This window comes from Lynx rufus, unplaced genomic scaffold (genome assembly GCF_022079265.1).
Source record: "Lynx rufus isolate CCGP_SWC_20201006 ecotype Redwood Valley unplaced genomic scaffold, mLynRuf1.p SCAF_10, whole genome shotgun sequence".
In the NCBI taxonomy this organism is placed as follows: Eukaryota; Metazoa; Chordata; class Mammalia; order Carnivora; family Felidae; genus Lynx; species Lynx rufus.
In genome coordinates this window covers 56,344,244-56,415,516 of record NW_025814824.1, presented here as the reverse complement: position 1 = coordinate 56,415,516, position 71,273 = coordinate 56,344,244, and the positions used below count along the sequence as shown (strand labels likewise).

The 71,273-nt window shown below is 45.9% G+C and overlaps 2 protein-coding genes across 2 annotated transcripts; one reads left to right on the top strand and one right to left on the bottom strand.

The window, feature by feature from the left end:
* Positions 1 to 16,423: 16,423 nt before the first annotated feature.
* On the top strand, positions 16,424 to 18,303 carry ENHO (energy homeostasis associated). The gene is made up of 2 exons (XM_047098601.1): positions 16,424 to 16,490; positions 17,496 to 18,303. Exon 2 carries the CDS (start codon positions 17,657 to 17,659, stop codon positions 17,885 to 17,887), a length of 231 nt encoding a protein of 76 aa, XP_046954557.1. The 5' UTR covers positions 16,424 to 16,490; positions 17,496 to 17,656; the 3' UTR covers positions 17,888 to 18,303.
* Positions 18,304 to 18,590: 287 nt separating this feature from the next.
* DNAI1 (dynein axonemal intermediate chain 1) lies at positions 18,591 to 62,248 on the bottom strand. The gene is made up of 20 exons (XM_047098590.1): positions 62,220 to 62,248; positions 55,647 to 55,677; positions 53,878 to 53,976; positions 53,609 to 53,689; positions 51,408 to 51,534; positions 51,012 to 51,139; positions 50,647 to 50,766; positions 49,607 to 49,666; positions 48,262 to 48,396; positions 45,274 to 45,358; positions 41,848 to 41,965; positions 41,516 to 41,559; positions 31,925 to 32,172; positions 27,034 to 27,123; positions 26,816 to 26,903; positions 26,095 to 26,174; positions 24,503 to 24,651; positions 24,297 to 24,396; positions 21,714 to 21,899; positions 18,591 to 18,689 (listed from the first exon to the last, which is right to left on the bottom strand). The coding sequence occupies exons 1-20, from the start codon at positions 62,246 to 62,248 to the stop codon at positions 18,591 to 18,593; spliced, it is 2,097 nt and encodes a 698-aa protein (XP_046954546.1).
* Positions 62,249 to 71,273: the final 9,025 nt, after the last annotated feature.

Sequence of the window (71,273 nt, the reverse complement as noted above, 5' to 3'; positions counted from 1 at the left end):
AGGAGGGGAGTCTGATTGAGCCAGCCTGAGGAGAAGCTGGAGGAGAACTCATCTGACAGGGGTACTCCAATGGGGAAGGCTAACCTGAAGGTGAGTGGGCCAATGTGACAGGATGAGTCTGAGGGGAGGTTGGTCTGGGACATGCTATACAGCTCTTGGTTGGAAGGTCCAGTCTGAGGGGGTAGAGTGATTGAGTGTCTGAAGGGTCCAGTCTAAAGAGACACCACTCTGAAAGCATACAGGTCTGAGAACAGGATCACCAACTAGTCCTAGTTGGCCTGGGACTTTCTCAGTTTAGCACTGAATATCTCAAGTCCTGGGAAACCTCTCAGTCCCAGTCCTATTTGAGAAGGCCTTGCCTAACAGTGCCAGTCTGATGGGAGAGTCAGTCTGTGAGCTAGTGGATCTGAGGGATTCTGGTTTGACAGTGCCACTCTGAGGGGAGAGGCTGTTTAAAAGGCTGGAAGCTTCTTTGGGCTGGAACCATGCCTGCAAGGGAGTGGATGATTGGGGTCCTTGCCGAAGGGCAGTGGCTAGGGGAATGGCCACGAGGGGGCAGAGCAAGCTCTCAGGAGAATCAGAGGTAAAGGCCCCAGAGCTGGGAGCCAGACAGTGCAGAGCTGTGTGCAAAGTGTACCCTCAACATCATGTGTCACTGTGCCATCACCTGCAAGTTTCAGGTGATGATGTACAACCACACAGTTGTTTTTGTGTGACTAGGTGAACCGGGGCACATCTGTGGTATGTTAGCATGTAGCCTGTGATGGAGAGTGTGCCTAGTATGGCCATGGCTGAGGCCTTACCTGGGGCTGTAGGGAAGAGAACAAGAGCACCCTGGCAGAGAAGTTACCTTGGGAGGGGCTGAGATGAGGAGAGAGTAACTATGCTTCCCTACCTGTACCTACCCTCGTTCTCTAGAGTATTCCCTGAGAGTCCAAGAGCTAGTAAGTACTTTGGTGATGTATAAGGACAGCTGCCAGGCCAGACTACACGACTAGGCCCTGCTGCCCTCCTCTCCAGCTTCTCTCCACCTGTTCCCTTCAGCTGGTACTCCTCCAGCTGGATACCATCCTCCTACCCCATTCCCCAGTCATTGTTCCAATTTCTTCTACTTCCATGCTTTGGTTCACACTGTGCCCTGCCTGGATGCTCTCTTGTGAAGCATTTGAGGTCCCTCTGATGCTGCCTCCTATTCATTCCTGTACCATGGACTGAACACACCCCCCCCCCATGTACTAAGGCCTAGTTCTGTGGGTCCCTGCTTCACTTCAGGGACTTGAAAGTGCTAGGGGCTGCTAGGGTCTTGCTCAGAGGATGGCCCTGAGCGAAGAGGTATGGACAAGGCAAGGCTGGGGATCTCGGTTAGGAAGGCAAAGTGAAGCCATCACAGAATCACAACTCCATCCTACCCCCCTGCTAACAAAATTAACAAAAGCCCAAACAAGCCAAAACAAAAATGCTGCTGCAAACTCAAGTCAAACCAAACAAGCAAATTCTTTTTATAAACCTTAAAATATGATAGCCAAGGAAAGTAACAGAAGATTCTGGTGTAACAAGTGAGCGGTATGTCACCTAACCCCATTGCCCAAAAGGAGCATTGAGAAAAGATGAGTCAACAAATACCAAGGATTGTCACTAACTAACGTCCTGTAATTTGAAGAAAATGGATTGTTGAGTGAGTAGGTAGCCTTAGGAACAGTCTGGGGAAAGGCCTTTGTAAGTAGAAGCTTCTGTGTTCCTCCATGAGATCTCAGGAGAGGCAAGAAGAGCTGCCATAGCTTGGCAACCTCCAGAGTATGGGGCTGAGGTTGGGGGGACAAACCAAAGCCTACAGGATGGGTATGCATCACCTCCCAGCTGGAAGAGGATATCTAAGGGGGGCCTCAGTGGAGAGACAGCACTTAGGCCACATCAAAGTCAGCAGGTTGCCAAACCATCCTCATAGCACAGAAATGGGGTGGGTGAGTTTGAAAGCAATAGCTGGCTTTCAAACCATAGCTCCCAGAAGATAAACAGGTCCAGTTGGGAAGGGGCTCAAAGACCTACACTCCAGGGAAGGAGAGGTCTGCTAAATGTGAGCCATAGTACGTGGTTGAAAGTGGAAAGAGAATGGCCTGGACTTTAGGCATTCAGACCACAGCCACAATATAGGTAAGAAGGAAGTAAAGAGGGAAAATGGGAAGGGAGGGAGGGAAGAGAAAGGAACAAGGAAGACAAGATGCAAAAAATAGATGAAGGACCCAATATAGAAGAAAACAACCAAAAGAATAAAAGATTTCCTGGCAAGTTATTCTGTTAGAAGCCCTTAATAATAGTATGAAATCCAGAGAACATGAACTCAAAGACAAGATGGTGACATAACAGAATGAGCTGGAAAGGGATATTACAGGGGTGCCAGGGTGGCTCAGTCAATTAAGCAACCAATGCTTGATTTTGGCTCAGGTCATGATCTCATGATTCACGAGATCAAGCCCTGCAGTGGGCTCTGTGCTAACAGTGCGGAGCCTGCTTGGGATTCTCTCCTTCACTCTCTGCCCCTCCCCTGCTTGTGTGCGTGTGCTCTCCTCTCTTTCAAAAAACAAAAACGAAAAGGGAGATTACAGAACTAAGGAAAAATAATAAAGGAACAAAACAGTATCATTACAGATATAATAGACTAGCAATAACAAAACACAGAATAGATATGGCTGAAAATCAAAGTAATCTGTAGGAAAGGCTTTGAGATCCTGAAAGTGAATACGATGAGAAAAGATAAAGATATTAAAGCAATTAAGAGTGAAGTTAGTAGGACAGAGGCAAGCTACTATAAGCATAATTGTTGGCAGCCTTAAAGTAGAGGTTCCAAAAATGGAACAGAAAAAGATATTAAGATAGGAAATACAGAAAAGCTTTCCCTGAAATTAAGGAAGCACTGAATATCCAGACTGAAAATGAACACCATACACCAGAAGAATTGATACAGAATAATTGATACTGATTTATAAATACTGATTTAGTTACTAAACTTTGAAGATTAAGTAAGAATACTTTGGGATCCCAGGCAGAAAGAGCAAGTCGTGTATGGAGGAAAATTCAGTCTGATCTTAGGCTTTCTGCAACCTAACATTCAACAAACCAAAATAATGAAGCAATACCTAGGAATTTCTAAGGGTAAAAAAGTGTTACCCCCAAACATAACCAACAAACTGGTTGATCTCACTCATGAATTTGGGGATACAGAACTCATGAGCGCTTCTGAAAACTACACAGTGACAAATTCAGTCAGCCAGAGACTAGTCAAAATAAGCTGAAGAAGGGAGATCTATGGTGAAAGGACAGGTGGTGAACATTCATTCCACTTAAGTGAAGATTAAACTGGGAATTTTAGTTGTAGAGCACACTGTAAATATAAATCCTTATAAAGTGAGAACAACATTGGCAACATAATCTGGAATGGAGAGAAGCAGTGGGAAGGAAAGCAGACGTACTAATCACATTTTCTTTCATAGAGCAACTATAGCTCATAAAACTGACAATGATAAAAATCCTACTCCAACCTCTTAATCAAAATTGTTCTTAACTTGAGAGGGGTCTTTTAGGAATGACTAATTTTTGAGATGAAGAAATGCTTAGCTGAAAGTTCAGCTATTCCTTCATTTTCACTTTGTTTTATTTACTTTTTTAAGCAGGCTTCATGCCCAGCACAGAGCAGGATTTGAACTCATGACTGTGAGATCAAGACTCAGACACTTAACTGACTCAGCCACCCAGGCACTCCACCTTTGTTTTCACTTTAGTTTCTTTTCCCTCGATTAATTTCAAGTATGTTTTGTATGTTAAGTCAGAAAAACTGCTTCTGCAGTACGTCCCATTCATCTATAAGTTTTCTACCTGTCTCTCTTCTTATATACTGTTCTCTTCAATTCCTGCCTCCACCCCAGTACTTTATTCTTACCAGATGTTGACCTATCTCTGGGTGGTGAGACTTAGTGACAGGTTGCATTTTTCTTTGTATTCTTTTGTGTGGCTTATAATTTTTAAATAACAAGCATGTATATTTTTTCAGTCTATTTTTTTTTTTTTTTACAGACTATCTAATCTATCTACCATCTCTTTTGTTTTAAGGTAAATCACTTAACCTCTATGAGCCTCAGATTCCTCATCTTCAGTCTGAGGACAACAAGATTTACATTAGAGGTTTTGAAGATTGTGAGATAATATGCGGTAGGCTTAAAAATTGGCCTCCAAACATTTCCACATCTTCATTTCCAGAACCTGTGAATGTTAACTTACGTGGCAAAGGGATTTTGCAGTTATAATTAAGGATCTTGAGATGGGAAGATTATCCTGGATTATCAGGTAGTCCTGATGTAATCGCAACCATCCTAGTAGAAAAGAGGTGAAAGGGGTCAGAGTCAAAGGAGAGGTGATGGGGTGATGGAATCAGGAGACTGAAAGATGGAGGAGGGGTCTACAAGCCAACAAATACAGCCACTAGAAGCCAAAAAGGCAAGGAAATTGATTCTCCTCTCAGAGCCTCCAGAAGGAACCAACCCTGCATACATCTTGACTTTAGCCCAGTGAAACTGATTTCAGACTTCTGACCTTCAGATTGTAACAGAATAAATCTGTGTTGTTTGAAGGCACTAAATTTATGGTATTTGGTTAAAAAAGCAACAGGAATCTAATACACCTTCCTATGTGCTGTTCCCTTGGCCTCCCCATCCATCTCTTTCATCCCTCCAATTCCCACTTGTTCAATATTTGATTCAAGTTTCCCTGACATTGCCTATCTTCTGCTGCTGCCCAGAGATGGGGTATATTTATCTCCTATCACAGCAGTCACCCCTCTGGGTTACTGTTGCTGATGGATAGGTCTCTCCCTCACAGGCTGGACATGGGTGCCAATAGAGCAGGGCCAGTTCTCTCTGCCCACCTAGCCCAGTGGAGGACCCAGCTTGGTAACTATTAAGTTAACAGATGAGTGAATGAGGGCTAGGTGAGTAGTTGGTACGATATAACCATTATTCTATTTCCTTGGTGTTAGTATATCTCCCTCGCTATTACTACCTGGCTTTCTCTCCCATCAGCCTGTCCTCTACATACAGATACTCTTTCATCTCTAGAAAACCAATCTGTGACTTCCTTCTTTGGTCCTTGGTCTAAAATACACCCACATCTGTTGTAAGTCTGTCAGTAGGTTTACTTTCACATGCGCATGTGTGTGTATATGTGTAGGTTATGAAGACCTGTGAACCTCTTTATGTGTATTACCTGGATATGTGGTATGTGTGTAGTGAGTGCAAGACCTGTGTATCTCTGTATGGATGTGTTTTCATGCGCATGCCTGTGGTCTGGGTAGACTTGTTTCTCTATACATAGGTCTTCACTTGTATGTATGTGTACCTCTGTTTGTGGGTTGTGTATGAATGTGTTAGTGTGTGTCTGTATGTGCAGGGAAGGATACCTTTGACTTCTGCCCCCAGGGGATTTGACGGCCTGAGGCAGGAGTTGGTGTGCCTGGATAACTTACTGAGATGTTAATGGAGTTTTGTTCCAGTGCAGTCTTCCTTTCTTGTCTCAGGCAGAAGGCTGGGCCTTTTTTCTCCCTGTCTTTTGGGGTGAGCATTGCAGGCCCAGGCCCCTCAGCCTAAGACATCTTCCTGACTCTAGCCTTGTGGAAGCCTAAGCTTCTTCAGGGGATTATGCTAAGGAGAGAGGAGAGGGTCAAAGCAATCTAGAGTACCCCTAAATGAAGAGGGGATCTGTGTTTGCAGGAGTAGGTGGGACCCACAAACACTGCCTACTGATGCCCTAGGAATGGAGACATGGTGAGCTTGAGAAGGCAGGACCCTGGAGATTGAGCTCCCAAATGGGCATCTCAGCAAAGAACATGTGAATCTCAGCATAAAAACCCAGGATTTTTGCACAGGTGGGGAGGAAGGGGTGAGGAGGTTCTCCCAAAATGACTTTCCTACTAGCTCCAGGAGCAAAGACCTGGGAAAGAAATTATAATTAGTTTTGTTTTGTTTTTACCATTTTAGCCATTTTTTAAGTGTACAGCTTTGTGGTATTAATTATATTCACATTGTTGTGTAACCATAGATTTCATTTTTATAAAATAGAGAAACATTACTAATTCTACACACCTGAGCACACCAACCACTGGGCTCAGTGTCACAGGAAAAACACATACCAGTTATGGGGGCACTATGGAGAGGCAGAGGACACCTCCTACCCCTGGGGGGAAGCCCAAGGAAGGATGGGAGGGAAAGGCAGGAATAGTGAGGACCCTCCTGTGGTCAGTAGTGGGCCGGGTGCAAGCTGGGGCGGCAGAAGAGGTGGAGCCAGGCAGTCTTGGCTTTGAGAGCCAGGCTGAGGTTCAGGAACTTCTACTGAGAGTCAGAAGGCCCTGGGAGCTGGGGAGACTTTGTCAGATTTGTGCTTGGGAAAGACTGCTCTGGCGGCCGTGCAGAGGAGGGCAAGGAGGGAAGAGAATGCAGAAGAAGAGGTAGCTAAGAGGTGCTTTGAATGAATAATGTGGAAGGCCTGAGGGCAGGTAGGAGAAGAACCAGGGCCTGGTCAGTGAGAACAGTGCTTTTTAGAGCACATAATCATCACAGCTTGATGAATGTGGAGGGGAAAGGAGGGAGAGGGAAGAGCCTTGTACAACCCTGTTGAGTGGGAGATGGTAGGAAATAGCAAAGGGGGAGGATAGGCTTTGGAGAAGTTGATAATAATCCTGGCTCATACATTCAATCACTTGCATATTATGGTCATACAGCAAGTAAGGAGCAGATGGGCTCAGATTATATATGTCAAGTGTAAGGCACTAGTGGGACTTCTTGGTAGAAGGCCTTAGGTCAGTAGTTAAGAGAATGGACTTGGGTCAGATAAACCTGGGCTCCTGTTAACCTTGGACAAGGTGGTTAATCTCTCTACAGCTCAGTTTCCTTAAGTGGAAAATGGGAAAAGCTTGTACTTCATAGGGTCCTTGTAAGGATTTAATGAGATGATGTATATAAAGAAATTAGCATGACAGTACCTGCCATGTTGTAAATGCTCCATAAATCTTAGCTTTTAATAACAAGAGCAGCAGCAGCAACAACAAACATCAGTCTGGGATTTGGGAGTGAGGTCTAGGTTAGAGTTAAGGCATCATCAACACAAAATGGACACAGAAGCCATAATGCAAAGGAGGACTTCAGTTAAGGAGAGAAGAGAGGAGAGAGTGGGGGAAGAGAGCACAGCCCAACAGAGAGGAGGGGGCCAGGGAGGTGAGGGAGACAGACAGAATGCTGAAGTTGAGGACAATGCAGCAAATCAGAGTTTTGGGTTTTTAAAAAAAATTTTTTTTAATGTTTATTTTTTTTTAATTTTTTTTAACGTTTATTTTTGAGACAGAGAGAGACAGAGCATGAACGGGGGAGGGTCAGAGAGAGGGAGACACAGAATCTGAAACAGGCTCCAGGCTCTGAGCTGTCAGCACAGAGCCTGACGTGGGGCTCGAACTCACAGACCGCGAGATCATGACCTGAGCCGAAGTCGGCCGCTTAACCGACTGAGCCACCCAGGCGCCCCTAATGTTTACTTATTTTTGACAGAGAGAGAGAGAGCGCGCGCGCGCGCGCGCGCGCGCGCGCCTAAGTGGGGGAGGGGCAGAGAGGGAGACACCAAATCCGAAGCAGGCTCCAGGCTCTGAGCTGTCAGCACAGAGCCCAGTGTGGGGCACAGGGCTCGAACTCACAGACCATGAGATCATGACCTGAGCCAAAGTCAGATGCTCAACCAACTGAGCCACCCAGGTGCTCCGCAAATCAGAGTTTTAATCCAGACTATATCACTGCTCTCTGGGGCTTCAGGAAAACCTGTGGATTACCTGAGTCCCAGTTCCTTCATCTGTTCCATGGACCTATCTTGCATGCAGGTGAGGGATATCCATGATGAATGTAAAGCTCTGACAGAGTCTAGGTGCTTAATTAACAATGGTTGTTTTAGGAAGAGGAATAACTGTTCCCAAAGAGGGTGGCTTCATGGAAGGCAGTGAAAGATGGAGTTTCAAAAAGGGATCAACAGGGGCGCCTGGGTGGCGCAGTTGGTTAAGCGGCCGACTTCAGCCAGGTCACGATCTCGCGGTCCGGGAGTTCGAGCCCCGCGTCAGGCTCTGGGCTGATGGCTCAGAGCCTGGAGCCTGTTTCTGATTCTGTGTCTCCCTCTCTCTCTGCCCCTCCCCCGTTCATGCTCTGTCTCTCTCTGTCTCAAAAATAAATAAACGTTAAAAAAAAAAAAAAAAAAAATTTAAAAAAAAAAAAAAAAAAAAAAAAGGGATCAACAGCCTCAATGCTGCCAAGAAGTCAACAAAGATAAGGACTACAAAATATTCATTAGATGTGACAAGGAGGTGAAAGTGACCTTGGTGAGCCACCTCCAGGGATGGTGAGAGCAGAAGGTGGGGGCAGCGGCTGAGGAGTGATGGGAGGTTGGGAAGAGGATCTGACAAAGCAGGTGACAGCTGGGCAGGGATGCTGAGGAGCGAGTAGGCGGGTAGGGGGCAGCAACAGGCATGGTTTCAAGATAAGGAAATCAGAGCAAAGTCACAGCAAGTCTGCCTGTCCCAGAGTATGACTGCCTTATGCTCACCCTGCTCCCACCAGCTGATGACTGGCTCCACCCTTGGGATCCTTTGCTCTCCACACAAGGCCTCTCTGTCTGGGCACAGACCACGGTGAAATCCCAGGGCCCGGGGTGTGTCCTGGGACCCAACCTGGGTCACCCAGTGCTGAGGTCAGTCACCTCCTCTCTCTGCCCTACTTGCTAGTGCAGCCTAGGAAAAGTTGGAGTGGTTCATACCTTCTGCCAGATCTTGACTTCTTGTCCCTGTCTTTTTGCTTGCCTGGATCTGCACAGCCCAGGGGAGATGGACAGTAATAATAAAAATAGCTACCAATTATATTCTTTCTCCAGGTCCTTTCCCACCAGTATTTAAACATGCCTATGTAAGAAACATAAAAGAAATTTTTAGAAATTAAATATAAACCCTCTCTGATTCCACATCCTTGTGTATCTATTCTCCTTCCCCCAATTTTTTACAATAATCTTGAGTCATCTGTATTGTATTAGCTTCTTACTCATGAAACCATTCAGATCTGGTGGCCACCACATACCCCATCTCCACTGCCCACCTTCCATTGCCCACTGGAACAACTTCTTGCCACGATAATCAACAGCATCCTTTCTTTTAAATCCAATGGTCCCTTTTCTATAACTACTGGACCTCTCTGACATTCTGGATTGCTGACCTCTCCCTCTTTCTTGAACCTCTGTCCTTTCTTGGCTTCTCTGAAACGGTGTTCCTTCCTGGTTTTTCTTCTATCTCTCTGACAGCTACTTCCTTATTTACTTTGCAGATTTATCCTTTCCCCTGCATCCATTAATGTTAGTATGGTGGACTCCTTTATGTATTGTTTGGATAGCCCTCCCTTCTGGTGAGAACTGCCTTTCACTCATATGGTTATCATGGGAGCCACCATATAATGACTTCACTACCCCCCCCCCCCCCCCCCGCCTCATGGATCACTGATACAGGGAAATGGCACCTGACCAAAGCCAGGCTCATGAGAGCAAGTCCCTAGGAATTTTGAAACTGGAACTGAGAAGGGTAAGCTGGAACTAGAACAGAAAGAAATGAGCCAATATCTTGTTGGGATTTAAGCTATAAAGCTGAGAATTGCCAGAAGCTGGATTTATTATTATATGGATTGAAGAAACATAGGAAGCTTGTCTGGAGAGAAAATAGGAGAGAGAGGAGGCAGGATGGGGACAACAAGCAGGACTTCCCAATTCCTCTGATTCTCCCAGTGTATCGCCATCTTGATTGCTAGAACCCCTCAGTTTCCTAATCATCAGCATTAGAGAACAGCCAAGAACGCAGCTTCTGCAATTCAGCAAGGCACATAATGATCTAGCTTCTAGCAGTCTGAGGTTCAGACCGAAACACACTTCTTATTCCAAGTGAAATACTTACACTGTTGTCCCCTAACTGCTTGCAGACCACCCATTTTTGATGTTTCTATCCTGCCAGGCAAATGTGATGGTGCTTCTCATTGCAAAGTAAGTTGATTGGAATGCAGGTGAGGCAAGGGCATCAATCCAAGGCAGGTTGAAGAAAGGCTTCTAGCCCTGTCACTCCAGTGTGTGATTTCCCATGAAGCCAGAGGCAGATTTAGAGGGACTGAAAGTGCCCCTGTTAGCACTATGAAAAACATAGTACTAAAAAAGAGAAATTGCTCCAAGAGCTTGCACAGGCCCTGCATTTTTCTGGCAAACCTGAGGATTCAGAGAGCATGATTCTACAAATTTTTAGTGTTGATTATGGTAGTAGAAATATGTTGTATTCATAGATGTCCTTCACCTTTTAAATAGTTTTCCTAAATGGGAAAATTCACATTTTAAAATCCAGCCTCCTGGAGCGCTTGGGTGGCTCAGTCAGTTAAGTGTCCGACTCTTGATTTCAGCTCAGGTCATGATCTCACAGTTTGTGAGTTCGAGCCCTGCATTGGGCTCTGCACTGACAGTTCTGAGCCTGCTTAGGATTCTGTCTCCCTCTTTCTCTCTCTCTCTCTCTCTCTCAAAATAAATTAAAATAAACAAAAAAAATAGGGGTGCCAGGGTGGCTCAGTCAGTTGAGCATCTGACTTGATTTCAGCTCAAGTCATGGGATCTCACAGTTCGTGGATTTGAGCCCTGTGCAAGAACCTGCTTGGGATTCTCTCTCTTCCTCTCTCTCTCTGCCTCTCCCTTGTTCATGTGTGCACTCACTCTCTCTCTTCCCAAAAAATAACTTAAAAAAAATAAACTAAATAAAAAATAAAATAAAATCCAGCCTGCTTAGTTTAGAAGTCATAACTAAAATTTCCATCATCCTATGCAGCTTGTGTATAGGCAAGCTACTTTCCCCATGTGAAACTGATTTGGAAGTGAGCAATATGAGTGAGGAAAATATCACTAAAGTTCAATATTTCTGGTTCTCCTCTCCTTCTGAGAACTAGGAGGATTGCACTTCTCTTGTCTCCTGATGTTAGGGATGGCCATGAGATTTGTTTTGATCAGTGCAATGTGAGTAGAAGCCAGTGTGCATTTTTCCTCACTCTCTTCTACCACAGCAAACACCGAAGGTTCCTATCAAGAAAGTGGTATTGGGTGCCTGGCTGGCTCAGTTGGTAGAGCATGCGACTCTTGACATGGGGGTTGTAGGTTTGAGCCCCACTTTGGATGGGGATTACTTAAAACAAATTACTTAAAAACAAAATCCTTTTTTAAAAAGTGGCATCATCATAAGATGGTGAAGCCTCCATCAGCCTAGCTCACTGAGTGATCACAGTGAGCAGACTCCTCCTCCCAGGTTCACCCATGCTGGACTGTAGCATGCAAGAAATACATCTTTGTTATTTTAAGCCAGTTAAGATCTGGGGGTTGTTTGTAACAATTGTTACCTAGCTAATTCTAGATACCTAGGAAGGAAGCAGGTTAGACATAAGACTTCAATTTCTGCTACTGCTGGTAGTACAAGTGTCCACTTTTTGGTGGCAGTGGTAACAGTGGTGGTTTCCCACTGGTTGCAGTATTGAGTTCTTACTGCAAAAGTGCTACAGAGCTTGTAAAATTGGCAGTCAAATTAAACTTTTGGTACTTAGTATTTGGAGTGGCAGTGACTGTGGTTTCATCAGGTTGTGTGTGGTATGGTTTGAGTGTTGTTCCTAGAAACTGAGCCTCAAATCCATTTCTCCAGCCCTCCTAACATTTCTGAGCTAAATAATATCTTTTAACAAATCCCTTTTATGTTTTAACTATCTAGGGTGGATTCTATTTGTGAAAAAGAACTCTGATAAAATTATTATGTTTAATAAGTCTCATGTTCCATCAATTACAAGAGGCAAGTTATTTTCTGAACTACAGTTGACCCTCAAACAACACAGGTTTTAACTGCACAGGTCCACCTATATGTGGGTTGTTTTTGTTTTTTTTTTTATAGTACCTTAAGTGTATTTTCTCTTTCTCATGATTTTCTTAATAATATTTTATTTCTCTAGCTTACTTTATCATAAGAATACAATATATAATGTATATACAAAATATGTGTTAATCAACTGTTCATGTTATCAGTAAGACTTCTGGTCATTAGTAACCAATTAGTAGTTAAGTTCTGAGGGAGTCAAAAGTTACACACAGAGGGCGCCTGGTTGGGTCAGTGGGAAATGTGTGTGATTCTTGATCTCAGAGTTGTGAGTTTGAGCCCCGCATTGGGTGTATAGATTACTATTTAAAAAAAAAAACAACTTAAAAAATGTTTTTAAAAAGTTATACATGGATTTTTGACTATGCAGGGGATTGGTGCCCCTAACCCCTGTATTGTACAAGGGTCAACTGTACTAGGAAAAATAAAACTAAAAAACTGTTACATGCCACTTTTTGTAAGACTATATTCTGATTTCAGTTTAAACTGGGGGGGGGGTGGATGTGCTTTAGGATGAATAAGCTATTAGCAAAAGGAATTCTCCCCCAGATGAAACTGACAGCTGATGATGATTTTAAAAGAATTGTATCATTCTGGGAAGAAAATAAAACCACACCCAATCCTCATAAATGCAGAGATCTGTGATTATTCAATCCCGGGATAATCCCTAAAATACCACCAGAAAGTGTAGTACTTATTAGTACAGTGCCCCACAGAGAAATCCTCCACAATTATGCTCTCAGAACACTGGATAAGGGATCACATCTTTGTGGGGAAAACCTGGGGCACCCAGATTGGCTGACTGAGAAACTGTAGCTAAAGAAGTGAGTCAACAGATGCCATGAGATTTCCTACCCCACAATTTTCATTGTCATTCATGGCCAAAAAATATAGATGATACCCTTTCTCCTTTCTTCCTTCCTCCCTCCCTTCCTTCCTTCCTCTCTTTCTCTTTCTTTCTTTCTTTCTTTCTTTCTTTCTTTCTTTCTTTCCTTATATTTATTTATTTATCTATCTGTTTGTTTATTTATTTATTTTTGAGGCAGGGGGGCGAAGAGAGAGGGAAAGATCTCCCACCAACTAGAAGATCATGACCTGAGCCGTGATCAAGAGTCAGATGCTTAGCCAACTGAGCCGCCCTTACAGTGCTTTCCTTTTACTCCATTTTATTCTTTATTTCTTCCATCTCTAGATATCAGGAATTTGGGGGTTGGAGTTTTTTGGGAGTGTTGGGGGTAATGGTTTAAAGGAGTTCAAAGGCAGTTCAAACAAAGGTAATGAGATTATTAGAAGCCATATTCACACCTTATAGAAAACTGACTGGAACATGAAGGGACAATACCCAGAGAACCTATATATGAAGAACAAAGGTGCTATGATATAACCCCAGAAGCAGTAGCTGAATGTGTCATTGATCTGCTCTATACTAGAGAAGAGGTGAATTTACTGGCATAAATATCATGGAATGGCTGGAATATGTAGGTGGGGACATTTTTGGAATCATACATATAAGAAAATGATGTGTGTGTGTTGGGCAAACAAGGGGTGGACTAGGGCAAACACCTGCCAGTCTGCATTCTGTCTTCTCCTAGGACCACCCCTTTGTCCCCCAATGCCATGTTAGGCAATCTGAGCCTCATCCATCTCTTGACCACAGTTGATTGGTCTAGAATTAAGCATCTAACTAAGCTGAGCCAATCAGAGTACTTCCTGAGGAATTTGCAAACTGTAACCAAGAAAAAGAAACCAGTGTCTTGTTAAGTGCCTAGACAATAAGATTTTTAAGCTTTGTGACTGTCTGAAGTGATGTTTTTCACCATGTAGACCAGAAAAGCATTGAAAGCCAGTCTGGATATGAGGATGATAGGGGCAGGGGAGAACAGAGGAAAGAGACTGGCACAAAGTAACAGATGAGAGGTGGAGAGAGAACCTAATGGCTTTTGTGACTATTAGTTCCAGTTGTTCCTGAGGCATTCCTGTCTTTAGGTTTCAGTATCTGATTATAAATGTTTTTTGTTTTTTTGTTTTTGAACCAGGTCTTATTCTTCTTCGGTGAGCTCATCCACTTTTCTGATTTGACTACTACTCATTTTCTGATAACTCACAACATGTCTTGAGCCTGAACCCCAGACCTGCTTACCCAACTGTCTATGGGACATCTCAACTTAGGTGTCCAATTGGTACCTCAAATCTAGCATATCTAAAACAATTCATCATCCTCCATCTCCTCCCACACACACACCACCCCAACCCCTGTTGAAACTCACCCCTTTTCGTGTGTTTTCTATCTCAGTAAATGGCATCACAGTATCCCTAGTCACCAACCTGGGAGTTATCCCAGACTTTATTCTCCCTCTTACTCCTCATGTCCTGTAGGTCTCAGTCTCTAAGTCCTGCCAGTTGTAATTCCTAAATATCCTCATTGTTCTCTTTTTCTCTCCAATCTTCTTCCCCTACATCATTTCAGTCCTTTGTCATTACTCTTTGCCTTCACTGTCAAATGCCTTCAATCTCTCCTTCCACCCAGCAGCCCATATCATCCCTCTAATTTCTGGATATGATCACATTTACTCCTCTGCTCAAAAATTTTCAGTGGCTCCCCACTGTTTTCAGGATAAAATCCAAACTCCTGCAGCTGGGTCACAAATTCACTCACATGACAGATGTGCAATATAAGTCTCCTCTGTTTCCTAGAAGTAATTGATCTTGCTCACAATGCCCCCACCCTTGCTGGGTAACAGGGGCAAGGGAACTAAATCCATTCTGGTAAAGTCAGTAGGGTCTAAAAATTTATTTTAGACAGTCTCTAAGTAATTCAGTAAGTTTGGATGACTCAGTCTTTCAGATTATCTTACCCTTCCCTTACTGGTTTCCAAGATAGCATTTGGATTTATAGGGATCTCATGTGAATTTCATGGCATTGAGGAAAAGGGCCTCTTAGCTATATGGTCCTTGGAATTGTGTCAGTTGGTATTTGCTGAGATGTGGCTGGTCCAGTATAAATGAATTGGTGAATTACAACCCTGAGCGGTAGCTATTACTAAAACAACTTTACAGATGAAGAAGCCAAGGCAAAAAGGAGTTAAGTAACTTGCTCCAGGTCACGAAGTTAGTTAAGTGGCAGAACCAGGAATCAACACCACCCTTATTCTGGAAGGCACTTCGATCTATGTCTAGAATTCCAGAGATAAAGCTGGATTGGGGAGCATTGAGAGTCTTCGTGGTATAGTTTTAGGACTGTGCTCATCCATGGAGAATATGTAGAGCAGGATGGAAAAAGGGTCCAGTTCAGAACACTTAGAAATCACTGGTGTATGAGGTGGGTAGGAAGGCCTACCTGACAGCTCCTGCCCAAGTTGATCTTCCTCTTAGGAGAGACTCTAGGATGGAGAGAGTCAGGAGCTTCTAGGATGGAGAGTCATGCCTGGTCCTATTCCCGCCATGGATGAGCAATCTCTCAGAGTACCGCATTCCTCTCTGTCCTAGGCTCTCCCACAGCGGAGCAAAGCACGAACCCCAGACCAATACTGGGTAGGAACTCAATAAATATGTCCAAAGAACTTGTGTTGGCAGAGCTGCTCACATCTCCTAGGGCCAGGGAATGTAAAGCCGCCCACAAACCCTCTAAAGTGGGGGTGCAGAGTCCACCCCCAGGTGGGAGTGGATGTGCAGAAGTCCAAGGGGCTTCCCAGATGAGGAGGTTCAATCTCCTCCCAGATGTGGGGGCCCAAGGCCTTCCTCCAGATGACCGCGGCAGAGGCAGATATGGAGGGGCAGTTTCCTCATGTATAAGGGTACAGAGGCTTTTCTCAGATGTTGGATGTACAGCTCTTCCGGGTGTTGAAGGTGCAAGAAATTCCCAAAAGTAGGTGGGCTTCATCCCCGCCCCCTTCCCCCGGAGAGATCGAGACCAAGTAGTCCCTTCAGTCCTTCTCCCGCCCCCTCCCCACCCGGGCACAAGGGTTGAGCCAGTCCCCACCCCAGCGCGCGACCAATCGCCCAGGAGCCTGGCGCAGCCAGCCAATCGGGTGACAGCAGTGGCGCGGAGATGGCTCCGCCCTCCACAGGCCGCCGGCGCCGGCCTCTCAGGAAGCGAGGTTCTCCGCTGTTTTTGCTGCCTGCCGAGCCCAGTCGAGCCCAGCCGAACCCAGCCGAACGTAGCCGAGCCTAGCCGAACCCCGCACCCGGGCCGCCGCCGCCGCCCGAGCGCCGCCGAGCGAGCTAGCGAGCCTCCGCGGCCGCGGAGGAGGCACCGCCCCTGGGGGAGGAGGTGCCAGCTCGCCGCAGACCGCCCGCGGCAGAGGCCGCCCCGGTCGCGCCGCGGCGGGAGCGGCCGGCGGAGGCTGCGCGGACGAGGGGGAGGGCCGGGGGAGGTGACATCGCCCCTGCCAGCCTCCAGCCCCCCCCTCCCCTCCCGCAGGCTCCTGAGTCTCAGTCGGCGCCCAGCATCCCGCAGCCCCGGACCCTCCCGCGGGCGCGCACACCGGGCTCAACTCAGGTAAGGGGGCCCTCCCCCCACGGGCACGGGCCCCGAGAACTAGAGACAGAGATAAAGAGACCGAGACCCACATGGAGACGTAGCGGCACAGCCGGGGCGGGGGGGGGGGGTGGGGGGAGGAGAGACAGACACAAAGAGACACACGAGACTCACAACTACAGAGACAGACCCCACGGAGAAGGGGAGAGAGACACGTCCACGGGGACAGAGCGACACACAGCCGGGAAGAAAGACCGAGAGACACGAGACCCATACACACAGAGACGGATACAGAGATACACAGAGATAGCCTGGGTGAGAAAAGAGACACTCAGACACTCAGAGATGGAGACAGAGACAAATGTAAAGAGAGCCACATAGCTGCACAAACATAGAGGTGGGTATACAGAGGCAGAGGCACACATCTAGGCAAGGGAACCTAAAGACAGATTAAGAGCCAGACACAGACATACACAACTGACCTGGAGAGACAGTCCCACAGAGAGGCACACCCCAGTATACAGCCTTGGATACACAGACCCACACATGCCTGCCAGGGCCTCCACAAAGTTCCCTGTGTCTGAGCTGGCACCTCTGGAGGTCTTCTGGGCTGGCTGGCTGGCTGGCTGGAGTCCTGAGAAGGGGGAGGCGCCCAGGCCACACCAACACTGGTCACAATCCCCATCCTTCAAGGCCTTGGGCTTCCTCATCTCATCCATTCTCACAGCACTTTTGAGGGCTGGAAGCTTGGTGGGCAGGGCCAGGCCATGCCCATTGGTTCTAAGGAGAATGAGATATAGGCTGTCTACTCTAGCTTCCCCACTGTGGCTACACCCCCATCCAGGTGCCCAGGGCCAAGCCTCAGGATGGGGGTGTTGGCTCTGTGGGTTATTTGGGCCTGCCGGGACCCAAAGTCTTCTGCCAGGGAAGCCAGAGATGTGGGACAGGATTCTCTTAGGCCTCTCCTCCTAGGCCTCACCCTACCCCTTCCTCACCATCCTTTCCTCTGCTGTGTACCTGCCACAGGCTCAAGACTGCAGGTGGACATCTCCATTGCCCAGGAATCATTGAGTGTGTGGACAGAACAGCCTCTTTGGAAGGCCAGCTGTACTGGAGTCCTGCCTCGGCATGGGCCTTGCCGTCGAGCCAGCCCCGTGGTCTGTGCTGGTCTGAGGGTGCTGCCTGTCATGGGGGCAGCCATCTCTCAGGGGGCCCTCATTGCCATCGTCTGCAACGGCCTTGTAGGCTTCTTGCTGCTGCTGCTCTGGGTCATTCTCTGCTGGGCCTGCCATTCCCGCTCTGCGGACATCGACTCCCTCTCTGAATCCAGTCCCAACTCCAGCCCTGGGCCGTGTCCTGAGAAGGCACCCCCACCCCAGAAGCCCAGCCATGAAGGCAGCTACCTGCTGCAGCCCTGAAGGCCCCTCACCTAGCCTGGAGTCTGGGACCTAAGTCTACCCCACCCAGAGCCTGGAATCAGGATCCCAGGGTCTAGCCAGCCTGGGGTCCAGAACCCAGAATCCAGCCTGTCTGGAGCTGGACCTAGCAGCCCAGAGTCTAGCCAGCCTCGCTCCAAGAGGGGCTCTGGTGGCCCTAGGTAGATAGGCCTGGGGTGGGGATCAATGAGTTGGTGCTAGGGCCAGGGCCACCTCAACTCTGCTCCATACTGAGGGCCACGGGTTGGGTCCACCTCTCCCTAGGCCAATCGCCTCCAGGCCCTTGATGTTGGGGAAGCAAACTGGAATCCATGGCAATAATGGGAGGGTGTCCAGGCTGGGCCCCTCCTTGGGTCCTCCCACTGTTTGCTGGATAATAAATGGAACTATGGCTCTAACCTGAGATTCCCTCCTCTTCCTGGGGACTCTGTGGTAGAAAAATTAAAGGTGTGGGGTGAGTTTCCAGACACAGGTTTATTTGTGTAGAGTAGGATGCGATAATGGTTGAGGGCTGAGTCCTGGGGTGAGGTGCTGGGACCAGGGCTGAAGGAGATGCTAAGGGTAGATACTGGAACCTGATCAGGGGTTGGGTCACATACTTGGTGCTAAGGCTGGGCTTAGGTACCAGGGTCAGGGGTTACAAGTACTGGGTTCAAGAAATGGGACAGGGACTGAGACCAGGCCCTCAGGTCTTTGTTTTCACTTCCCTCACCAGGTTCAGCAGTTTATCCAATTTTGCGATCTCCACAGCTGGACCCTTCTGTACCTCCTGCCCCTTCTTTTCCTGGAGTGGGGGGAGTACATGTGGGGGAGGAATGGTGAGGGGTGGGCCACCTTTCTCTGGGTCCCACCTCTGCCTCCTCTGCCCAGCCTGCCCCAGCTTTGTCCCACCACTTTTCCACCCAGTTAGATACTGGATCCCCACCTCTCCCCACCCCCACAGGGTCCTTCCCCAACTCAGGTTAGGAGACATGGGCTCAGCTGGGGCCCTCAAGAATCTAGGTGTGGCTCTGAATCTAAGATCAACAAAGGGTCTTGATGCTGGGAGAAGGTTTCCACCCACTGACCCTCACAGGAACTAGCCATTCAGGCTAGGGAGGGCTGTAGCTCTGGGGAGAGGTGAGGGCTCTGACTGTTGGGACCACCCTTCCACAGGAGTGTCCCTGGCTGAGTCCTAACAAGGAACTAAAAGATGGGTGTTTGTTGAGGGAGAGAGGTGTGGACAAAGCCACAGGTGCCCTCACCTAGTACCAAAACTTTCAGATCAGGTTTGGAGCGGAGTGACATTTGGGGCCAGGTCTGCTGTATCAGACATACCCAGGGTGGAGGAAGTTGTCAAGAGACCCAGGAGGGCAAATGAGATATCCCATGTGATTCCAGATGTCATTAGGTGCGACTGTTCCTCAGAAGAGCAGATCCTAAATTTATGACCCCTCACCCCGGTCCACAGGGCACTCTAATGCCCTGAGAAAAAGAGAATTGGGACACTGGGGTATGTGTAACTCACAGGCCCCAAGAGCTCTATGGCAGACCAGCACTAGTTCCATACTCCCTTCTGTTCAGGCAGCAGGATATGGGCTAGGCTGGGGCAGCTGCCATTTCCTGCCTTCCCTCTGTTCCTGAGCCCCCTCCCCTGCCTTCTCAGCCACCTGTGCCCACTGCTCATTGGCACCTGCTCCAGCCTTGCCTGCTGAGGGCCCAGCCTAGGTTTGGCCTGGGCTGTGAGGAGGGGAGAGAGTACATGGCCAGGAAGCCCCTTCCTGGCCCCATCCGGGCCGCTGACACCACGCAGATCTTAGATTTCCTCCTGGTGTGATTGCTGCACCTGCTCCGAAATCTGTCTCCCTCTCTCCTTGTGGCCCAGTGCCTTTGCCACTGCCCAGTTCATCTCTACAGTCTCTAGGCAGAGGATAAAGATGTCTTTTTCTCTAACTACTCTCCTTCCCAAATCAAGTTAGTGCTGTCTTCTTGGCTTCACCCCATCCCCTAGGAATTTCAGGACATGGCTTTTAGTTTCAGCTTTGTCATTAATTCCCTATATGACTTTGGGCAAGTCCCTTGCCTTTCTGGGCTTCTGTTTCCCATCTATATGGTAGTTAGGGAAAGATAGTCCTTGACCTCTGACAAGTTGTGCTCTGACACCAATTAGGGGAAGCTTCACGGGTCAGGAAGTTGGGCCTCTGTGGCCAAGCCCTCCTGAGAAGGGCAGGGAGACTAAAGCCCGGAGAGGGGCGGGGGCGGGGTAGGGATGCCCAGAAGACTTCCTTTTGCACAAATCACTTGACTACTGATAGGATCAGATGACGGTTTCACAGGAACCTCTAATCCACTGAAGTACTAGCCCTCAGCTGTGTCACCTGCTCAGGTCCTCTGTTCCCCGGGCACCTATTTCCTCAGGTCTTCAGAGATATAGGTCGCCGGATATACAGAGCCCAGCTCCCTTAGCTATGACTGACCCTTGCTCTGAGAGGAGTTGGGACTATGGGAGATCCTTGCCTCCCTGGGTCAGAGTGGGCAGGGCAGCCCTCCCCACCCTCAGATCTACCATCCTCATGGTGTGATGGTTGTACCCTTGTCTCTCACTGGGCTGTCCAGCTCTGCCAGCTCAATCTTCAGTCTCTCTCCTCACTAAATTAAGATCAGATTTTATCTGTTCCTTCCCTCCTCCTTGAGGCCAACTAGCTGGGCTCAGCAAAGAGCTTCAGACCATGCCCAACTCCTCCATCCCATCCCACCCCACCCCATTCCCAGCCCACCACAGCCTCTAGGCCACAGCTGCAGGCGCTTAGCAGCCTTCTGAGTATTTATAGCCAAGTCCACCCCCTCCCCCAGCTGGCTACAATTACAGGCCCGGCCAAACTCCCAGTCCTTGCCTTCTGGTCATTGTGGGGAATAGATGAGGCAGGTACCAGAGGTACGTTGCGGTAGCCCCTGCCTTGGTAAGGGTGCAAGGAGGCAGGTATCGGTAGTTGAAAGAGGCCTGCCCTTACCTCAAACTGCAAATAAATGCCCCATATTGCAACCAAGAGGTGTAGTCATCAGGGCAACTTGGTCCAGCCCTGGCCCAGCTCTGATCCTGGCCTAGAACCCGGCAGAAAACAAATTCCATATCCTCTCTTAGCACCCAAATGGGCAGGACTGGGCTCTGGGTTATTGGGCTCTGGATTCTAAGGCCTGGACTCTTACATCTGAATCAGGACTCTGAGATCTAGACTTTGAGGTCCTGGCTCTAGGTTTCATGGCCTGTTTTCAGGGCCTTTGGGCTCTGGGCACCGTCTCCAGATCAGTACAGATCTCAGAAAGGAACCAGAACTCAAAAGGAGGACTGCCTAGCTGCTGACCTAGTTACCCTCTTTTCCTTTCTACCTTTTTCCCTGTGTGGACCCGCAGCTCCCAGCTCAGGGACCACTGGAGCTGAGGCCCTTTAAGCCCAGCCAATGACTAAGTGACTAAGCTCCAAGCCCCCTGCCTGGATAACCTGGTCTACACCAAATAAGCTGATGATGTCCACGTGCTTCCCCAGGCTTCAGACCCAGATAGTCACCTGCTTACTGGATGTCTCTACGTGGGAGCCCCCCAGGTAACTTAGATTCAGCATTTCAAAACTGATCTCATTGTCTCTCCACAAACCTACCTCTTTTGTGCTCCTTATTTGGGCAATGACACCACCCTTACCCTGCATTTCCCAAGCCAGAAACGGGGGGGGGGGGGGGGGGGGTGTCACCTCCTGGCTCCTCCCCTTTTTCTCAACCCCCACCATCTTGGAAACTTTGTTTCTTACAGTAGCCCATACTACCCAAGCCTGTACCTTTGGCATCTTGCGCAAGTTGGGTGAGAGCTTGAGGCAAGTGACGTGCCCACGGTCATCACCCACAATGATGATAGGGTGGATGGGATTGAACTGCACGTGGGTGATCTTGTTCTTCTTTTTGGCCACCACAGGCTGGTTGCAGATGGCCTCATACTTGTTGATGGACAAGTCAAACACATGAGTCTGTGGAGAGGTGGGTGTCAGCATACTCAAGAATAATGGGGACCTGTCCCCCACTTCAGAAGAACTAGCACATGAGTAGTCTGAGGAAACACATCAGAAGTCTAGCACACTGGAGCTGGAGACAGTGGGAGAGGGAATTTGTGTCTCTGATTATATTTTCCTGTGGTTGAGGGAATGAGAATAAAAAGCTTAGAAAATTTATGCAGAATTAACAATAATGGCAGCTACCATTTGTTGAACACTTACTATGTACCAGACTTTGTAGGATCATGTTACATAGTTGTACACCTAATAATCCTCACAGCCACTCTATAGGGTAGGTCCTGTTATTATCCCCATTTTATAAACGAGGAGATAGAGGCCCTTAAGGCTAACTTGCTAGTAAGTGGCAGAGCCAGGGTTTATATCATATGCGAGGGTTTAATATATGTGAGGTGCTCAGACTGCACTTGTCATATAAGTGCTCAACAAATATTTGATCTTATTTTTACCATTCCCTAAGTCCAGACCATTAGTAACTCTTGCCTGGACAACTGTGGCAGTTTCCTAATGGGTCTCTCTGCTTCCGCTCTTGCCCCTCTACAATCCATGCTCCAGGCAGCCTCTCAACTTACCTTTAAAAAATCTAAAATCTTCCAATAGTTTCCCTTGGCAGTATATATACAATCCAAATTCCTGACTCCAGATTCTCCGCTCTCCACTCTCACTTCCTGCTCTCTCCTTTGCTTCCTAGACCCAGCCATATTTGCCTGCTTGTTCCTTAAACACCTTCAAGCTCATTCTCACCTCAGGGCATTTGCACTAGCTATTCCCTCTGTCTGGAATGCTTCTCTCTGTCTTCACACAGGGCCGGCTCTTATCATTCAGCTCTCAGCTTGAATGTTACCATTTGAAGAAGCTTTCCTTGACGACTCTAAGAGACCAGTCCTTTCTTTTCTTTACATCACTCCCTTTCTCTCTCTCTCTCTTTTTAAAACTTTCTTCAAGTAATGACTTATTTTTATTAAGTTTGTTTATTTTGAGAGGGGGAGAGAAAGAGAATGCCAAGCAGGCTCTGCACCGTCATTGTGGAGTCTGACGTGGGGCTTGAACTCATGAACTGTGAGATCATGACCTGAGCCAAAACCAAGAGTTGAGTGCTTAATGGACTGAGCCACCCAGGTGCCCCTTTTCTCTCTCTTTTAAAAAAATATAATAACTTTATTGAGATATAATTCACATACAAAAACATTTACCCACTTCAAGTATACAATTCTTGGTTTTTAGTATATTTACAGTTATGGAACCATCACCACAACCAATTTTAGAACATTTTCATCACCCCAAAAGAACCTTTGTACCATTAGCAGTCACTTCCCATTTTCTCCCACACCCCCAGCCCTAGGCAACCACAAATCTACTTTCTGGTTCTATAGCTTTGCCTATTCTAGACCTATATAAATGGAATCCTACAAGTGTGTGGTTGTGACTGACTTCTTACACTAAACACGTTTTCAAGTTCATCCATGTTGTAGCATGTATCCAATACTTCATTCCTTGTTATTGCTGAATAATAATCTTTTTGATATACCATATTTTGTTTATCCATTCATCAATTGATGGATGTTTGGATTGTTCCACTCTTTGGCTACTATGAATACTGCTATGAACACTGTGTACACACATACTCCTCTTTCAATCTCTGCCTAGCACTTAACACTATTTTTGTTGTTGCTTTTTTTCTCTGTCCCTTCACAAGAATGTGAACTCTTAGAACGATAAGGACCTGAATTGCCTGGTGCTGGGCCCTTAGTAAAATTCTGTTCAGCAAATAGATGACTGATTGACTTTAGGGTGATGCCTTAAACTATAGTCTTTCCTTGAGTAGTTGCCTCTGAGTTTATATCAAAGTCCATAAGGAAAAATGGATTTGTATCCAAGAATTTTCTAAAAAAATGTTTGTTTCTGAGCTTTTACCAATTCTCAGTGTTACACAGACCCCTCTCATCTCCCCTTCTCAGACTCAGCTTGCACACTCTCAGGGATGAGGAATTTGCTACCTTTTAGACATTATTTCAATCACAGATAACCTCTGGCTCAGAAGTTTCCCTTACATCAAGGTTGTCCCTGCCATCCTGTAGCTCCCTCCCCAGGACCTTCAGAGAAGATAACTGCTCCTTATGGCATCTTATGCCCCAGAGTGTTCTCTCCTTTAAGATGAACAGCACCATTTTCTCCTTGAGGCCTCATGGGGTGAATGATTCTTTTTTTGATAGGGCTCTGGGTTGCCTAACCCTTGAGAATACAGAATCCTTATGTCCCACCTTCCCCTACCTGAGCAGAGTACTCTGTGGGCTAAGAGGGAGCCCCTGAGATACTTCATCCTATCTCTAGTAGAGGGTTGGCCGGGGCACTCACCTTCCCATTGGTGGTAACTGCTGCAAACACAGTAGAAGAGTATGGTGCCCAGGCCACATCGCCCACAGCTGAATTTAGATCATAGATGAACATCGGGGTCCTGCAGTGGTGGAGGGGTAGAAAGTTTGCCATACAGAGGGCTCATGGTGCTAGAGCCCCGGTGGCCCCAGCCCACAGTGCGGCCTGAGGGAGGGCATGTGTCTCACTTGATGGTGTGGTCCCAGATCTTCACTGTCCAGTCGGAGCTGCAGGACATGAAGACCTTGGTGTGGTATGGGTTCCAGGACACAGCATCCACTGCCATGTTGTGGGCATCATAGGTGTCAAGGAATTTGCTGGAGTAGGATTTAGAGCACTGGGGCAAGGGTGAGGGTGGTGGGGGGGTCAGGAATGAGAGAGAGGTCAGCAGCCACCACACTTCCCTGGGTGCCCTGGAGGGTCAGAACCTAAGACTCCTCTTCTGTCCCCACATTATTGTCACCGCTGAAATGGGACTAAGCTACTGGCTGCTCTTCTCTGTGCCCTCAACACTAGAGAGAAAGGAGGGGGGGCGCCTGGGTGGCTCGGTTGGTTAAGCTGCCGACTTCGGCTCAGGCCATGATCTCGCGGTCCGTGAGTTCGAGCCCTGTGTCGGGCTCTGTGCTGACAGCTCAGAGCTTGGAGTCTGTTTCAGATTCTGTGTCTCCCTCTCTCTGACCCTCCCCCATTCATGCTCTGTCTGTCTCTGTCTCAAAAATAAATAAACGTTAAAAAAAGAAATTTAAAAAAAAGAAAGAAAGAAAGAAAGAAAGAAAGGAAGGAAGGAAGGAGGGGCTTAATGGGCTGGGGGTTGGGTGGGTAGGGAGTTTTCCTGGAGGGTGAGAGACAGTGCTGTAGTCTGCCCAGAGGATTCCAGGCCAAGTAGAAAAGGCCTTCTCTCTGGGAACCAAGGCCAAGCAGGCCTGGGGGCCCTGGGTGACGTGTGCCTTAGCCTTTGTCCAGGCCAAGGCCTGAGTCCACTCACAGCCTATAGAATCCTCGCAATAGTGATAAACATTCCACCTTGCCCAGGTAAGAGCAGGTGCAGAGCCAGAAGCAAGTCCCAACTCATGACTTCCCATTGGGTTTCTTGCCCAGACCATTATGCCCTTCCCTCTCTCCCTCCAGGAGATAGTGTGACTGAGTAGTCTCTTCCCTTCTGCCTCTCCCACGCTGCCATAGGGAGGGGTGTACAGGGGGGTGGGGACCTCTTTTGCATTCAGACCAGCTCCTGCTGGGCCTTAGGGGCTCCCGGGAGGCTGCCTGTAATTAACATTCTGAGTCTTTGAGCCTAAGAAAAGCTTGCAGCAGAGCTATTTCTGGATGGATGGAGGTTCAGAAGGATGTTCACCTACTAACACTGAGACCTTGCAGAAACTGGCCTTGAAGTTCCATCCTACTGGCTGAGACACCCAGGATTCAGAGATTAATTTTCTTGTTACCTGGCTTTCAAAGCTCAGCTGAAGTTCTCATCTCTTCCAGGAAGTCTTCTCAGAATGTTCCAACTCCCCCCCAACACCCACTCCTACTTCTACTTCCTCTACTCCTAGGAAGGGAGGGAGGGCCCAGAGGGAAATGTGCCAGACTGGGCTAAAGTCACCGTCTAGATTTTCATCCTCTTTCCTGCAGTCATCCACTCTTCCTGCCACCGAAACAAGTCAAGAAATACCTTCTCTTCTCCCAAGAAGCTTCCTAGAACTGGTCAAACCCTAAGATCTGTCAGAATAGGGTCTGTTGAGAAGGATAAACTCTCGTGGTTCTCAGGTCAGTGCTGCCTCACCTTGTAGATTTTTCCTTCCTCTGTGCCCACTAGGAACATATAATCGATCTCTCTGTGGAAGTCAAAGGCGGTGCCACAGCCTTGGGAGAAGAGGTACAGCAGTGTTAGACCGGTTCTGGGAGGGAGGCTCCCCGCACCTGCTTTACCCAGCAGACCCCTGTGACAGCCAGAGCTCTGGCTCTTGCAGGCTCTCGCAGGGGCTGGGGCTAGGCAAGCAAACAGAAACCGGCCGCCTGGCCTGCTGCTTGTCCCAGGCAGTTGGGACTGCAAACGGCCAGTGCTTTTGCAGACAGGATGGGGCCTGGGTAAACAAGGAAGGAATTGATTTAAACAGGGTCAGGGTCAGGGTAAACAGGGACAGGGTCTGCAAACAGGGACATGGTCTATGCAAACAGGGATATACTCTGCATAAACAGGGTAGGAATTGAGTAAACAGGGACAGGATCTGGGTAAACAGGGGCCTGATCTGCATAAACAGGACTGGATCTGCATAACAGCACCTGATCTGCATAAACAGGAACAGGGTCTGCAAACTGGGATGGGACCTGCATAAACAGAGAGGGTCTGCAAACAGCCAAGCACTGGGAGGACAGGGCCAGGCTTCCATCCAGCACAAGTGGAGGAGGGATTGCTCGGTAAAGGGGGAGGGCTACCATCTCTGACCCTCATGAGGCCTGAGTGAGGTGGCCGGGCCTGGGTGTGAGTGGGCTGGGGATCTTACCCACTGTGTGTAGCTGCAACCCATCGAGACCATCCGTGGTACCGCCCTCCACTTTCAGTTTGATGACATCTGTGTGAACCAGTTCGCTCTGCAGTCACAAGGGATGGGGGAGGGTACATGGGTGGGACCACATCAGCAGGGTTGAGAGCAGACTTTGCCATTCAGCTCCCCCCAAGCCCCATCTCCACCCCATATGACCCTTTCTGGGAAACAGGCACCTTTAAGAGCGTCCAAGACACAATCCTGCCGTCAGATGACACAGAGAAGAAGTTAAGGTTGTTGTCCATGTCATCCTTCTGCCACCTGACCTGAAACATCCCAAACCGTGAGCTGTGGGACACTGGTATGGTGTTGAGTTAGGGCTGGGAGCTGAGCAGGGCTCCCTCAAAAGTCCATGTCAGGTTCAGAAGCAAGTTCTGGGAGCCCATTTCCCAGAGTCCTGCAATTGGCCTTCCCTCCCTCCCTCCTTCCACCCATCTCTGTCTCTCATCCCTCTCTCCCTGACCATCCTGGGATAACAATGCCACTCAGGGCACTGCCCTAATGCCCTGGCTTGGTGTTGGAGGTGCCCAATTCCTCCCTGGGTTGGGTTCCAGAGCCAGTTGTAGGGGAAGATGGTGTCTCTGGTCTCAACCTCCTTATGTAGAAAGGGCCTGGAAAGGACAGAGTCCATCAACCAGTTTCCTCATTTATAAACTAGGAACCATAATAGCACAGGTTTGTTGTAAGGACTAAATGAGACAATGAACATGAGGCCCTGATGAGAGAACATTGCAACTATTAAATGTTCAATAAATGTTAGCGAATATCCTCATTATGACCCTCATCCTAGGAATCAGGGAGCCAAGGTTCTGCAGGAGAGTTTTTCCTGCTCGCTTGGGGGACAAGGAGGAGAAGGTCCCCTCCCCTGCTCTCCACTTCCAGGTGGGCTCTTCTCTAGGTGGTCTCTCCTCTGTTCCCACCTTCACTTCACTACAAGCTCCTGCTCCCAGAATCGTGCTCCCAAATCTCAGATTTGAGCTGCATTTCTGCATCTGCAACTTGGGGTTAATAACCGTGCCCCACCCATCTTCTCAGGGCTGGAAGAAAACATATGGGAAAGTGTTTTGGAGACAGAGCTGTTGTCTTATGAAGATGACACGCTTGAGGCTCAAGTTTCTGTTGCCAGATGTGGAGGCCTGGCCAAGCTGTGTCCCAGAGAGCTAGGGTGGGGCTGGGTGCCCAGAGCTTTCCATACTCCAGCTCTCTCCTGACCTCCCATGCTGGGATCCTGTCCCTTCCCTCTGTCATAAGTAGAGGCCCAGTGAGGGAGGATAGAACCCAGCTCAGCTTCCTGTGACCAGAGCTGTCACCATGGCTGTTGAGGGGCGTGGTTTAGGGGAGAGGGGATGGCCTGTCCCCAACCAACCCCCAGGCCTGGCTAATCAGAGCTACTGGAGGGCGGACCCAGTCCTGCCTGGGCCTGTCCTGTCAGCTGGTTCTTTTTTCCACTGGGGGGCCTAGAATACCACAGAGCCTCTGAGGTATAAGTCAGAGCTGGCCCTTAGGCTGAGACCAATTCCCCTTCTGTGTAAAGGTAGTCTCTTTAAAGGGGGGAGGGGACAGGGGGTGTCAAAGGCCAGGCTGTAAGAGGCGCTAGGGAGCTGCAAAGGGAAGTGTTTAATGAGCAGCCGCCAGCATGCATGGAAATTGTATTTCACACCCCACTTAGCAGCCTGATGCCCAATGGGGGTTGCTTTGTATATTTGCAAGTAAGCCTCTGTGTGTGTGTGTGTGTGTGTGTGTGTGTGTGTGTGTACAAGTCAAACACATGCTCCTGGGGTGGAGGTGGTAGTGTAAATGGTGGGGGGGGAGGTGTCAGGTGGTAAGTGGGGTTAAGAGAAGGAAAGAATGACCAGGAAATTGATAAGGTAGTAAGGAGCAGATGAAGCCTGCTTAATTGATTCCTTCTCTTCTGCCTTATCTGATCAGGGCAGATATACTTGACCCCCATCTCTGCTCATCTATCCTTCCCGGTGCCCTTCCCCAGTATAGCACAGGACACACACACACTCCAAAGAGTGTTGCTGGTTGAGGCTTCACAGTGGGGCTTGAATAGTGCTGGGCTACCTAGATGGGCTCGCTTGGGAACTAGTCTGTGCCATGGGGCAGGAACCCAGTCCCCTTTGAACAGATAGTTCTCTCCCTGGCTCCAAAATCTTCGATGGCTCCCTGCTGCTAACAGAACAAAGTCCTTCTATCTCAGCCTGGCATTTGAGATCCAAAATAACCTCTCTGGTCTCCTCTGAGACACAGTCCCTTTAAAAAGGACCTAGACTCTGATGTCTTTGGCATACCATTAACCAGCCTAAGCTTTCCTCCAGGCTCCAGGCTTATACAACCAACTGCCTGTAGGACACCTCCTCTGGCTTTTTAAAAAAATTTTATGTATGTATATATGTACATATGTATGTATTTAATTATAAATAATGTATGGTGTTATATTAATTTTAGGTGTTCCTTTAGCTTCTTGGATTCTGCCTAAACCTGCTCCTGCTCTGGCATTCCTACCTCTGTGGATGCTCTACTGGGTACTCCCAACCAGAGTGCCAGGTAGCATCACCAATTGTTCCCCTTTCTCATATCTGTCTAGTTTCCTTCTATTGATTTTATTGCCTCAACAGCATTCGAGCATACCTTCTCATTTCTATCTCCACTGCCCCTGCTCTAGCTCAAGTTTCAAGATCTCTCATGCTGCAGTGAGAGAACATCTCCAAGACACAAGCATGACTGTGTTACTCCTCTGCCCCCACACTCTCTGATGGTCTTAGGAACCTTGTGAAAGTATCTTAGAGGACAGGAGTGACAACAGGGGATGCTCAAGCCAGCAGGACCTTGATTCACCAAAGCAGCCCCACCCCCCACTGTTAATATGTTGGAATTCTGTACTAACACTTCATGAAACCACTGCCTTAAAGTCCAAGATTCCCACTTGCTAGAGACGCATACTCACAACTGGGTGCCTGTGTTTTCCCAGGTCCTCCCTGTCTCCCGCACTGTGCTCCAAATGGTGTGTTGCTTCCCAGCAGGCCATGCTGTTTGATGCCTCTGTGTATTGCACATGTAACCCCTTTGTACCCTTCCTTATCTAACTAATACTATTTTAACTAAAATCTATACTTCATTCGATTTTCTTAGTTTTCTCCTAATATCCTCTTTTTTGGTCCTAGGATCTCATATTATATTTAATTGTCATTAACTAATACTTTCTCACCCCTTACAATTTAGCTCAGGTGTTTCTTCCTCTAGGAAGACCTGATGCTCCTGCCCCTGCTCCCTGTCCTGGATAATCTAGATGTCGCTCCTCAGTGCTCCCATGAGCCCTCTTTAGCATTTAGCATATTGCCTTGTCCTGCCTAGCCTATGGCTGTGGTTATCGCCCCGGTAGGAACCCCAGGGACCAAACCCTTAAGCACCCTCAGCTCCCAGAGGAGCAAACAGAGAGGAGTTACTGAGATGAATGAGGCAAGGGGGAGGGAAAAAAGGGAATAAGAAGTCAGGAAATGAGCGAGACAGGAAGGCCCCTCCCATGTCAAAAGCCATGATTCCTGCCAAGAACTCTTGAGTCTTTGGTTTTGCAAAGGCAGTAGCCCTGCTTTCCTGACAGGATGGTGGGAGAGCAGAAGGCCATCCCTGTCTGGGTGGGTTCCAGTCTCTCTGGCACCCACCCAGTGAAAGCAATAACGTGTCTTCTGCATGCCCCATTTCGTTTCCCAACCTGCTGTCTGATTCAGAGAACATAGCAGTGTGGCAGTGGGATGGTTGACCTTGGCCCCTTGCCCTCTCCTGGGCTTGAGGAGGGTGGTCAGGCCAATCAGAGATGCTCTGTGCTTTGCTCTGGGCTGTGTGAGCCAGGACAGCAGGGGCAGGCCTGATGCTTGTTTAGTCTGATCTAAGCAGGTCTTTTCTCCTCTCTTGGGTCTTGATGTCTGCAGATAGCCTCCCCTTGTCTGGAGACCTCCATGTGCCTGGAGGCAATGAACTAGAAGGTAGGATTTTCAGAGGAGAGAACTCTTGAGATTGTGAGTTTTGGCCCCTGCTCTGGTGGAGAGTAGGGGGGAGGATGTCTTATGGAAGGGGACATCTGAGCCCTGACTCTGGGTAAAAGATAGAGTGGAGAGGACACCATGTCCCTTGTGCCTGGACAGTCCTCCCTCTGCTCAGGCCTGTCTGGGAGATGAGAGCCAGTTCCTAAGGCAGGTGTCCACATGACTAAGGTAGCTCAGGGCCAGAAATGCAGGGATGCAGAGCCTGCCTGGAGACTCTACTAGGACAGGGGGCTGAGGAAGATGAGAGGACAGAGTCCCAGCACTGCCTGAGGAGCCCAGAGATCTTGGGGGGACTTAAGGCAGAAATTTATCCTTGGATTTCCCCAGGCCTGTCCATGGGTAAGGGTATGCAGCCTCAGAAGGAGGGGGACTTTTGGAATACAGTAAGGAAGGGTCTGCAAAGCCAGAACTAAGAGACTTTCTGAAGATGAAACATGAAATCCACTCCTAGTGCGATAACATGGGGAACATAGGGTGAAATCTAGCCCTAGTGTCAGGGTAATGGTCCCATCCTATGCCTGTCTGGAGAAGAGTGATGCTACAGAGAGGCCTCAGGGACAGACCTTACCTACCAGGCCTTACAGCCCCACCCAGAGGGCAAACAATGGGCAGCACCTACTCCTGTCTGGGAGTGCCCCCAAATCTAGCCCAGATGGCAGAGGAGAGCCCCCATGGGGAGTTTAGGAAGCCCATACACAGGGAACTGGAGAACTGGAGCCCTTGACATACTCAGCCGAGTATGTCTGTGAGGTCTTAGAGTCTTCTAGCCATGGGCTATGAGTCACTGATCACTGCACCTAAGAGACCCTTAGCAGACAGATGCGGGCCCTCTTGATAGCAGCACTGGAGGAGCAGACCCAAGCTCACTGCAGACCCCTTACCTCCTAATAACCACCTTTTGCCCTCCTCTGCACCTTCTCACAGCTCCTTGGCCTCTAAGCTTGCCTATGGCCTGTCCTCCCCAAGGTCCCTCCTCCAGGGATCCTATACCCGTTTTTCCCAATCCTGGTTCGAGGCTGACCTGCCACACAGGGTCCGTGTGCTTGCCAGACTTGGGTGAGCTGCGGAAGGAGGGCTGGGAGTGGGGCTTCTTGAGGTTGTAAATGGCCACATTACCGTCGTAGTGGCCCACCACCACCAGGTAAGGGTGGTCCACGTGCATGTCAAGACACATGATGCCACTCTCGCTGCTGAAGATGTATTCAGGGAAGCTGGGGTTCTTCATGCTGTAGAGCAGCAGCATGCCCCGGCTCTGCTTCATGAAGTCATCTGTCCCAGGGAAGAAGCCAGGCTGTGGTAGGATTCAGCTGACCCCCATGCCCCTCCCCCACTGGATGGACAAGATCTGCCTGCTCTGCTTGTCAGAGAGAGTGGGATTCCTCTCTGGGCTTCATCTCCTCTCTCTCGGAAATGGAACCAGGAGACCTGACTTACCCCTTCTTAGGCTTCATGAGAGGGTCCAACAGATAAGTTGACCAGGCTTATCTGAGGGACGGACAATCATTCTCCTTAATCTCCCTGGGGTACAGGAAAGAGGGATGCAAGCTCAGAGCTGCTAGGTGAAGAATGTGTGTGGGCTTGGGACAGAGCAGTAACCTCAGAGAGGGTTCAGGAGCCCAGCCCAGGGGCAGGTGGTTGTCCTTAGATGCCTGGATAATGCCCATGTGTTCCCCACGCCCAGCCCAGGAAAGGAATTCAGTTTGGACTAACATGGAATTGTCTCTACGAGTTACAAATTAGCCACCTATGGGCATCTTCCCATACCCTCTAGTGCCACAGTCCCCAGCTGCAGTCTGCACCCTAGCTATAGGCATGCTCCCAGAATTGAGAGGTCCCAGGACAGCCGGTCATCCTTCTGTGTCATCCTTCTGGCCTGAGCACAGCTTTTGGTCATCAACAGTGGACCACTCATCCCCCTCCCTGCCTGTCTCGTGTCAGTGGGGAGCTTCCTGCTTACTTTCATTCTCTGCTCATGTGGCACCCATCCTCATAATGTAGTCACTGAACATTATAGTCTCATCCCTCAAGTCTAGCTCTCCTGCCACCAGTCCAGGACCCTTCCCAAGCTCAGAAGAGGAAGTCTAGAGCAGCCCCCCATCTCAGGGACCCTATGCTAAGGGAGACTTTTGGCTGAGATGAAGGCTGTCCTCCCTTCTCTGCCGGGCTACCTCTTTTGTCCCTGGCAACTGCAGGCCTGGGCCGTCCAGACAAGGTGGCCAGTCCTGAAGTCTGGAGCCCATGGGTGGGAAAAATAAGGAGGACAACTCCAATTTGACTAGTCTCGATGAGTCATTCTTTCTGTCCTATTCCTAATGCTGCCCCTTACTCAAGGGAATAAGGGCCTGGGCTAGGCTCAGGGACAGTCTGGATTGGGTTCCCTGGGCTCTGGACATAAGCTTGGCTACAGTTACCAGATACCCCCAACCCAGGCACTCTGAAAACATCAGTTGGTACACACTGGGAGCCAGGACTAGGGAGCAGGATGTAGCCAGGAGCCAGGCTGACCTTAGGTGGGTAGAGTTGGAAGCTGAGGCAAGCTGGCATGCCCACCACAGCAGCTCTCTATGGGGGAGCCTACCTTCCCTTGCTAATCCTCACCAACTCTGGGATTCCCATTGGGAACCCCTCCAGTGATCACTTGCAAAGGAGGCTTCGTGTGCAAGGAGGGAGTTGTCCCTCCAGTGGAAGGTTCCAGGGTGCAGCTTGAGCCATGGGGAGGGCACACAGTGGTTCAGGAAGGAACATGGTTATGTTCTGGAGAAAGTGAACCTCCCACAAAGAGGAGGAGCTGGGGGCTTCTAGATCCTCTGGAGCCAAGTGGGTCACCCTACGCCTGGTACTATCTCAAAGCCAGTAGGGAGTTGGCAGTCCCTCACCCTGTAGGGCTCCTTCTGTATGGCCCTGAGGGATGACTCTCAAAGGGAGAGATTTGTAGCTGCTGAAGGAAGTACCCCACCCAGATCATGCAGGGCTTGAACTGGGCAGCGCGACAGTCACTTGTAACTCCTTTTCTTCATCACACAAATCCTGAGCACCTGACTGGGCCTCCCCTTGGGCTGGACTGTGGCAGGGACAGAGACTGCACTGTTTATGTGGGCTTACCCTTAGCAGTCCTTAGTTTGATGAGAGAGCTAGACCCTGCAGCTGAATGAGGCCAACCCCTCCATGGGTAGTCAGTGGTAACTGCCAGGCCACAGGAAAACTATTGATGCCCTTAATGTTCAATCTGTCCTTGATGCTGGGCAAGACTGACAGGATTAGTGGGTAAGCACAAAGGTGAGTGGGTGAACAAAAGAGTGAATGAAAGCATGAGTAAGTGGGTGACTGAGATGCTTGGACTGAGTACTCAGATGCTCTCCTTATTTCACCAAGGGGCAAAGGCAGGTATGACCCTCGCACTTGCTCCTACTGTGGCATAGGACCTGGCCCCTTGAGGTACAGCAGTGGTGACTCACTTTCTCTAGACAAACTTTAAGCACCCCCTGCCCCTGCTTGTGTACACAATATCTTCATGACCAGTGAAACGACAAAAGGAAGGTCGGAAACCCTAGCCTGGCTTAATAATTCTGTAGTGAGGACACCTCTGGCCTGCTCACAGAACCACTGAAACTATAGGCTGGACTTACAGCTCCAGAATTTTATAGATGGGGAAACTGAGGCCAGAGGGGAGAAATAGTGTGCCTGAGTGCATCAGACCCATCACATGGTGTTTGCCTTATGCAATATCTTGTTTATCACTGAAATTACACTGTACTAATATGGTATTCACATGGAAGTGGAGAAAGGAAGGGATACCAGACTTAATGTGGTGGTGGTGACTGGAAAACCAGTCTAATCTCTCCAGAATCTGGACTAGAGAACATGTAAGGGATGGGGTAGTCAAGCATGATAAGGGGAAACTCCTGGTATAGAGAAACATGAATTTCAAGAGACAGGGACACAGAGAACAATCAATCACACAAAGACCTTAGACCTATCTTAGTTCCCAAGCCATATGCATCCTGACAATAAGTCCCTGTTTCTTAACCCACCTCTAGTGGCCTCTGTTACTTGTAACCAAATGAGCCCTCCTGACATAAAGATCACAGTTTCTTTTCTTTTTTCTTTTCTTTTCTTTTCTCTTCTTTTCTTTTCTTTTCTTTTCTCTTTAAGTAAGCTCTACACTCAATGTAGGGCTTGAACTCACAACCCTGAGATCAAGAGTTGCATCATGCTCTACTGACTGAGCCAGCTAGGAGTCCCAAGATCACAGCTTCTAATCATGGCTAGACTATGTGTTTCCTAAATGCCAAAACCACAGTGGAAGAACACAGAAAACTCTCATTTAACTGGGGCTTCCACTGCACTCCATCTTATTCTATGATCTTCTCATCCCTGAATCCAGTGGCCCCTGTGAGACCTCACTATTTCATTCTCTAAGTATACCCTGTGTGACATCACAGCCCAAATCTCCAACAGTGACATCATGATACCATCATCTTGTCTTTCAGAAGTCCTAAAATGACATCACTACTCAGACCACCAGTGGTCCCCATGTAATATAATCACTCAGGCTACCAGCAGTCTTAGTGATCATTGCCCAGCTCTCTAGCATTCCCAGTATGTTATCACCGACCAGCAGCCTAGTGACATCATTGCTCGGCCCTCCAACATTCCCAGGACAATGCCACCAACCAGGAGTACAACATTGGCATCAAGGTCACCTACAGTGCCTTGGTTCCCAATAAAGACTAGAATCTCATCAGGCTCAAGGCTTACAGGGCCCTGGGCCCTGGGGTACTTTGTCCTGATCCCACAAATTCTCCGGTTCCTCAAAGTAGCTCCAGTAACACAGATGGGGGCCCCCACCTCCACACTCCATTGTATAGTGGCAGAGACTCTGAAATCTGGGGCCCCTGAAGGAATTCCAGATTCCTCCAGGCTACAGATTTCAGTAAGTATATGTGACTATGTAGAAGGGGAGGAGGAATAGAGGAAGGGAAAGAGGGAGAAAGAGACAGAGAGAGGGAGGGGGAGGCAGAGAGAAACAGAAGGATAGAGAAACCACCTAGTCTGTAACTCTGAGACAGAGGGAGAGGGCTGCTGGCCTGGCCTTAGCTCCACTTCATGCTCTTGCCCTTCTCCAGGAAGTCTTCCAGATCATTCAGCCTCTCCTCTGTGTGTGCCCCCTCACTCTTCTCTACCTATATGTCATTATGACAGGTGGTCATGAGCAGGTCTTTTCCTTAGCCTGCCACAAGACTCCATCAAAGAATGGAGTGAGCATGGCTTGGCCCAGCAGGTTTATTCTTTCCAGTGTGAGGGTTGCCTCCTCCTACCCCTGCTCTGCTGGATAATCTCTAAGGCCTCCCTGACTCTGACCTTCAAGGATTCATAAGATTCTGGGAAGGAGAGTCAACCCCCTAATAGAATCTGATCTGGCAGTTCTCAGAAAGCCATGGTCTCAGGGGAGGGAGTGCTTAATTCCACCACAGACCAAAGCTCTCACTCCCTCAGCTCCTTGTGCTAGGGCCCTAGCAGAGTAGTGCCCAGGGAGGAGTAGTTCTTCTTGAACTGCCCCAGTGGGGGCCGCAGTCCCACAGCTCCACCCCTGTTTTGCAAGTTATAGCTGTAGATCATAGGGGGCCACTCTGGAGAGTTGTGGCTGTCAGGGGAAGCCTGGGCTCTTGCTCAGGATTCAGGGAAGGCAAGGCAGACAGAGGGCATGTCGGTCCACCAGGATAACACCAGGTCAGTGGCCAGAGAGAAGTAGGTGCCAAGCTGCAGAGACCAGTTTACCAAGCCAGCCTCGACAGCAGGCTTCTCCTCTCTTCACTGTGGCTTTCCAAATGAGTCCAGCCCAGGGCTGACTCCAAGACAGCAGCTGCTTAATGACTCCCTTATTAAGTCTGGCAAGAGGCATTTGGAGGGGGGCTGTGGCAGGCAGAATAACACCCCCTAAAATGTCCAAGTCCTAATCCCTAGAACCCATAACTATGTTACTTTGCACAGCAAAAGGGGTTTTGCAGATGTGATTAAGTTAAAGACCTTGAGACAGGGAGATTATCTGAGTGGATTATCTGAGTGGACTCAGTGTAATCACAGCGGTTCTTATAAGGGAAAGAGGGAGGCAGGAGAGTCAGAGGAGATGTCAGAATAATGCAATTGCTAGCTGGAAGGGGGCCACAAGCCATGGAATATGGGCAGCTTCTAGAAGCTGGAAAAGGCAAGGACATGGATGTTCCCCTAAAGCCTCCAAAAGGATTGAAGCCCTGCTGACAACTGATTTTTTTTTTCTCAGTGAAACTCATTTTAGACTTCTGACATTCAGAACTGTAAGATAATAAATTCGTGTTGTTTGAAGCCATTATGTTTGTGGCATTATTGTAGCAATTTGTTACAGTAGCAATAGGAAACAAATATAGGCATTCGGGGAGGTTTGATCCAGACTCTACTTCTAGGAATCAGAGGGAGAAGTCCCATAGATAATAATCTTTCTTGGGATGGTTTGGAAGCAGTGTTTCTAGAAGTCAGGAGGATGGATGCAATGACCCCCAGCTGTTCTAACCACAATAACGAAACCCTCCCTCAGTTTCCTACACCTAGCCCTGCCACCTTGGACTCCAGGAATAGAAATGCCCTTTGGGTTAGGATTTTTAGTTTCCAAAGGCAGGGGACCAGCCCAAGGCTTCCCCAAGAAATGGCATCAGTGCTAGAGGGTTCCAAACCTCCAGGATGGCCCAGAGGCCATGGTGCCAGGCTGGGTTCAGTCTCCCAGGCAGCTGGGCTTTGCCGAGCACTCTCATCCGATTAGAAGTCATATTTAAACAGTGTAGGAAATAAGAGCAAGGCCTTGGAGACAGAATACATCAAGCGGGACATTTAATTTGATTTAGGGAAAATGAGGCAAACATTTGAGAACCTAAATAACTAACCAGTAATTAAACTAACAACGGGAATGCCCTTGCACTACAACCCAGCGAGCACAGTGGCCTTTATGGACTGTATTTACAAAGAGACCTGACAACATAATTAGTCCTGTAAATTTTACGCAGCCTGCAGCTGAGGAGTGATGGATTTTGTGTGTGGAGGATGAACAGGGAGAAATGAGGTGGATGAATTTCCATTTTCAGTAAATGAAATTAACACTGCTTAATTAGTGAAGCTGACAAATAAATGATCAGGAAAGATTTAAGTCCCTACAAGTGTATCTCTGGCCTAGGCAATCTCACAGACAGGCCAGGATGTGATGGTACAGAGTGGCAAAGGGTTTAGTGCTGGGACTCAGGGCCAGACTTTGGCCCCTTTTAATGGCTGCTCCCAGAGGGAAGCGGGGCTGAGGGGACAGCTAGCTCTTCTGCCTTTCTTAGATGTAGCCCACTGGGAAGCTTCTTCCTCATCTCCATGCGATAGCCAGTCAGAACCACACAGAGTGTCCAGGATCTGTTCCACCATCTCTGCCCAACAGATCATGAGGAGTCCTCATTTCCCTGCTATCAACTGGCTAACGGGCTGGAAAGGACCCCTTCAGTACAGTAGGCTGATAGAATTGCATCCTAGCTTTGCCCCATGGGCCATCCCTTCCTAGACTACTTTCCCTTGCCCTCCAATGTTCCTCCATCTGCTTTCACCTGCTGACAGCATCTTTTTCCACTCTGCTGAGACATGGAGCCTGGCCCTAGGGGACATCCCAGTGTCTGCCTTATATGCAGATTGACATCCCCACCATCTCATACCCAGTAGCCACACAGGGGAGGCAGGTGCAAATGTGTCTTTGCTATTGCAGGCAATTTCCTGGACTCCCTTTTCTCCACCCATTTGCTCCTGACCTGGCCTTGCTCCAGCCAACCTGCTCTATGCCCAAATAGGAGAGTGGCCCCAGTCCTTCTTAGGTACGTGCCTACCCCTTCCAATGACCTTCTTGGCAGTGTTATAGAATAAATATCTGGGAATTCCAGGCAAAAGGAGGTCTGGGCTGAGCTCATCAGTATCAAATCCAACAACAAACCCAAATTCTCACTCCAGTGTTTGTCTGCCTGAGGCAAAGTCTGATGCTGGGAGGCTGGCATCTGGGAGTTTCCAAAGTCAGTGTGATGCTGGCGACCCAGCTGCTCCTCACAGTGACCCCATCCGGTAACTAGGGTGCCTAGTTTTTTCCCTGCCTCAGCTTTGCCCTCTTTCTTCCAGGGGGCTTTCGGGGTATTCGAGAGCACAGGACTCCCAGAGGTGACCTCAGAAATGAATGCAGGAGCACTTCTGAGTCTCAGCGCAGACTGGCTCTGCTCAGCCCTCTGCAGAATGGTGCTGAGATGTGCAAGGTTCTGGAGAAAGATGCCCACATGCAAGCTGGCCAATAACTCTGGTGCCAGTAGCAGCAACAGCAAATACCACCACTGCTGCTGCTGGGGCCTGATCTTTAGAGTAGGTAGGGGCTTGTCTGATTCTCTTCCATCCCCACAGCCCCCTTTCTCTGCTTAGGTCCCCTGAGACTCCTGCAGGAAAGAGAGGGGACAGAATGACAGACAAATCAACAATGATTGTCCTTTATATGTGGGTAGTTCTTATAGTTCACAGGGCCCATTTGCTTTTCTTTCAAGTGTGTCTAGCAACAGCCCAGGAAGTCTGGCAGGTGTCAGTTTCTTCATGTCACCAATAAGGAAGCCAAGGCTCAGAAGATACTTCTGGGGGCACCTGGGTGGCTCAGTCAGTTAAGTGTCTGACTTCAGCTCAGGTCGTGATCTCACGGTTTGTGAGTTCGAGCCCCATGTCGGGCTCTGTGCTGACAGCTGGGAGCCTGGAGCCTGCTTTGGATTCTTTGTCTCCTTCTCTCTCTGCCCCTCCCCAACTTGTGCTCTGTCTCTCTATGTCTCAAAAAATAAATAAATGTAAAAAAAAATTTTTTTTAATAAAAAAAAAAAAAAAAAAAAGAAGACACTTTTGGCCCCAGGTCACACCACTGGGAAGTGACCCTCCAGCCAGAAGGTCTGCCATGTGTCCAGCAAGGGACAAGGAGACCTTTCCTGGGTGCATGCCTGCCTAAAGGAGACCATTGGGTCTGTCAGGCTTGGAGTCATCTATTCCTGAAGGGTGGGTTACTCTTCTTCACTGTTCCTGGCTAAAGCTGCCCCTGTGGGTAGCTTCTGCACGACCCCAACCAGCCTGCCACCCTGCTTCTGGCCCTGGGTGAGAGGAGGATGGGGGTAGAACTGATGCAGTTTCTCCTCCCACCTGCTAGGGAGCCTCCCTCACCCCTGCCTCCGTCCTGGGCAGAGAGCCTGGGCTGAGAGGAGCCTCACAGGGGGTCCACACCCACTCCTTGGAGGGCCTGCCCAGCCCCCAGGTCCTGTTCCAAGCCCAGTAGCTGCAGCAGAGCAGGAGGAATGTGCTAGTTCCCTGCCAGAGGGGGAGGGTGCTTCCAGCTTGGCAGCAGCCCACCCTCAGGAGTGGGGACACAAAGCGGGCATTTAGGGCATCCTCAAAGGCAGCCCAGACCACGAGACTGGGAGCAGCTCCAAGGTCTCCTCCCTGAGAGGAATGATAAACACCAACTCCTCCTTGCCCTCCCTCCCACCTCCCGCACCCTGGTCAAAGAATGGGCTGGGTGGACAGGCAGTCTGAGGGGTAGAGCACAGGAGCTTGCATGTCTGCCAGCCAGGAGAAGCTTGGAGAATGGAAGGTTTTTTCTGTTCACAGAAGCTGATCCTCCCAGCCAGGGAACATGCTGTTAGCTTGGGAGCTGCGCTAACATGAAGTGTGGGGCCCTCTCCCGTTAGGAAAAGGGAATGTCCAGGCCAGCTTGGAGGTAGTGGCTTCTGCAGGGACCATGGAACATGAAGGCTAAGCAAACTACCACAGTTACCACAGTGCTGCCTCCTGCTGCAGGGGTGAGGGGGGCACTGGCAGGAGTGAGAACACCCTGGACAATAGTGGTCTTCCAGGGCCCAGGGGCCAAGTGATGAATATCAAGCCCTTGCCCCCACCCCTGCCTGTTCCCGGGGCTGGATCAGGAAACTTCCCTCCCTCAGCCTCACCATCCAATCTCTCCCCAGGTCTGGTCCAGCCTACCTTCTCAAGCTTACCAAACCTACTTCTCCATCCCCGGTCCAAAGTCGTGGTCCAGATACTGCCATCTCTTCTTGGGGTTCCTTACCAGCCTCCTAACTGGTTTCCCAGCCCCCACCCAGTCTCATGCCTGCAATTCCCCCTGCGCTGGTTCTGTCCCTGTGCTTCTCAAATTCCTTCAGTGATTTCCCCTCAGGAGAATGTCCAAGCTTCTTAGAATGACTTCCCAAACCCTTTGGGGGCCAACCCTGGCTTCTTCAACAGCTTCATTTCCTCCCATATCTCTTGTGCTTCTGGACCTTTGCATATGCTGGTCCCTCTGTCAGAAGTGCCTCCCCTCTTTCTTCACCACAATAACACATTCAAGGCTCACTTTGGTATATTCCTTCACCCAGCACCAATTGCTGGTATGACTGTCAGTCTTCCCCATTAGACTGTGAGCCCCTTGAGGGAAGTGACTATATCTTAGTCATCTTACTTCTTTCACATCTGGCAAAGAGCTCTGCATTGAATAGGTACTTAAATGTTTGCTGATTGAGTGAGCAAAGGAACAAATAGCCAGATTACTTACAGGAGCCATGTCCCACTGCAAACAGATCATTGTACTTTGGGTTCCTGCAAAAGAAATAGGAACCCATTGGCCCAGGAAATGAACATGGCTTTCCTGTGGACATGAGCGTTCCCATGAATACTGGTGCCTAACTATGCTGCAGATATCTACTGTTGAGTGTTGAGACCTGGGATAATCCCACAATCCCTTAAGAATCCCAGTCTCGTTTTTTTTTTTCTATAATGCTACGTGTCATCCTCAAAGTAGTTAAGTGCAGTAGAAGTGCCATGCTCGGGGCTTGGCACCCAGCAGGCGCTCAGGGGCTCCGGGTTTGCTGCAATGTCTACACTCACCAGCAGAGGGCGGTGACGGCCAGGCGCTTGGCTTTGTCATTTTGGAATTTCCAGAGCGGCAGCAGAGTACCCTCCTGGTCTCGGTATTCGTCGGCAGCATCCTCATAGTACTTAAAATCTTAAACAAACATAGGCTGAATCAGCCCTAGGACTGCCATTTTATGGCAAGCCCAGGTCCGCCACTTTCTGTCTGTATCTCCTTGGCCCAAACAATCAGACTCTTTGTGTTTCAAAGTGAGAACAGTAATAGTACCTATCTCAAAGGACTGTTGTGAGGATTAAATGTTAATATATGTAAAGTACTTGGAAAAATACCTGGCACCTAGTAAGCTCTCTATACGTGTTATTGTTACTGTCATCCCTGTTGTTGGAGGCAAATTACAATAAAGTAGCCACGTCCTCATAGATAAAATCCCAGGTTTGTCCGTCCTTGTATCTGTGGCTAAACTCCACTATGGTGAAGCTTCTTGGATCCCTGATGGGTTCTCTGAACTTAAGTTCATCTCCAGCCCTAAACTGTCTCTGCCTCCCGTTTCCTCCAACTTAGGCAAAAGCTCCATCTGTCCTTCCACTTGTCTAAGCCAGAAACGTGAGTAATCCTTGACTGGTCTCTCCATCATCTCTCATATTTTCCTTCTGACTACTTTTAATCCATTCACTTCTCTCCAAACCCATAGCCACTGCCCAGGCCCCAAGAGCCATTGCCTGGATTATTACACCATCCTCCTAACTGGTCTGCCCACCTCCAGTAACTCCTCCTCCAGTCCATGCTCCACAGAGCTACCTGAATGCAAATAAATAAATCACCTCACCACACTACCTCCTTCAACCCACTGAAAATCCTCCAATGGCTCCCCTTGCACATGGCTCCGTGGTCAAACCAAGGCTCCAGACCATGACTTCCATGTCATTTCCAGCCAGGTGTTCACATAACATCTGTATCAGTGTCTGAAATGTTCTGCTCCTTCATCTTCCTGGCAAACTCCTATTCATTGAAGATCCAGATTAAACTCTTTCTCCTCTATGAGGCCTTCACTTTCTTGTTGAGCAGAATTCATTTCTTCCTCCATTCCAGCCCTGTCTCTACTGAAATGTCTGTCATGCTGTGTTGCTTCTATTTATCCTTTTGGTTGTCTCTCCTACCAGACAGCTCCTGGGGAGCAGGAAGCATGTTATATTCATCTCTTGACTTGCAGTGCCTAGCACAGGGCCAGCCATAGAGCAGACACCCAATGACTGTTCAAAGAGTGCGATGAAATAAATCAACAGAAGTGAAAAGTTTCTGTCTTTTTTCCAATCAAGGGAAACCCATTAGAAAACTAATCCTCTCATCCAACACGGTCAAGGACATGCCCAGGCACTGCCCCCAGCCTTGAGGTTGTGGGACTACATTCAAACCTCAAACATGTCTCAGAATAAAAAAAGACTTGAGTGATCAGAGGCATGAGCCTTGATCATATCAGAGATCCCTGAGCTTAGGCTATCTTCGAAAATACTTCATTTCAGAAGGAGATTAATTGGTAATACTTCTCTGTTTTCACTTCTTCATGATTACACTTTCCCAAAGGGAAAAGAGTATGCAATTAAAAAAAATCAAAGTTCAATGCATTTTTATGTGATTGTGTTCTTACAAATGAAAAAGGTTCACCAAGGCCAATTTCTCCATGGATATTAATCGTGTTTGCAGCCCTTTGGTGGGCTGGTTGCAGAGGCTGGGTTTCAGGAAGCCAAGCTGCGTGAGTGACAAATTCATTCACAGCTGCTGTGTACTTTGACAGCTTTGAAAAGCACTCAAGGTCGTTTTCCAGCCTGAATGATAACAAGGGGGCTTGTTTAGGCTTCTGGTCTTGGCAGCCCTGGTTTCTATGTCCCATGGGTGAGCAATGAGCATCAAGTCACCAAGAAGAGCCCTAGGCTGTCAGCAAAGGAGACCAGCCAGCAACAAGGAGCTGCCAACTTTGGGGAGGCAGCTGCTCCAAATAAATGCACAACCTCTTAGGGAAATACAAGCCACTTGGGAATGTGCTGTTCATGCCCTGGGAAGGATTCTGTTTCCCTGGCTCTGTCAAAGACACCAGAATTTCCCAGGCCCCCAGGATTTAAGCATTTCTGAATCAATCTCTTTCTTCACTTCATCACTAATTAATCACCAGCATAGACTTATTGAATTTTTTTTTTTTTTTGAAAAGTCTCTTCCAGCCCAGTGGCTCTGTAGCTTTGTGATGAAGTGCTTCAGCTATGGATCTAAGGGGCTGTGTTCAAGTCCTGATTGTACCACTCATTTGTCATACTAGCTACTATTTTGAACAAGTAACCATAGCCCAAATCTATCACCTATAAAATGGAGATAATAATGGAATTCACCTGACAGTGTGTCTGTCAGGATGATATAAAATAATACAAGTAAATTGCACAGCACAATGCCCAGTACATAGGCCATTCCCAGTGAATGCTGGTGCTGGTTTTTCACTCTTATAGCTGTTTCCTTTTCTCCATTTCCTGGAAAAGGTGTGGTGAGGCCCACTCCACCCCACACCTGAACCTCATTTTTGTCTCTGTCCCTGTATTCTGTCCAATTGCATCCTTCTCCAGACATACTCTCACTGGGCTGTGTTCCTGCCTGGACAGAATCTTTGAACTGTCTGCAGAAAAATCTCAGATTCCCTGAGATATTCCAGGCCCTTCATTAACTGCCTCCAATCACCTCTGTAGCCTGAGCTTTCACTACTTTCCAAGAAACCCCTGTTTGAATCATTGAGCCTGCTGCACTCTATCCCCAGAGACCAGTCCCATTCATTTTTACCACCGAGTCACTGCTTTTGCTGTCCCTTGCCCAGAACATCTGCCCTTCTGCTAGTCTACTCACACTCTGCTTATCCCTTGGCACCTAGCTTAGCCCTCCCTACAGCCTTCCTTGACTGTTGCCACTCATCCCTCGTTTCTCTTCTTCCATTCTTGAGGATCCCCAGAGCAGTTTCAGTCTGCATTCTAGCATTTATATTATCTCCAAGCTGGACACAGTAGAGAAAGAGCACAGAATTAGGAAACTCAAGACCTAGATTTGGGTCCTCTCTGCCATTCAGCAGCCAGGTAGACTTGCCCTTACCTGCCTCTTGTGTAAAGTAGGGGTAATACTCTCTGCTCTGCCTACCTCCCAGACTGTTGCAAAGATGACATTGGATCACTAATATGTAAGTTTTGCTGCACTATTGTCAGATCTCATCACTATACCCATTTTTCTTATTCCATTGTTTGTAGTTGACCTGTGTGTGTCTTGTCTCCCTAGTGACATCCAGAGGAGGAAGGGATTAGTTTTTCTCCTCTTGCACCCCTATAGTACCTAGCATGGGACACTCAAATACTTGCCTTGTATGAGGAATTTTTAATACAGGCAGTAATAGTAGTTGCCAGCACTTCAAATCTTACCTTGAGAAACATCATCATAAGTGTTCTGGTTGACCATCCGCTCCACGATTTTAGCAGCCTGAGTCACTTTGGTGATGTCATCACTCTGTGGAGATACAGAGGCCACAGGCCCTCTTAGCTAGCACCTGGAAAGGTTATGTCTTGAGCCACAGCCCAGACTTGCAATTTTCTCTCTGACACCACCCACCCCGGATAGCTCTGTAAAGATATCTCTTCATGCCTCCAAAGCCAGATCACCTCACCACCCCCTTTGGGGAATGCCCAGCTCTTAAATGGCACAAGGAGTTTGCACTGCCATACTTGGCCCCTGGGTACAGCCTGTCTTGTACTCTTTCATTCTGAACTTGTTCTGGAGAAGGCATATCTCAGAGCACAACACAAGACATTGAAGAGTATTGAAGGGGAGAGCAGAAAATGGGAGGTAGGAGGCTTCTTTAGTGGAGACAGAGAGGTTTTATCATCTCAGGCAATGACAAAGACTCTCATTAAAGCCTCAGAGAGCTTCTGGTCCAACAGATATGCTTGTATACAGGGAGTAAAAGGCAGAAATGACTCCTAATCTAAGGCCTTGCCCACTGCAGGAAGAAACCAGCTGAGTGGGCAACCCTTGAGGAGCTTCAGAGCACCAGGCCCATGGCTGTTGAAAATGAGATTTACTAGCAGTGCCAGCATCAGGCAGTGGTTAAGAGAATGGATTCTGGAGCCACACAGACCTTCATTCCCTTCCTATCCCATGCATTAGGAAGGAGCCAGTTGGCAACTTTAGGTAAGTTACTTAAATTCTCTGAGTCTTAGAGTACACATGATACAGGGGGGATGGATAATGCCACCTGCATCTGGGGTCATTGTACTATACTAGCAACTATACATAATCTTGGGTTCTCACAACAATCTTACAAAGTAAGATCATTAGGATGTCTTTACAGATGAGGAAACAGGTTAGAAAAACCTAGCTAATAAGTAGCAAAGCCAGGATATAAACTCAACTCTGTGGATTCCAGGTCCCATGCCCTCGGGCCCACACAGAAAGCCAGGCCCTCACCAGTCTGACCACCTTTGCATGGTCCTGGCAGTCTCCAGGTTCCAGATGTGTGGTGGACCACTGCCTCCCTTGTTCTGGATACTATACTACTTGAGAAGACACAGCTTTTTATTGGTTCTGACTAAATTTGTGGCCTCTCAGACCTTTCTGCCATTCCCATCCTAATCTTTCAGATCATACAAGCCTGCATTCATTTCTGTATATTCATCCAAATGATTAATGAGACAGAAATCTGAGATCTATCATTGCAGACTTTCCTACAGGGTATCATAGAGTTATTCTGCTTTCCCCCTCCCACTCACTTGAGTTTTATACCAACCTCGTCAGATGCAGGTCTCTGAGAAAGGGGTGTCACTCTGTGCATGCACTGGGCCTGAGCAAAAGATCACTCTGTTCTACAGATAGCCAGGGCCAGTACTTGAGATTCCCAGTTAAAACTCAATTCCCTTGCTTACAGGTTGCACACTAAGGTATTCACTGATGTTGGGGGGTATCTTATATCCCACAATGTTATGCCTTCACTGTAGCTTCTTGGTCCAGAGAACTGAGCTCTGCCTGCATCACAGCCTTCAATGTCAACCAAAGCTGGAAGAAAGTGCAGTCCTACTTCCCTGGACATATTAGACACCAAGTCTGATATACATGTTAGATCCCAAGGGCTTAGACCCAAGGACAATTTTCACTTTCAGCCACAGGGATATTTCTTTTCTTCTCTGGGTCCTGGTGGCTGCAGTTAAAGTTTCTGCAATAATAGTCCTAGCACACAGCCTATAGCCAAACCCTTGATGGATCTTCAAGTGAAACTTGACCCAGGCTAACACCCTCTCTGAAGCTCCTAACCTCTAGGGAATAGTACAGGGGAAGTCAAGGGTCTGGACAGGGCAACCCATGGGACAGGGACTTCATCTTTCACTTCAGAGTTCCAGTACTCAGCATGATCATGATCACAAGTGCTTGGTCTGTAATTGAATGAAATGGAATTGGGGCAGTTTATATTAAGCCAAAGCAGGGAACTCTTAAAACTCCCAGAAAATGTGATTTTATCAGGGACATGTAATTGAGTGGAAGTGGGCATACCTCAGACAAAGGAAGCAAAACTTACTTAAACTCATCTGGCTTCCATAGCAAAATCGCTTCCCGGAGAGCTATCTGGGAGCTCTCCAGGGTGCTGAATCCAGACCTCATCTTTCCCATCCTATTACAGGTCAAACACATCCATACTGGGACTCTGGCTCCTGATTCAGCTTTCTTTGTGTTGAAAGGACAAATGTGGCCCTTCAGCATCTCTCTGTGGTGATCTTCTTTGTGGGGACCTATCACTATAACTTCCATAATGATCCCCAAACCTACGCTGGCTATACTCACAATGAGCCCCACAAAATAGACCCTATAATGACTCCTATTATGTTTCTTCATGGTAAATCCAGCCCAGAGTGGCCACACCCATCAGCCTGAACCTGCTGGTGTCTGTGATCAGCCCTGACTTAGCACCTGGCCCATAAGACTCACCTAAAAGATTGAGCACAAATAACCCAAGGACTGAAGGTCAAAGAGCAAATCACTCTCCAAAGCCTCATGACCCCTTGCTCAGGGAGGTGGTGCCTTATTATCACATCCCACCCCATCCTGAGAAGACTCCTGAGCTCTTTCAGGGTGTGCATTGGGCTTTCAATAACATTCGTGTCTTCTGTTGCCACCTAGCCCCCAAACCCTGAATCCTTGCTGGCCTCCAGACCTATATAAGATTGGGAAGAGGTGTGGAATGCCAGAGGCAGCTGTGGCTCTCTTCAAACCTTCCTACAAGGAAAGAACTATTCATATTTCAACATTAGCTCCCCACCTAAGGTCTTTAAAGTCCTTCCAGATAGCCAGGCTTCTCTCTACCAAGAGACCAAGATCCCACTCAGTCATTCTCTGTGACAGATCCATGGGAAACCCCACCAAACCTGGGACTCCATAGATGTCATCTTCCTCATGGCCATCTTCCCCATTTTTTTAGCCACTGGTGTCTTTGCCTTCTCTTTCTCTTTGGTCTTTTCCTGCTTCTCAAGCTCCTCTACATAGGCGTCGTAGATCTCCCACTAGGCAAGGGCAAGATGAGAAGGTTCATTGCAGGGCAAAATCTTCACCCAGCCAGCTTCTATTCAGCTTTTGGAGCTTGAGAAATAGATTATGTCAGGCCCTGTCACATGCCTCTATAGCATCCTCTACTTGGCCCACTGTATGTATTCAATGTCTGTCTTCTGTGCTGTCAGCTCTAGGACAGGAATGAAGGAATTCTCAGGGCAGTTCTGGGATGGGCTTTCCACCCTGCAGCTCAGGGGCTCAGTTATCAGCTGGAGATCAGTATTGCTGCAAACTACAAATCCTACTAGGCAAAACAAATGGGCAAATATCAAGGTGGATCACATTTTTCTTGGTGATTTATAAGACTCTGAACCAGGAAATTTAAAAAATGTTTCCCCCATGGAGATGTGATAAACTTTCTAGTTCATGTTTGGCTAACTACAGCACTGACCACACCTTCTGAGCATAAAAAGATAAACAAAAAGTAAGGGAACTCCTGCTAACTGCATCTGACAGCAAGAGAAGCTCAAGGATCATAACAAAGGAAGCAGCAAGGATATGGGGGGAAAAACCCAGATCACTGTGTGCTCTCCAGAGTTGGGCAGTCACTGCCACCTGGAGGCCAGATAGACACACCTTATATTAACAATTCACCATGGGCCAGTACTCCACACCACAACATAATTCAATGTTTGTTATCTCATTCAGAGCCTTCCAACAGCCCTTCAAGGCTGCTTGTTGTCCTCGCTTGACAGAGAAATAGAAATTGAAGCATCAAGGGTGACACGGTTTGCCCAGGGTCTTACAGTATGAGCAGCAAAGTTGGAGCCTGAGCTCAGGTCTCCTGGCACCATATCCTGCTCAAATCAGCATGGCTATCCAGTAGAATTTGAGGGGGAAAGAGGGTCTGCAGGAACAATTAAGACTGCTGGAAGGACAGATTAGAGTGCTAACACTTCAGAGTCAGCATGGGGTGACTATAGAGAGTTGGAAGCCATGCCTATTTCCCTCTTTGATAGTCTTGCCCCTGAGAGGCATGTGGCTGATCCACAGCTCACTAGGTGGGGACCTACTGTCTAATATGGCTGATGTTCAGAGTCTGGACAAGGAGCATGGAGATGGATGGGTGAGGAGGGCAGGCTGCTAGAGGAATCTTTGACAAGGATGCATGAGGTGGAGAGGTGGGGGTGTGGTGATGACTTTTAGACTGACCCAGGGTCTCACCTGATTAGCTGTAGCCGAAAAGTTTGTCCTGGGAGGAGGTTCCATCTGGCATTCTCGGTCCTAGTGAACAATGACAACAAGAAACCAACGGAGAGCCCTCAACTCCTTCTCACTTAACCCAACAGTATATCCATCCATGGGTGAAGCATTTCAGTTGGAGCAGGGGGAGGGATGGGACACAGAACTGGGAAGTAAAGAGGGGCTGAACAAAGGATGAAATGATGCAGTGAAAGCCTACATTTTCCTTCTAAGCTTCCTTCAGAAGACTAAGCTAGAAATAGGGGGCAATGAAGCCTGATTATGCCAGTTCAACTAAGTGGGGGTTAGGCAGGGCTTTGGCCAGCCTTTAGATGCAAGACACAGAGGTCATCCCCTGGCAAGCTACTGGACTAATATCCCTCACCCTGAGAAGACTTCTCCCTAATACTGGGGCCTGTGGCTCCACCATGGGAATGCACTCCCTCCTCATTGTGTATCACCCAGATTACTGAATAGGGAGTACACAGTGTGATTAGAATCTGCCATAAACCCACCATGTAGACTTCTGTCCTCCATTCACAGATTCATTTCTGTAAAACACTGTCTTACATATGTGAGTCTCTCCCCTGAAATCCTGAGAGATTCTTTCAGCCTGTACTCAGGGTCCTCCATACTTATGAGCCAGGGAGCTTTTCCAGCCTTTTCTAGTTAGTCTATCACAGAGACCATCAACTTCAGTCAAACTGGCTCTTAGTCCTGCCTCCCTGGCACATCTGGCCTCTCCTCTCTCCCCCAGATCTTGACCTCCTCTTCAAGGCCCTTACATGCTTCAGTCTCAGTTGAAGGGCTCCAGATTCCTTGTGACCCACTCTGAACTCCCATGAGGATGGCTTATAAGGACTGAACACATGCTTCAAGCTCTCCTCAGAGAATTTAACTGTGGTGCATGCCTGTCACCCTTCCAGGCCAAGAGCTGCTGAGGCTGGAGTCAGGCCTGTTCCTTTCCTGCCATGCACAGTACAGAGCTGTGAGGTAAAGGGGCTGGGGTGGGGCTGCTCTACCCGGAGAGGGTTGTTTAAGGTCTGTGAGGCCCTCTCACTGAAGTTGAACTGGTTGGTGAGCTTTCGCTCCTTGGGCTGCTTAGGAGTCATCAATTCTTCTTCAGTCACTTTTTCAGCTGCCTGGAAAAAAAGACCCATAGGACCAGGGCTCAGCTGTGACAAGAAGATGGTGGGGAGTCAGGAGTGGGGAGAAGTCATGTCTTAGGATAGGATAGAAGAGGGAGAAGGTGATGATGCCAGAGGCATTGGCAACCTGCAGCCTCTAACATCTCACCTTCAGCCCCACCCCATAACAAGTTACCCCTGAAACTTCCATCCACAGCTAGAGCTGGAAGGGGAGAGATGGGAACAATATTATACTGTACCTCAGCTGCAGGCATATCTATTTGACTCCCAGCTTCAGTTTCAGCTTCAGCTTCAGATTCCTTAGGCTCTTCTTCTTCTTCAAGGATTTCAGTTTCTGAAATCACCACCTTGGTGGACTCCTGAGAACCTTGGTAGGATATTGCAGATGAACCCAAAGTCCAGGCCTCCTCCCCCATCCCCTGGTAGGGCAAGGCTTTCTTGGTTCCTGCTTTTGAGACCTCACCTACACCAGGGTTCTCATGGGTTAACTCCCAGACCTATCCAGGACAGCCAGCTGTTGGACTTTATGTAAGTAGAGGCTCTGCAAAGTTATGGCTTAGTGATCTGCTCCCTAGGGTGACCACAGAAAGGGGACGAGGCTCTGGGCTGTAGCATCAGGCTGACCTGAGGCCTACCTGCTGCTAACTCATCACGGTAGTGCTGCCGTCGTCCTTCATCCGAGTCTTTAGGGATCAGGTTCCCAACCTGGCTGAAGTGAACTGCCAGTTGGTTCACAACGCCAATAAACTTATATGTGCCTTCCTAAGAGGAGAGAAGACTGGGTAAGACCAAAAGTCCTGAAAAGGGCTGCTGGAGTCAGAATGTAGTCTGCCTTCATTCTATAAGGCTTAACGTGGCCCATCTGTTAACGATATATATAGATCTCATCAAATCCTCAGTTAACCTGAAGTTTTCATTGCATTGCAGCTTAAAGAGGAGGCAAATGAAATAAAATTTTTAAAAATTCTCATAAAAGACATATTTTTAAATATCTTTTCTTTCCAATTTTGAATAGCCCTGGATTTGTCTATCACTGGCTCTTACATCCATGCCAAGCAATCCTGGTATACCTGTTTCATCACAGATTTGAGGCAGGTCACGCATAGTCCTCAAACATACCTGGCCTGGCCTACTCTGAACAGTATTTAGTGAATGTGAGGGCTGGAGAGATCCTCAGAGATACCAAATCTCCAATTCCCCTGTTTCCATACAAAAGGCCACAGATAGCTAGAAAATGTTTGAGTTTGGCACTTGTCCAGTTTATAAAATGTCCAGAAAATGAAAATCAGGGCTAGTCTTAAAGTCTAGGTAACCTTGTTCATTTATTCTTCAACAACTAATTTTTAAACAAATACAACATGCCAAGTATTTTGTTTTAATTTTTTTAATGTTTATTTATGTTTGAGAGAGACAGAGCATGAGCAGGGGAGGGGCAGAGAGAGAAGGAGACACAGAATCCAAGCAAGCTCTAGGCTCCAAGCTGTCAGCACAGAGCCCGATGTGGGGCTCAAACCCACGAACTGTGAGATCATGACCTGAGCCTAAGTCAGATGCTTAACCAACTGAGACACCCAGGCACACCAACATGCCAACTATTTTCTAGGTTCCAGAGACATAACAAAAGCAGACATGATCCCTGCTTTCACAGGGCCTATTAGTCTGGTTCTTCTAGACAGCCTCCATATTGACAAGCATCTTAGTTGTACTGTTGACTTTGAGACCAAGGTTTCCTTCCTTCTATCAAAATATATCTTCCCAGCCCTTTTATTTTTTTTAAATTTTTTTTTCAACGTTTTTTATTTATTTTGGGACAGAGAGAGACAGAGCATGAACGGGGGAGGGACAGAGAGAGAGGGAGACACAGAATCCGAAACAGGCTCCAGGCTCCGAGCCATCAGCCCAGAGCCTGACGCGGGGCTCAAACTCACGGATCGCGAGATCGTGACCTGGCTGAAGTCGGACGCTTAACCGACTGCGCCACCCAGGCGCCCCTTCCCAGCCCTTTTAAAGTCACATAGAATATTGTTGTATTTGTATGACACACTAGGGTAAACTCACTGGAGAGGAAACCAGCCCATGGGCTCCAGCTGTATCAAACCCACCTGCCTCTGGAGAGCTGAAAGAATCACTATTTCTGCACATAGGTTGGGACACTCTGCCTTAAAAAGTCATCACAAAGCCCTTCTTCTCTCAGTAACTCAGATGGATGGGAAATGAAACAGTGCAGTTATTAAAAGCATGGTCTATGTTGGTGGGCAGAATGGATTCAAATCCTGATTCCTTCCCCTATTTTCTGCATGACCTTGGGCTTAACCACTCTACGCTTTATTTTTTTCATATGTAAAATGAAGATAATAATATCTAATTTTTAGGATAGTTATAAGTATTGAAAATAATGAAAATAATTTATTTATTACTGTTTAAAAAATATTAGATAGAGCATGAGCCTGAGAAAGGGGCAGAGGGAGAGAGAGAGAGAATCATAAGCAGGCTCCACACTCTGTGCGGAGTACAACGCAGGGCTCAATCCCATGACTCTGGGGTCATGACCTGAGCTGAAATCAAGAGTCACTCAACCAACTAAGCCACCCAAGTGCCCAGAAAATAACTTATTAACAGTGTCTGACACGTAATAAGTACTGAATAAGATTTCAAGGGAGATTCATTATGGAATTTTTTAAATCTCTGGAAAATTCCATGTAAAATTTCAAGGTTCTGGTCAAAGACCAGAGTTTAAAGGTGATATCTCTAATAGCAGAGAAGCTTTTGGAATGTAGCAAGTCACTGCCAAACCAAGGAGCACCTAGAGTCCCCTACCCCAGAGGGGATGACTTACTTTGAAGCTGTACCTGACGATGTTCTGGGGTGCATGTGGGTTGTTGGCTGTCAGAATGCGGGTGAACTCCTCCTTTAGCTCCTAAGGGAGAGAAATACCAAGAAATACCAAAGGGCCACACCTCTTCTGAGATTTGGGAGGGCTCCTCAGGGTGTCAGCAGACATCTCACACCCAGGTTCTGTGCAGGCTCCTAATCAGTACTATGAAAGAACACACCTCTGAGGGTAGAGAAGGTAGAAGGGGCAAGGGCAGGATGCTGCTCACTCACCGCATCAGTCAACTCCAGCTGGTCAGGGGGTCTAACTGTGGCTTTGGACTGGGCCCATTCATCTGCTCCTTCTCCCACTTCAGTCCCTGAATCTTCATCCTGGACAACAACCTCACATGAGGATCAGCAAGCAGTGCTCTCCCTTCATTCACAAATCCTCCCAGAAGCCAAGCTCTGCCCCTGATAAGTAGAATACAAAATGCACAACAGACCACTCATGGAAGAGTCCAAAGGAACTGCTTAGGTCAGAGTTCTCATTGCCTGGAAGATCTTGGCCATGTCAGCCCTGGGGGTCAGTACTTATCTGGAACATTGTGGTGGGCCTTTCGAGCCAGAAGGGAGACCAGAAGTGGCCCCTCCCTATTCTCTCCCATACAGCCTGGAACCTAATGGTCAGGACCAGCTGCCAAAGGCAGGGCTTTATGCAAAATGAAAGGACATCCAGCTGTTATTTAAGATGCTTCAGCTCCAATTCATATTTTATCTTCCAATTTGCCACCTTATGGTTACTCTTATGGCAACACTCTCAGTACTTGGTAACTTTAAGCCTCAGAGTCTCATCAGATCCTTAGAGCAAAAAAATCAAGGACTAGAAGTTTTTCCTTTCTGTAATAGACAGTTAAACACCTTGCCGAAGTGGCCCATGATGTATTAAAAAAAACTCACCCTTGTTAGCAAAAATATGCGAAATAAAAGAATGCAATTCTTCACTATAAAACTGTTGAAAACTAAAACAACAACAACAACTACTACAAAAACCCAAAACAAAGAGACCACTCAACCAAACAAAACTAATCCAGTGGTGGTGACATTGTGGGAAAATTGCTACCCATAAATTAGCGCAAACTTTCTAAAGAGCATTTTGGAAATATTTACCAAAAACCTAATAAGCATTTATTCTCTGTGACTGAAGTTTCTATGTATAGGACTTTATATTAAAGAAATAACCAAGGACATGCCCAGAGATTTAAATGCATGAATGTTTGCTGGAGAATTGATCATAATAATGAAAAAGAGAAAATATCTAAGTGTCCAACAATGGGGCATGGTTGAACAAATTACAGTATAGCCTTAAGGAACATATGGTAAAATATTATACAGTAATTTTAAATGATGCTATAAAAGTATGTTTATTGGCAATGGAAAGCACTCTAAATATATTATGTAAAAAGCAGATTATAAAATAACTTACAGTTTGATTCCATTTAAAAACAGGGGTGCCTGGGTGGCTCAGTCGGTTAAGTGTCCAGCTTTTGACTTTGCCTCAGGTCATGATCTCATGGTTTATGAGTTCAAGCCCTGAATCGGGCTCTGCGCTGACAGTGTAGACCCTGTTTGAGATTTTCTCCCTCTCCCTCTCTCTTCCCCTCCCCTGCTTGTGCTTTTTCTCTCTCAAAATAAATAAACTTAAAAACAAATAAATACACATAATTTTTATATATGCACAGAAATATCTGAGAGAGTATAACATCATGTGTTAACTAAGAGGTTTTCAATAATGGTGGATTTAAGGGTGATTTTTTTTAAAAATAGGCTTCACACCCAGCACAGAGCCCAATACGGGGCCTGAATTCAACCCTGAGATCAAGGCTTGAGCTGAGATCAAGACTCAGCTGCTTAACCGACTGAGTCACTCAGGTGCACCTAAGGGTGATTTTAATGGTCTTTTTGCCCATTTGAATTTTCTAAAAAAGATATAGCTAATATTTTCAACAGAAAACAATGCTGTTAGCATCTTGCTGAGAGCCTTCAGTGGGCTCAGCACTTACTCTCTTCCTGGCTCCTCTGCCTATGTTGATGCTCTGAAAGAAAGAACAGAAACAAGAGGTAAGTCATAGGCAAATCTCTGTGGGAATATCAGAAACAGTATTACAGGGAGGCTTCTTCCCAGAGATCTCAAAGACACTGGACATTGAGCTTTCCCAAGTCTTAAAAGTGGTCCTCTTAGTGGCAACATGTGCTTCTTACCCCAGTCAAGGAGGCCCTGTATCTGAGGCAATCCCATTCCAGTGTCAGTGCCGCTGACCCATGAAAAGCAACCAGGTAACTTAGCACTGGGCATTTCTTATTTGCAACTAGTTCCACAAACATTTTTTAAAAAGCATATTCTAAGTGCTCAGCTCTGTACTATGCGTTAAGGAGATTTCGAGGTCAAATTATATTTATAAATACTTGTTTGGGATGAATGTAAGCTCTTTATAAGCAGGTACTTTGTTTTATACGCTGCTGAGAATATAGTAAGTGTTCAAATACTTATTTTTTTCCCCCAGAGTGAACATAATCCTTTATTTCAAGGTGATTCTTTTTTTTCTATAATTCATTTTTTACAATTTACATCCAAGTTAGTTAGCTCATGGTGCAATAATGATTTCAGGAGTAGGTTCCCTAAGCCCCTTATCCATTTAGCCCATCCCCCACACACAACCCCTCCGGCAACCCTCTGTTTGTTCTCTATATTTAAGAGTCTCTTATGTTTTGTCCCTCTCCCTGTTTTTATATTATTTTTGCTTCCTTTCCCTTATGTTCATCTGTTTTGTATCTTAAATTCCTTATATGAGTGAAGTCATATGATATTTGTCTTTCTCTGACTAATTAATTTCACTTAGCATAATACCCTGCAGTTCCATCTACATAGTTGCAAATGCAAGATTTCATTCTTTTTGATTGCCAGGTAATACTCCATTGTGTGTGTGTATATATATATATATATATATATATATATATATATATACCACATCTTCTTTATCCATTCATCCATCGATGGACATTTGGGCTCTTTCCATACTTTGGCTATTGTTGATAGTGCTGCTATAAACATTGGGGTGCATGTGTCCTTTCGAAACAGTATCCCTGTATCCCTTGGATAAATACTTAGTAGTGCAATTGCTGGGTTGTAGGGTAGTTCTATTTTTAACTTTTTGAGGAACCTCCATATTGTTTTCCAACTGGCTGCACCAGTTTGCATTCCCACCAGCAGTGCAAAAGAGATGCTCTTTCTCCACATCCTCACTAACATCTGTTGTTGCCTGACTTGTTAGTGTTAGCCCTTCTGACAGGTGTGATGAGGTGGTATCTCAGTGTGGTTTTGATTTGTATTTCCTGGATGATGAGTGATGTTGAGCATTTTTTCATGTGTTGTTTGGCCATCTGGATGTCTTCTTTGGAGAAGTGTCTAATTCATGTCTTTTGCCCATTTTTTCACTGGATCATTTGTTTTTTGGGTGTTGAGTTGGATAAGTTCTCTATAGATTTTGGATATTAACCCTTTATCTGACATGTTGTTTGCAAATATCTTCTCCCATTCCGTTGGTTGCCTTTTAGTTTTGCTGATTGTTTCCTTTGCTGTGCAGAAGATTTTTATTTTGATGAGGTCCCAATAGTTCATTTTTGCTATGGTTTCCCTTGCCTCCAGAGACGTGTTGAGTAAGAAGTTGGTGCAGCCGAGGTCAGAGAGGTTTTTGCCTGCTTTCTCCTTGAGAATTTTGATGACTTCCTGTCTTACATTTAGGTCTTTCATCCATTTTGAGTTTATTTTTGTGTATGGTGTAAGAAAGTCGTGCAGGTTCATTTTTCTGCATGTTGCTGTCCAGTTTTCCCAGCACCATTTGCTGAAGAGACTGTCTTTATTCCATTGGATGTTCTTTCCTGCTTTGTCGAAGATTAGTTGGCCATACATTTCTGGGTCCATTCCTGGGTTCTGTATTCTGTTCCCTTGATCTGAGTGTCTGTTTTTGTGCCAGTACCATACTGTCTTGATGATTACAGCTTTGTAATACAGCTTGAAGTCTGAGATTGTGATGCCTCCAGATTTGGTTTTCTTTCTCCAGATCGCTTTGGCTATTCAGGGTCTTTTCTGGTTCCATACAAATTTTAGGATTGTTTGTTCTAGCTCTGTGAAGAATGCTGGGGTTATTTTGATAGGTATTGCCTTGAATATGTAGATTTCTTTGGGCCAAATACTTATTGAATAAATGAAGAATGTCATCAAACTGATTAGTGATCATGATTCTGGGAAAAATGTTTTTCCTCTTTGGACCTCAGTTTCCTTGTCAGTAAAATGCATAGGATTGGATGTGATGACCTTCCAGCTCTAACACACTGAAATTTTATGTTCCCAAGAGCAGCATGCTTTATTCAGCTTGATAAACATTTATTGGGCATCTATTTGTGTGTCAGGGACACACCTAAGCAGTAGGACACAGATGAAGAGAGATGAGGTCCCTACTCCAGTTTGTTCAGGGTCCATGGAGGACAGAGCAGTGTAAGAATGTTCATCATTTACTCTCTCATTCACTCACTCACTCACTCACTCACTCTCTCATTCAGTACTCCTTTGAAAGCCTCCTCTGTGCCAGCAACAGAGATATGTGTACCCAGGGTGCTATAGAAGTACACAGAGACACCTACTGAGCACAAGAAAGGCTCCCAGAGGTGGCTGTTTCCCAGCTGGGTATCAAAGAACAAAGAACCCAGCTGGGTTGTCTAAATGGAGAAAACATTATTCAGAAGAAGAAAACAGCATATACAAAGGCAAGAGAAGAACAGTGACAGAGCCAGTAAAATATTCCACCAAACAAACAAAAACCCTGCAATATACATATATATACATATATATAATTGTTAATATATATAATCATTCATATATATATATATATTACAATAGGTGTTTCAGATGATCAAGCAAAAGGGAGATCAGTGGAGGCTAGAAATGTGACAGAAGGGTTCTTGGAAGAAGCAGGTTTAAAGTATTGAAGGAAAGGCCAAGGCAACATGGTGGCAGTACAGCACATTGGACAGAGACCTCTGCTCCCAGTTCTTGCAGGCCACCTGTATATTCTTGAGGAAGTCTCTTGGGCCTCAGTTTCCCAAATACAAAGTTAAGAGAGTTAGACTAGATGGGCTCTTACAGCTCTTACATAATATAGTCTATGGGAGAGGATTTGATGGTGGAGAGGAGGAAAGGGATTCCAGGGAGAGGGAAGAGCATGTCTCAGCTTGGATTAGGATTGTTATTGGTAGAGCAGGCAGCAGGATTCAGATCTCTGCCATGTTGCCAGGGTTTCCAGTGATGGAACCCTTCTCTGAGGCTAAGCTGCATAAGCCAGAAATCTGCTTTTTTTTTGAAGCACCTCTGATCCCTAAGGTAACAAGATGCAGGCGTCACAACTCCAACAGCTTTCTGGCCCACAACAGACACTGGAGGGCCAATCCCAACCCAAACTGCCAGCCTTAAATAGAAAACGAGATCCAGTTACCATTGCCCCCCGTAAATATGTCTGTAAAACATTTATCTGGCAATAAAAGAACTGACAAGGCAATTTGAATGTAATTGTTTTTGGCAGTTGGAAATATTTCAATTAACACACTATAAAAGCCACACTATAATAAATGCAAAACAGGCCAATGAAATCAGCTGCAGTCCTGACTTCCCAACCATGGCAAAGGAGATTGAATGTCAGGCTGCCACTTTGGGCCCTTGGTCTTCCAAAAGGAGAAGCCTGAGATGGACAAGCCTGAATTCCTGGAAAGCTTTTGATGGTTCCTCCCAGAAGCCATCAAACCACAGAAGAACAAAGCCCAAACTCCCTCCCTGGCCTTCAGAACTCTATCATCTGGCCCCACGTCTCCATTCCAGCCTGCTCTCCAGCCCTTCCTGTGCTAGCATTTTGAGATGCAGCCTAGCAAGGCTACCCACATTTCCTGAGCATCGACTGTGCTTTCCCACCTCTGCACCTTTGACTTTTTTTCAAAAAATAATTTATTTATTTTTGGGGTACCTGGGTGGCTCAGTCAGTTAAGCGTCCAACTTCAGCTCAGGTCATGGTCTCGTGGTTTGTCAGTTCGGGCCCTGCATCGGGCTCTGTGCTGATAGCTCAGAGCCTGGAGCCTGCTTCAGATTCTGTGTCTCCCTCTGTCTCTGCTCCTCTCTCTCAAAAATAAACATTAAAAAATTTTAAAAATGTATTTATTTTTAAGTAATCTCTATACCCAACATTGAGGTCAAACTCATGACCCTGAGATCAAGAGTTGCATGTTCTTCCAACTAAGCCAACCAGGTGCCCTTGCAGTTTTGCTTTTTACTGTTCCTCTTGCCAGAAACATCATCTTCCCTTTCCCTCTCACCACTCCCACTATCTCTGCCTAACAAAACCCTACCCAACTAAACTCTACTAGTCCTTTATCTAACCCTGACATATTATCACTTTTCTTGTAACTCCCTCTACTCTTCCATTCTTCACTTTGAGTGGCTGTTGTGAGATGAAGGATGAAATGTATCTGCAAATAGATACTCTGTTATCTCTGGGTTTTGGTCTGCAAAAGGGAATAGTATTATGAAAAGAAATATAATACTGCAGTACACATTAGAGGCAGCTTGGACATTTCAGCAAAGGAGGTCTACCATTCTTATACTCTTGACCAAAGAATATCCTCTACTTTTGGATAGGTCATTCTATTTGACTGAGGGAGGATGTCTATGGAGGAATGATGCAGGAAGAGGAAATATCCCCCTACCCCCCGACAGACCACCCTATCAGTCAAATTAACCCTGATAATCAATGGAATAACAGATGTCCCAGTCTGAACTCCTTCATAATAGATCATTTTTCTATTCTCATTATTACACATTTTAGTATGAGCATCTTAAGCGAAGGAACTGGTAAAAACTCATTTCTCTTTCAGAATGAGAGCTCCCTTGCTCTTTCTTGAAACTTCTCCACCTTCATTTCCATGTCACCTCTCCAGTAATTCCTTCTTAATATCCTTGACCAGGAATATATGCTTGGAATATACCCTTGACCAGGAATATATTCTACACACTCCTCTTGGGTGTTCTTATCTCCACACAGAGCTTCATCTTCTACCTTATGATGAGGTTCAAATCTGTTTCTTTTTTAAAAATATTTTTATTTTTTTATTTTTTGAGTAATCTCTATGCCCAATACGTGGCTTGAACTCACAACCTCAAGATCAAGAGTCACACACTCTACTGATTGAGCCAGCCAGGTAACCCAAAGTTCAAATATATTTCTGTAGCTTAGACTTCTCAGAACCCCATGTTCAAAAAAATAGCAGAGTACCCAAACACAGTATGTTTAAGAGCCAACCTCATTATGTTCTTTTTCCAACCCAATCATTATATTCTTTTTCTATACCAAATTTCCATTTCTTCTAGTATTTCTTATCTCATTCAAGTGCATCCCCATCTACTCAGTCACCCACGTTGGAAATTGGAAGCCATCAAAACACCTGCCTTTCCTTCTCTCCCATTAGTATCATGTTTCAAAGTCTAACAATTCTATCTCTTCAATATCTTTCATAACTATCCTCTTCATTTACACCTTCCTTAATTCAGGCCCTTACTATCTTTTGCTTACATTTGATTTCCCTGACTCCAGTTTCTCTCCACTCTAATAATTATATCATTATCATCATTCTCAGCTATTGAACACTTACTCTGGGCTAGTCATTTACTAAGCAACTTACATGCATCATCTCATTTAACCTTCAGAACCACCCTATCAGGTAAGAGCTACCATTATTCTATTTTACAGATGAGAACACTGAGGCTTAGAGAGATCACCCAAAAATGACCAGGATTTGAACCCAAACTAATCACTATCTATAAGTGATCTTCCTGGAACATTAATCTGATCATATCACTCTCCTGTTTTAAAGCCTTCAAGGGCTGCTCAATAGCCCTGAGATAAATCTCAAATTCTAACACAGCATCCACATTATCCCCTATTCTTTTCCTCCCACAGCTATGGGATGGTGATTTGACAATGAAAATTCTGGGGCACCTGGGTGGCTCAGCTGGTTAGGCATCCAACTTTGGCTCAGGTCATGATCTCACCGTTTCTGAGTTTGACCCCATGTCGGGCTTTATGCTGATAGTTCAGAGCCTGGAGCCTGCTTCAGATTCTGTGTCTTCCTCTCTCTCTGCCCCTCCCTTGCTTGCACTGTGTCTCTGTCTCTCTCAAAAATAAATAAACATTAAAAATTTTTTTAAAAAGAAAATGGAAGTTCTGGTCAAGGTAACAGATGATTATTATTGCCACCTACTGGGCATTTACCTAAACTTAGATCAGTTTTGGTACATGGCCCCCTTAAAAGCATAAGCAACCCATTTGTTCCTAAGCATATTTTAGGGGTAAGGCGATAAAAAAATTATTAAATTGCTTCCTATCATGAAGAGGTAAGATTTATAAAACAAATACATGATCAGATATACTGATGGAGCCCAAACATGGGCTCTGAAGTCAACCATACCTTGGTTTGAGTCCCCACTCTGCCACTTGTTAGTTCTATGACTTTAGGCATGTTACTTGTCTTCTCCGAACCTCAGTATCCTTATCTTTAAACTGGGCATAATGGCATCTTCTCAATCATAGGCTTGTCATGAGAATTAAATGAGTCAATGCACACAAAATGCATAGTGTGGTGCTTAGCCAGAGTTTATGCTCAATTAATGATAGTAGGCAGCATTATATTCCCATTTATAGACCCTGCTCTGCCCTTAGTCACACAGATTCTGTGTGGCCCTTGTTTACTAGGAAGCATCTACCCTAGGGACTAGAGCCTTCAGCAGCTCACATTTCCACCTAAAAGTTCAATACTGAAACATGTTTGTTCCTGGAAAGAGGGGCTCTTTGAAGCATGCAAACCCACAGATGCAGCATCCTCCTTCCTGGAGCCCAGGAGACTTCGTTTACCATTTCAATTGTCTTGGTCCTTATTTTAAAACTCACTAACAGGTTTCCATTAAGCTAAATTGAAACTAAATACCTCACCAGCTTGCAGTTTCCATTTTTAAAAGGGTAAGAGCTCTTAGTCCCAAAGGAATAGTAATTCACCAACAAATCTTCCTCTGGCTACACTGACTACATTTTAAATCTCTGAGCCTAGTGCAGTGTTAAATGCACACAGAAGGCACTCAATAAGTGTAGTTTAAAGAAATCTTAAAATTTTGAAACATTAGATATGAAAGGTAATAGACATTATCATACACTATTGTGGGAATGCCAATTGATGCAAACTTTTCATAGGGTTATGTGGCAATACCTGCCAAAATTTTAAATGCAGATACCCCTCAACTCAGCAACTCCACTTTCTTGAATTTTTCCTGTGAAAGTACTCATACACATGCATAAGATGTACAAAATTGCTCACTGCACCATTATTTATAATATTTTTTAATGGGGGAGACCCAGATATTCATTTGTGGGGGCCCAGTTAAATAAATTATGGTATAGCCATTCAATAAGATACTATGCATATTTTTAAAAGAATGAGATAAACATTTATGTACTGTTATGGAAAGCTCTCCAAGGTATATTGTTAAATAAAAAAGCAAGCTACAGAAATAGATGACCCATCTGCTTACTTTAAGAATATGCATATATGTGAATTTGCATATACATATAACATTTCTGCAAGAATATATAGACTCTGTTGATAGCAGTTTGGTTTAGGGAATATGACTGGGGAATTGTGGGGAAGGGGACCAATACTTTTATTGTATACTCATTCTCATGGTTTTAATATTTCTAATGTGAATGTGCATTACTTTTATTATTTAACATGCTAATTAAGAATTTTTAAAATCAGAGACACCTGGGTGGCTCAGTAGGTTGAGCCTCAACTCTTGATTTTGGCTCAAGTCATGATTTCACAGTTCGTGGATTCAAACCCCACATAACAGCATAGAGCCTGCTTGGGATTCTCTCTCTCCCTCTCTCTATGCCTTCTCCCACTCATGCTCTCTCTCTCTCTCAAAAATAAATAAACATTAAAAAGAGAATTTTTAAAATCAATGAAGTACAGTTAAAGAGGTTTTTCTTTGCTGTTAATGCAGTGTTAGCACAGTGCTCTGAATGCAGAAAAAGGAGATATGAGACCAGGCTGGTGCCTCCATGAAAACCTATGGGACCCTTGCCAGATAAGGCTACAGAAGGCAAGGAAGGTAGGATTTAAAAGCTGAAGCTCTAGAGTATGCCTTGGCTATGTTCCTGACTCAGCCATGAACTCTATGTGTGACCTTGAGCACAGTATTTAGTTTCTAATCCTCATTTTCTCTTCTCTAAGGTAGAGAAAAATATTAGTGCTCTTCTCAGAGTTGCTCAGAGGATAAAATAAAACAATTCATGAAGAGCACCTAACTCAGAGCCTAGCACTCAGTAAACCAAGTAACAGTGGCAGTGTAGACTTCGTGATTGTCATTATTTTATTATTCTATCATGGTCTGCTATGCATGGCAGTTGAGTCCCATTCAGAGGGCATTTATTGAACAATTGAAAAGTCTGTTATCCAGGCTCCAAGAGGTCGTTATCAGAAAGGAGCCTATAACCCTGAGAGTGTCATAGAGGGATAACAATAAAAACACCTTCTGTTTATATAACATCTTTCAGTTTACTAAACACTTTTGAGTACATCATCTCATTTGACCCTTAAACTAATCTTTGGTGGATGGATGTTAAATTTTGTCCTTTTATCCCCCTGAATCTATTGAGATGTCATTATATGCTATTTCCCCTTTGTTCTGTTTTTTGTTTTGTTTTGTTTGTTTGTTTGTTTTTTACTTTTTAAAGTTTATTTTTTTTTGAGAGAGAGAGTGGGGAAGGGGCAGAGAGAGAGGGAGAGAGAGAATCCCAAGTAGGCTCCACACTGCCAGCATGGAGCCCAATCTGGGGCTCTAACTCACAAACCATGAGATCATGACCTGAGCCTTAACCAAGAGTCAGACACTTAACCAACTGAGCCACCCAGGCGCCCCTATTTTTTTTTTAATGTTTATTTATTTTTGAGAAAGAAAGAGACAGAGCATGAGCAGGAGAGGGGTAGAGAGAGAGAGGGAAACACAGAATCTGAATCCAATCTGCCAACACAGAGCCTGACATGGGCTCTAACTCATGAGCTGTGAGATCATAACCTGAGCCAAAGTCAGATGCTTAACCAACTGATCCACCCAGGCACCCCTGTTCTATTAATGTGAAGAAATACTTTGATTTATTTTTTAATGTTGAGCTGACTTTGCATTACTGGGATAAACCCCACTTGATCTATTATTCTTTTTATGTATTGCTGAAACAGTGTTGTTAATATTTTGTTGGAGTTTTTGCATTTATGTTCATAAGGGATATTGGTCTGTAATTTTCTTTTCTTGAAGTAACTTTGATTTTGATATCAGAGTTATTCTGTCATCATCAAATCAGTTGGGATTTGTTCCCTTCTCCATCTTCTGTAATACTTTGTGTAAGATTGTTGTTATTTATACCTCATGTACTTGATATAATTCATCAGTGAAACCAGTAAAACCTTCTTTGTAGGAAGGTTTTAAGTTAAGGTATGGAGTTCTCATATTTTCCTTTTCTTCTTGTGTCAATTAAGGTAAACTATGTTTTTCAAGAAATTTGCCCATTCCATCTAAATTGAATTTATTGCCATAAAGTTGTGATAATATTTCCTTATTATCCTTTTTAATGTCTGTAGGATCAGTAGTGATTTCTCATGTTTCATCCTGATATTGGCAGTTGTGATTTCTTTTTTTATTTGTTTATTTATTTATTTATTTATTTATTTTTTTTTTTTGAGAGAGAGAGAGCATAAGTGGGACAGGGGCAGAGAGAGAGGAAGAAAGAGAATACCAAGCAGGCTCTGTGCTATCAGCACAGAGTCCAATGCGAGGCTCAATCCCACCAACAATGAGATCACAACCTGAGTCAAAATCAAGAGTTGGATGCCTAACTGACTGAGCCACCCAGGCACCCCTGTTGTGACTTCTTTTTATCTTGATGTGCTCTGCTAGATTTTGTCAATTTTATTAACCTTTTCAAAGAACGTACTTCTGGCATTGTTAATTTTCCCTATAGTTTTTCTCATTGTTTCTATGAAACATTGCATTTAAATCTTTCCTTTTTTTTTTTTTTTTCTAAATCAGGCATTTAAAACTATGCAGTTCCATTATGCACTTTAGAAGCACCCTAAAACTTACGATGCCATATTTTCATTACCATTCAATTAAAAACGTTTACTAATTTCCCTTGTGCTCTTTCTTTTCTTTTCTTTCTTTCTTTTTTATTGAAATATAGTTGAGACACAATATTACATTAGTTTCAGGTGTAAAACATAGTGATTTGACAAATTTATACATTATGCTATGCTCACTACAAGTGCAGCTACTATCTGCCCTTTTGCTTCTTTTGACTACCTTTATTTAGAATTATGCCTTAATTCCTAAATATTTGGGTATTTTAAAGATATTGCTGTTATTTTTTATTTAATTCCATTTTGTTCAAACTATTCCTAGTATGCTGAGATTCTTTCTCTCATGGATGGATGTTGAATTTGAGTTGAATTAAAATCTGTAAAATTTTAATCTTTTGTTATGTCTTGGGACTTACTTTATGTCCCAGCATATGGTCTATTTTTGTGAACATTCTGCAGTTCTTGGGTGTAATTTTCATTCTACAGTTCTTGGCTGTAGTGTTCTATAAATGTTAATTAGGTCAAGTTGGTTAACCAAAATCTTCTATATCTATCAGTTACTGAGAGACAAGTATTAAAATCAACTATCTATGTGTATTTTTCTTTCTCCCTTTAGCTCTGCCAGTTTTTGATTCATATATCTTGGACTTCTTTTTTTAACTTATTTTTAATGTTTGTTTATTTATTTTGAGAGAGAGAGTGTGCATTCATGTGTGCACGTGCATGTGACAAGCCAGGGAGGGGCAGAGAGAGAATCCCAAACAGGCTCCACATCTCAGCACAGAGTCCCACATGGGGTTCCATCTCACAAACCATGAGATCATGCCCTGAGCCAAAACTAAGAGCGGGTCACTTAACCAACTGAATCACCCAGGTGCCCCAATGAGACATTGGAATTTCATCACTAATTTTTTTTAATTTTTATTTCTTTATTTTTGAGAGAGAGAGAGAGTGGGAGGAGGACAGAGAGAGAATCTCAAGCAGGCTCCATGCTGTCAGCACAGAGACTGCCGTGGGGCTCAATGTCATGAACTGTGAGAGCCTGACCTAAGCTGAAATCAAGAGTCCCATGCTAGGGGCGCCTGGGTGGCGCAGTCGGTTAAGCGTCCGACTTCAGCCAGGTCACGATCTCACGGTCCGTGAGTTCGAGCCCCGCGTCAGGCTCTGGGCTGATGGCTCGGAGCCTGGAGCCTGTTTCCGATTCTGTGTCTCCCTCTCTCTCTGCCCCTCCCCCGTTCATGCTCTGTCTCTCTCTGTCCCAAAAATAAGAGTCCCATGCTCAATCAACTGAGCTACATAGGAGCCCCCTTTTTCTAGAGAGAGAGCACACATTCAAGAGGAGCGGAGAGGGAGAGGGGGAGAAGGGGGAGAGAGGAAGAGAGGGAGAGAGGGAGAGAGGGAAAGAGACAGAGAGAGAGACAGAGAGAGAGAGAGACAGAGAGAGAGAGAATCTTAAGCAGTGTCCATGCTCAGCACAGAGTCTGACTCAGGGCTTGAGCCCATGACCCTGGGATCATGACCTGAGCCAAAATCAAGAGTCCCACACTCAACCAACCAAGCCACCCAGGTGCCTTCATATATCTTGGACTTCTATTAATAGGTGTATATACATTTGTGACTTTATGTCTCCTCTTGAATTGACCATTTATCATTATGAAATGTCCCTACAAGTAGGGACATACTTTGGGAATACTCCTTATCTTGAAGCCCACTTATTCCTGCTAATACTTTAACCACATAACTTTCTTTCGATTGCCATTTGCCAGGAGAATTTTTTATACTATTTTATTTTCAACCTTTCTATGTCTTTGTGTTTAAACTGTATCTCTTGGGGTGCCTGGGTAGCTTAGTTGGTTAAGCAACTGACTCTTGATTTCAGCTCATGTCATCATCTCATGGGTCATGAGATCAAGCCCTGCATTGGGCCCTATACTGACAGTACAGAGCCTGCTTGGGTTCTCTCTATCCCTTTCTCTGGCTATCTCTCTCAAAATAAATAAATAATCCTAAAAAAAAAAACTATCTGTATCTCTTATAGGTAGTGTATAGTTGGGTCTTGCCTTTTTCCCCCCTAACTTAATAAACTCTGCCTTTTAAAGTAATGGTATGGTTGCCTTAGTATGTTGCTGTTTATTTTTTATTGTTTTCCATCTGCTTTTCTTCCTCTGTTCAGCTTCTACCTTCTTTTGTGTTAACTGAGTTTTTTTAGTATTTCATTTTATTTTCTCTATTGGTTTTTTAGCTGTGCCTTTTTATGTTACTTTTTAGTGGTTACTCTAAGGTTTATAATATGCATCCTAAACTTATCATAGTCTACCAAGAATAATTAACATACCACTTCATATTTCACAATGTAATAATCTTGTAACGTCTTAGTTCCACTTATCACCACCACCTCATCTTTTGCCCTATTGTTGTCACATATTTTATTTTTATATACGTTATAAGTCCTACCTCATAATGGTATTATTTTTTGCTTTAAACTGTCACATATGTCTTTTAAGAAAATAAATAGAAGGAAAAAGAGCTAGTCTTTCATCTTTAGCCACATATTTATCATTTCTAGTACTTTTTGATCCTTCCCATAGATAGAGCTTCTATCAAATATCATTTTTCCTTTAGCCTGCAGAACTTCCTTTTGTACTTCTTACAGTGAAGGTTTGCTAATGACAAATTCTCTCTGCTTTAGTTTATTTGAAGATGTATTTATTTCACCTTTCTTATTTGAGGGATATTTTTTGCTAAATGTAGAATTCTGGGTTGACAGTAATTTTCTTTCAGTGCCTTTAATATGTCATTATATTGTCTTCCAACCTCCATTATTTACAATGAGAAGTGAGCCATAATCATATCATTATTCCCCTGTATGCAGTGTGTCATTTTATTCTGGCTACTTTCAAGATTTTATTTTTATCTTCAGTTTCCAGTATTTTGACTATGAGGGACATACAGTTTTCTTTGTATTTATCCTGCTTAGGGCTTACTGAACTTCTGATAATGCTATACGTTTTCCACCAAGGTTAGGAGATTTTAACCATTATTTCTTCAAATATTTCCCTCCTCTTCTATTTCCTTCTGGGATTCCAATAACATATATGTTTCCAATACACATATGACATATTCCCAAAAGTCACCAAGGCTCTTGTTTTTTAATCTTATTTCTCTCTGATCTTCAGATTAGATCGTTTCAATGGACTCATCTTCACATTCAGCTTTTAGGCCCATCTAATAAATTTTACATTTCTGGTATTTATTTTTCTGTTTCCATTTTTCTGCTTAGATTCTCCATGCATTAAGTCAATATTTTCTGTAAGTCCATAAATATATTTATAACAGCTGCTTTAAAGTCATTGTCTGCTACTTCTTTCATCTGGGTTATCTCATTGGTATCTGTACACTCTCTTTTGAGATCTACCTCCCTGAGCCATGGTTAAGAAATTGTTCCCTGCCACAGAGCAAAGATAAACACATGACTGACTCATGCTGGGTGTTTTCCTTCCCTCAGGAATCACTGTCCCAAGGGAATGCAGCATATATTGTGTCCAGAATTATAGCTGGTAACAGTGGTAGGGCAAGTCCAGTATGGATTATTCCATCGTGGCCAGAATATAAGTCCCCTATACCAAGGTCTTTAAAAGTTATATACAGTGTGCTGCATTTTAAAACTCATTGCAGAAATGGGATGTTTAAAACACACATACAAACAACAACCCTAAAGTAAAGGCTTTTGTAAAAGATGGAACCTTTTGTAATGTAAATATCAGCCCTGAATGGTGGCACTGGGTTGGAAGAAATCGGAGGCCCTTCCTGCACAATTTTTGAGAAAGATTTTTCAGAAGCATTGTAGAAGTTACTTTGGAGTAAAGCAGGTTATACCTTGCACTCCTTGTAAGGGAAACTGCCCTGCTCATAGCTTTGGCTGCTTGGAAAGCCATTAGGATTCTGTCCCTCCCTGAATCAGACTAGGGTGAACAGATAAGCTAGGGTCAATCAGATTCCTTCTCCACGAGTTTGAACTGGGAGTACCATGAGAAACGGCGGTTGGATGGAGATAGTGATGAAGATGGTTGTGAGTCAGAGAGAGGCCGAAGTGGCATGATGAGCTGGAAACACACTAACGTTATGAAGGAGTAGAAACCGTGGAAAAATTCGCTGATTGGGAAATGAAAATAGGGAATGAAACATAGATGCTAAGAGAAGTAGACCATGAGAGATTGAGAAATTAATTAGTACTTGCATCTGTTTCAGAACCAATAGTTTTCCAATTCTGATTCTAGGCTACTTATGTATTTATAATATACACCCACAATCCCCCACAAATACCCTTTACCCCTTCACCCACCCTCCCTTTACTTGAGGTAACTTGAGTGAGCCAATGTTCTTTGCAATTTAAAGAGCTTAACTGAAATTTGTGTGCCTTAGAGTTTGCCAGGCCCATAAAGAGCAGAAGTAGGAAAGCCTTGAGTATTCCAGGCCAAGGGAACAAAATCATTAACAAAGAACAGAAGGTTGGAATCATGTGTCTGTCTAGGGATCAGCAGATTTTTTTATCCACTTATATTCTAATTTGTCCCAAAGCAAGATTTGAGGCTGACTATATGACACATGGAAAAAAATAAATAAATGAGAAAATGGATGTGAGGTAAAAATAAAAGTAGGGAAAAAAGCTTAACATTAGGAGTAGGGTCCCTACATAATTAACAGAATTAGATTGCTGCTTTGACAAAGGCAAAGTCATGAGCCACTTCTGCTTCAGCCCCAGAAAGAAAAGTTAGTAGTCACGGTATTGTAGTACGTACTTTTCCAACATTCATTTATTTTCTCATCAACTAATCCATGCAGTCATTATTCATTCATCCAGTAGTTATTAAGCATCTACTATGTACCAAATCCTAGGATGACAGCTAAAGAAAAACCCAGGTTGAGTTAGTCCTACCTCCAAGAGTTCTCAAATCTAGGTCAGATAAATAGAGGACGTAAACCCACCATACAAACCAGAATCCAGTGGCTTCATGAGTAGGACGGTGTTTTGAGACACAAACAGTGAAAAAGTTTGATCAACAGCTGTGTCCTTTGCTTACTTCTTCCATACAACTCTGTCCCAGTGATAGGGAAGACTGAACACTCCATTCAAATCCCTAACTGGCAGAAAACAATTTCATGTCACTTGCTCACAGCTGGAGCCAGAGAATCAAAATTACTCTTCAGCATCAGCTTGCAGGCTGCAAAGCCCAGGGATAAGCACAAGCTCTCTGCCATTGTTATTCGAGTACCTGGCATGTACTGAGTACTAACAATGTGCTAGGCTCCACAGTAAATAGGGCAGGAGACTAAATTCTGGCCACAAATGCTAACAGCTGTTTTGTAATCTGATAATTGTGCATGACAAACCTCAGACTGTAATTCTGAAA

Excerpts from the sequence above, each read along its gene's own strand:
- DNAI1 (XM_047098590.1), bottom strand. The coding sequence starts at position 62,248 with ATGCCCAGTTTAAAGATAAGGATACTGAG. Across the intron at positions 41,966-45,273 it reads TTATGATGATGTTTCTCAAG|ATTTTAAGTACTATGAGGAT; the intron begins GTAAGATTTGAA and ends TGTTTGTTTAAG. Across the intron at positions 21,900-24,296 it reads CAGTTACCACCAATGGGAAG|ACTCATGTGTTTGACTTGTC; the intron begins GTGAGTGCCCCG and ends ACCTCTCCACAG.
- ENHO (XM_047098601.1), top strand. The coding sequence starts at position 17,657 with ATGGGGGCAGCCATCTCTCAGGGGGCCCTCATTGCCATCGTCTGCAAC.